The sequence below is a fragment of the Triplophysa rosa genome, linkage group LG11, assembly GCF_024868665.1.
Source record: "Triplophysa rosa linkage group LG11, Trosa_1v2, whole genome shotgun sequence".
Taxonomy (NCBI): Eukaryota; Metazoa; Chordata; class Actinopteri; order Cypriniformes; family Nemacheilidae; genus Triplophysa; species Triplophysa rosa.
In genome coordinates, this window is record NC_079900.1 from 4398383 (window position 1) to 4463524 (window position 65142).

A 65142-nucleotide genomic window follows, 5' to 3' on the forward strand; every position below is an offset into this window, starting at 1 on the left:
ACATCACAAAAATCATGTATACACACTTACTAACTGCTAAGATTTACTTATGATCAAAGGAACAATGTGCAAAACAAAGTTATGTGACTAATTCAACACACAAACACCATCAGAAACACAAACAAATATTCAGATACAACACAACAGATGCATTTCTGTTTCACACACACAACACCATCTGCACATTTACACAAACATCATTCACTCGTATATCATGTGACAGTAAGTGATGATGAGTGAAATACACAGAGAGAAGAAGATCATACTCACAGAGCACTAGAAGAAGAGAACTGAGCTCCATACTGATCTACTGATGACACACTTCAACAAACACACTGTGTTAAACACTCAAACACTTCCTCTATAACACCATCAACTACCCCGTGTCCCAATTCATGTACTATTCACCCTAAACAGTATCCTGGACTAAAATTAGTGTGTCCTCCTAAATCATAGTCAATTGAAATGAGTATCTACCTGGTTGATCTAGTGTTTCCAGTGAAAAAATATATAAATATATATATATATTAGGTGGTAACAGTATTTGCAAACTAATGCAAAAAAACTCTCTGACACACAGGTGAATACCACAGAACTGAAATAGAGATAGAAAGTAACACCACAATGAGCTCATCTTCATCTCTCTCTCTATTCCAGCAGACCACAAACACTGACGGTGCTGTGACAATAATATGTGAAGATAGTTATCAGTGGTGCTTAAATAGACAATAATGTCTTTACCCACCAAAGTATTCAAACCTCAGATCACAACTCATTCTTCATCATTTGTGCTACAGACATGAATGATACCCGAGATCAAGCTTGTTGAGGAGTGTGATTTTCCATTTCCATTTATGCATTTGGCAAACGCTTTTATCCAAAGCGACTTACATTGCATTATACTACACATTTGTTTCTAAGTATGTGCAATCTCTGGGATCGTACCCATGACCTTGGCGTTTCTAATGCCATGCTCTAACCACTGAGCTACAGGAAAGCAGTGTGGTTGTGGTTGTGAAAAACCCAAAGACTTACTGAACATTGAAGGAGGAACATGGGTTCCAGAATAACAGAGACCTCAAGATGAAGGTTTTTTGATTGGGCCATAACATCAAACCAACCTGATGCAAAAAGAGGAAGTAGAAGGAAAAACCATAAGTGTGCATTCAGTCACAGTGTGAAGAGACATCACACTTATTTTGATTTTTTTTAATTGAATTGTGACTTTTTATCTAGTTTTTTTCTTGTCATTTTTTGTACCCTGATTACCTCGGCCAGGTACAAAAGGCATGTCTGTGTAAAAGATTATATTTATAGGAAAGAAAAAAAATGTATAGCACTTTTAATGACAATACATATAAACTTTATTAAAAAACTGGCTGAAAATATATTAGAAAGCAACCACAGGATGACAACAGCAAGCAAAAGGACTCAAAAAAGCCCATCATTCAGACATCAATCACTACGCTTACATGCGCATCGATAATGCGATTATTTCCAATAATCAGAGTAAGGACTTAATCGCAGTAACGTGTTTAAATGACAAGAGAACACCTCTTTGCTCCCGTTTACCTTTTATTTTATTAGTCTGATTATTTGCTATAATACACAGCACAAACGATGATCTCAGATACAGTATGTGTGTGTTACTGGCTATCGTTTTAATATATTCGCGTCAAATGCAAAACACTGTTATGTTGACGTATTTTGTGGTTATTCGTCGCCGTGGTGAACATAGAAATATGATGGAAAATGTCTCCGCAACGGTGGTGAACGCTGTCATCGAGTTGATAATAATGTTGACTAATGTGTTGTTTAATTAAATAACAAACTTATAATCAATACAATTACATAATATATCAGACAGATGTTTTATCTCTTAATCTGTAACATTTGAAACCCAGCACGGCTGTCAATAACAGATATGGAAAAACTGCCAGCAGAAAATGAAGGAGTGAAGGAGTGGCCATCATTTTCAAGAAAGGTGCAGAGTAATGCCGGATGGAATGGAAACCTGTCAACAGTAGACTGATCACAGCAAGACTCAAAGGCAGACATGTAAACATGACCCTGATCCAGTGTTATGCACCCACAAACGACAGTGCAGAAGAATCCAAAGACGCTGTCTACGGACAGAAATCAGAGCAGTACCGTCCCATGATCTGCTGCTGATGACAGGGGACCTGAACACAAATGTAGGTAGTGATAACAGACTTGTGGAGAAAATTATGAGGAAACACGGATGTGGAACCTTAAACGAAAATAGGGAGAGGCTAGTAGAGCTGTGTGCTACCTATAACCTTGTTATTGGAGGAACCCTCTTCCCACATTGAGACATCCACAAATATACTTGGTGCTCCTCAAATGGAAGAGACAGAAACCAGATTGATCATCTGATGATCAATGGCAGATGGAGACACTCACTTATGGACGTCAAGGTCAGGAGAGGGGCAGATGTGGGAAGTGATCATCATCTGGTGGCAGCAGGGGTGAGAATAAAAAGCAGGAAAACAGGACACACACCCAAATGAATTCCAAAACAGTTCAACACTGACAGACTTCAGGACTCAACAATAAAGTGCACATTTGTCCTTCAGCTGAAAACAGATTCCAAGCCCTGGCAGACAGCATGGAACGTCAGGAGACAGATGGGGCACAATCAATGAGAGGTGGGAAACTACCAAGAGTGTGTACCAGAAGAGCAGAGAGACGTGCCTGGGTTACAAGGAAAGAGTGGATTACAGAAGATACTTAGAAAGCTATAGAGGAGAGGCGGAAGCTGAAGATAAAAATAACCGATACTAAGTCTGAGAGACTATTGGAAAAGTACAAAGCAAAGTACAGAACAGCAGACAGTGCAGTGAAAAGGATGGCAAAAGCAGACAAACGTGCTCTTGTCGACGAGCTGGTGAGTCAAGCTGAAGAAGCAGCAGAGAGAAGGGAGCAAGGCAAGGTCTTCAGAATATCCAAACTTGTGTGTGGAAAGCACATGGGAAGCCAGGATGTACCTATCAAGGATAAGCAGGGTCATTGCTTACAACCAGTACTCGAGTTGAGGGGGGATGGCATCCCCCTTAGAATTAAAGATGATCAAAATCATCCCCCTTCTAAAACGGCCATCCCCCCTTCCCATCCCCTGTTATTTTATCAATGAATGTGTAAATATTACCAGCGGTAATTTACCACTATTTCAACATTTAGTTTTTGCAAATATTGAATAGGCTAAAATACTGTGGACGAGGGGAACGTGCACATAATGACACGACGATTTGTTTTAAATTGACATCACATCAGTCAGCGACATAGCAGTGCAGGTGCTGGTGCCGGTGATTTCAGCATCATGGCCAAGCCCAAGCGACATGGACAGCTTGACCTGAGGGACTTCGGCTTTAAGAAGGCAAGAAGTAGCACTGAAGGTAAGTCAAGAGTCAGGAATACTTTTGAAATCTCTGGACAGAGGCGATAACAACACAGTTAACGATGTTAGTTAGTTTGGAGCTTTTTTTCTTGTTAGCTAACGCCAGCTAGCTAGTTAACGTCAGGTTAGACTTTACATTCAAAAAGTTAATGTTAGATTTGGTTTCTGTTTCACCTGGAATATCTTACTGCAGGGTTTCCCACAGCACTTTACAGTGGCCGCCTAAGCAACACACGCCTGCCTCCTTGACTAGCCCAAGTAGAAAAAATATATATATATTTTTATGAGCGTTATCCACCGTGTTACTCTGTCCTGTCCGATCAGCGGCATCTGGTGGAATGTCATCGCGCTATCTATCATCGTTCGCCAAACATTCTACAACATATAAATGGCAAGTGCAAGGAAAACTATTACTAGCCATTACTTTTCCTTGCATGAAATTAAAGACTAACAAAACTAACACATTTTCTGGGGGAAACCCTGTTACTGGAATAGTAAACATTTCTCTAATTGAATATGGGCCAGAGGTGTAAAGAGTACTTGAAAACTATACTTGAGTAAAAGTACATACAGTATACCTTGCAGTGAAAATTACTCCATTACAAGTTAAAAGTCACCAATTCCAAAACGACTTAAGTAAAAGTCTTAGAGTATCTGATTTTAACAGTACTTGAGTATTTTACTCATACTGAATAGGCTCAAAGCACTAGTCCTCAACACTTTAGAGACATGTCATTGAAAAACAGTTGATTCGTGAGGAGAGCAATCGCATGTATTTTCTTAAAGAGTAGGCTACATTCCTCGAGATCATAAAAAATACATTTCATGAAGTGTTTAATTTTGCCGTGTTTGAATGTAAGCAATCTGCCAAATTGTAAATCCGAATGTGAACGAATAACAAAGTTATTAGCTTATAAAAAAGGTAATCGACTCTGAATCACGCGAACAAGTCATGACCTGTCCGAATCTTTAACCACAATGTATCTACGTCACTAGAAATAATCCCCGCCTAGGACTGACTGCGAAAACTTAACTCTCTCCTCCCCAAACACCGTACTAGCTCGTTCGTGACGTGTGCATCATGTCTAAGAGAAGCTGTGTTCTATGTAGTGAAACTAAGTCAGTCTTATTTTCACTACCAAAGGAAGAACTTCTGAGGAAAAAATGGTTACTATTTATTTTTCAAACGACACCAAAGGAGTATAAACCGAACGTTTTACTTTGCGCGCGTCATTTGACCGAAGATTGCTTCATCAATCTTGGCGCCTTTACTGCAGGATACATTAAACGTCTTTCCTTAAAAGATGTTGCAATACCAACTTTATTTGGACCTATCTCATGTCTGTGTTTAGCTAACGTTACCGTTATTTTTGGGGTTGTTACTGTTTGTTTACCTAACGTTAGCTATAAACTCGTTGCGCTAATGTAAGTGTTCAACCATATTAACTCCAAAGTCTTTATTTCAAGAACTGCGTGGTGACTACACTGCGTTCCAAATTATTATGCAAATTGGATTTAAGTGTCGTAAACATTTAATTTTATATTGTTCAATTAAACTTATGGATGGTATTGTGTCTCAGTGCTCTTTGGATCACTGAAATCAATCTCAGACACCTGTGATAAGTAGTTTGCCAGGTGAGCCCAATTAAAGGAAAACTACTTAAGAAGGACGTTCCACATTATTAAGCAGGCCACAGGTTTCAAGCAATATGGGAAAGAAAAAGGATCTGTCTGCTGCCGAAAAGCGTCAAATAGTGCAATGTCTTGGACAAGGTATGAAAACATTAGATATTTCACGAAAACTTAAGCGAGATCATCGTACTGTGAAGAGATTTGTGGCTGATTCAGAGCACAGAAGGGTTCGTGCAGATAAAGGCAGAATGAGGAAGGTTTCTTCCAGACAAATTCATCGGATTAAGAGAGCAGCTGCAAAAATGCCATTGCAAAGCAGCAAACAGGTATTTGAAGCTGCTGGTGCCTCGGGAGTCCCGAAAACCTCAAGGTGTAGGATCCTCCAGATGCTTGCAGTTGTGCATAAACCTACTATTCGGCCACCCCTAACCAATGCTCACAAGCAGAAACGGTTGCAGTGGGCCCACACATACATGAAGACTAATTTTCAAACAGTCTTGTTTACTGATGAGTGCCGTGCAACCCTGGATGGTCCAGATGGATGGAGTAGTGGATGGTTGGTGGATGGCCACCATGTCCCAACAAGGCTGCGACGTCAGCAAGGAGGTGGCGGAGTCATGTTTTGGGCTGGAATCATGGGGAGACAGCTGGTGGGCCCCTTTAGGGTCCCTGAAGGTGTGAAAATGAACTCTGCAAGGTATGTAGAGTTTCTGACTGAGCACTTTCTTCCATGGTACAAAAAGAAGAACCATGCCTTCCGTAGCAAAATCATCTTCATGCATGACAATGCACCATCTCATGCTGCAAAGAATACCTCTGTGTCATTGGCTGCTATGGGCATAAAAGGAGAGAAACTCATGGTGTGGCCACCATCCTCCCCTGACCTCAACCCTATTGAGAACCTTTGGAGCATCCTCAAGCGAAAGATCTATGATGGTGGGAGGCAGTTAGCATCAAAACAGCAGCTCTGGGAGGCTATTCTGACATCCTGCAAAGAAATTCAATCAGAAACTATCCAAAAACTCACAAGTTCAATGGATGCAAGAATTGTGAAGGTGATATCAAAGAAGGGGTCCTATGTTAACATGTAACTTGCCCTGTTAGGATGTTTTTGATTGAAATAGCTTTTGATTTCAGTAAATATGACCTCCTAATGCTGCAAATTCAACAAATGACCATTTTCAGTTTTTTACAACCTATGAAATGTTTTCAAACTCTGTTGTGCATAATAATTTGGAACAGTGCATTTTGAGTTTTTCATTTTTTAAATAAATACTGTTGTCAGTGGGAGGTTTGTTCAATAAAATTCCAAATGTACCCTAACTGTTGATTACTTGAAAATTATACTGACTGTCATTTGCATCGACAAATTAGGAAAACCAGAGAAAGATATCATTTGCATAATAATTTGGAACCCAGTGTAGTGTTATAATAACATCTGAAGATACGAACACCGTACACTGTATGCCGTGATAACTAACTGTTACAAGAGAAGTGTCTAAAACAGTCCTTTTTCTTACTGGCATCTGTATAAGGATTAAAGAATGATTCGTCAGACTCGGGCTCGAACTGGTAAGGTAAAATCGACGCCATCTCTCTCTATACACTGTTAATATCCAACCACCTGCAAACCGTAATACAGAGTAATGATAGGCGGTCCATTTGCGACACATGCTGAACGCGTTTGACCAATCACAGCAGACTAGACCATTTGACCAATCACAGCAGACTAGACCATCTGACCAATCACAGCAGACTACACTATCTGACCAATCAGATCAGACTACGCTGGCGGAAAGGCGGAGATTACACAGATGAATCGCGGAACGAATCATTTGAGAGTCAGTCAAGAAGTAAGGTAATAAAAACTGCTTATTATTACGAAATAATAGTATTTTTACATCATGTATGTACATAAACTTGTTGTCGGACACTCCATAAACCAAAATAAGCCCTTAAAAATATTGAGGAATGTACTCTTTAAGTCAAGATCGAACCACCTCAAAATTGCAACAAATCATGGCCGACACCATAACCTACGTCATTACAAACACCTAAGTCTCATTTAAGCTCAAGTGCTCATAAGTAAACCAAACTCCTTCAAAAGGGTCTCTTCAATATAACGGATAAATAAAATAATGTTAAGTAATTAAAAGTCAAAGCCTTTTTGCACTGGACATGCTGTTTTGGCCTCATCGCCAGCTGCAGTCATGTCCTCATTTCACATATAAACTGCCAGCGATTGACAACTACCTGATACTGCACTCGTATTCACATAAAGAAGCCATGTTGACAAGTTTTAGTAGGGCAAAATCCACAAGATTATAGTACCTTCAATGCCCTGTAAATGGCAATATGAATGATTATGTAGTAAAAATAAACTGCTGCAAAAAAAGATAGGTGCCATGCAAAATGTAATGTGTAATTGCATTAGTCATTACAAATGTAGTGGAGTAAAGAGTACATATACTTGTTCAAAAATAAGAGTAAAAGTAGCTAATATCTTTAATACTCAGTACAACTACAAAGTAGCCAAAAAGATACTTAAGTACAGTAACTAATAACATTTACTCCAATACTTTACACCACTGATATGGGCTAGGTGACTGCCCTCTTATTTTATAAAAAAAATAGATGAATTCCCAATAGATTTATAGGTGTCATGAGTATGAAGTTGCACATGCACCCAGTGGGAAAATTTGTCCTCTGTATTTACCCTAACTATGTAGGAGCAGTGGTAGCCATGCCAGCCTGGAGACCAACTCCAATTCTGAGGTGCCTTGGTCAAGATCAATGACAGGAGTATCTGATACGTAATATATCAATAGCATGCATGTTGTTTTAGAGTAATATAATATAATAAATATCTTTGTGCTTAAACAATAATCAAAAGGGTACACCGTTGGTCTCCCACCATATGCGCTGTCATCAGCACAAATGATCTGTCCCTAAACGTTAAATCCAATCCACCATCCCCCCTCATTTTTTTTTACAACTCGAGTACTGCTTACAACAGACAAGGAACGGGAAGCTATTTGGGCAGAGCACTTTCAAGAAGTACTTAACAGACCACCCCCTGCTGTGGAACCTGAAATAGAAGAAGCAGAGGTGGACCTTGAAGTTATCGTAGCACCACCAGAAAAGGAAGAAATTTTAGCAGCCATCAAGTCCTTAAAAAACAGAAAAACACCAGGAACAGACAACTTAGGTGCAGAGCTGTTTAAAGGTGCCATGAATTCAAACCACAATTTTAACCCAAGCTTTTGTTATATAAGAGGGAATCGTATTCACGCGAACATCATGTAAGTGTCAGAACTGAAAACGCCCTTGTTACTGAGATTACATCTGTTATTGACACCAGGCCCAGCGAACGCCAGGTTCTGGAATGCACCTATCTATGACAGGTTGAACACCGCCTCCACAGGAGAATATCAACGACTACTTATCTAGCCCCGCCCACTGGTACGCGCATGACAATTCTGAAGTATCAAAGGTGGCGCGGAACCAGATAGAGCAAGCAAGCAATAAACATGTCGTTAAAGTTCACAAAATATTGTGGAGTCAGTGCCTGGTTGTGAAAGAACACAGTCGTTGCATAACCTTCCTTCGGATTCCGACATTAGTAATGAGTGGTTGAAGTTTATTTTTAAAGATGTTCCAGCTCACGTGGGTAAAACATTACCAAGGAATCCTTTGTGAACAAGGCAGAGGTCGACGATGGATTTGCGGAGAGACTAAAATAGGCCCTTTTCACAATGACGTCACTTAACTTCTGCCATTTTGCAAAGCAGTGTATCATAACATCCGTCTTACAACAAACAAGAAGAAGAAGAAGAACTTCCATTTTGCCATCGCGCTGGAATTTAACAACAGTGGAAAAAAAACGGACAGAACACGTATTCAAGTACTTATCCTAGCACCTTCGCTAACACAAAAAGAAAACAAAACACTTACCTTCATAATCAAACAGGTACTGTTCAACGAAGAATTTGAATCCTATCTCTAGCTTTGATCTTGTCGTTAGCGAAAATATGTCTGCAAGACGTACATCATCTAGCCGTATTTGTGGCAGATGTGCAAGGGACTTGGTAAACTCCATTCTCAGGCGCGAGCAGAAGTAACTTCTTCTTGAGTTTTACTGGCGGTTGGCAAACCAGTGTATAGGTGCATTACCACCACCTTATGAACTGGAGTTCTAGCGGAAGTAACGATACACTGCTTCGCGGCAGAACGGAAGATGCGTAACGTCATGTGAAAAGGCCGTATTAAAAAGCAGCTAGTGCTGTGCCGTCAATATTGGATCCGATAGGAATGGCACAGCAATCTTATGTGAGTACAACATTTTTGTACTATGCGTCACTATTGCTTTGTTAGAGATCGCTTGATGTGCCCTGAGCACTTTTCATATGGGATTAGTATTACCTGTGGACCTCTAGTCATTTGTAATAATCGCAGAGGTTGTCTGTGATCTTCATCCCATGCGAATCGGCCATGTCTGTAATTTGTAAGGTAAAAATTCCCCCACAAATGACCTACCATATTTTGATGAACACCGAGGTCCTGTGATAATATTAGTGCGAATCGGCATCTCTGTGATTTGGTGGGCTCATATATCATTTTTCAAGGTTTTATCCACCGTTTTCAAATAATGGAGGCTGTTTTGAAATGTTTTGGTATTTTGTCGGGTGCTGCGTTGTATCCATAAGTTACCGGGAGTCTCCCATTTGTTTATTTATCATGGAAACTCTTGTAACATTTGAGATTCGTGATCACGGTGATCTTTTGTCCGGTTCGCGATCACGGGGCTCAAATGCTGACAGGTACGGATATCATTAAATACCATACAACTATAGGCTATACAAACTATACGCAAAGCCTTGCCATCACATCCGGGAAATAAGTCCGTAAATTTGAGTAAAATCCCAGGATTCATTTATCCCGTGCGAATGCACCACATGAAATACAGATGTGGCGAGGTCATTCATAAATCACATGAGGTCCCCAGATAATATTAATCCTGTGCGAATAGGGCGAATGTGTAACCTAACGTTACGTCTCTAACCAAATTCACAGAAGGCTCCAACTAAGTTTACTACGCAAACTGCTGTCCAATCATAACAGTGGGCATTTACTTCCAAGTCTTCATGACGGAACGTCCATTCAAACCGATCGTTGTAGAGCCAGCCTTAAAACCCGGGTAGAAAATAGCCTATTACTTATTGATTTTGATGTTTTTGAATGTAAAATCCACGCGAACATCATAAGTAGACTTCAGACAACAGTATAAAACAATAAACAAGCCCAGTTCATCACACCTTTAAAGAATAACCAGCACTCACAGCAAAAATTGACCAAATCTTCATCCTGTGCAACATCATTAAGCAATACATAGAATGGGAAAGACAGCTCTACATCAATTTTGTTGATTTCCAGAAGGCATTCGACAGCGTTCACAGGGACAGCCTCCGGCGCATACTATAGCGTATGGCATACCCCAAGAACTGACACAGCTTATCAAAAGCTACAACAACAACTTCACCTGCAGTGTAGGGCAGAGCGAGATTTGGTTCGAAGTTAAGAACGGAGTGAGGTAAGGCTGTGTGATGTCAGCGTTACTCTTCAACCCTGCCATCGACTGGGGGATGCGACGAACGACAGAAGACTCACCGAAAGGCATCAGGTGGACCCTGTTCATGACACTTGAAGATCTTGATTTTTCTGATGACCTTGCTCTTCTGTCACACACACATCGTCATATGCAGGAAAAGACCAGCCGCCTCAGCTCCTTTGCTCAGCAGGTTGGCCTGAGAATCAGCCCCACCAAGACTGAAGTCATGACCCTCAATGTCACCAACCCAGCACCAATCACAGTTTCAGGAGTGAAAATTTGGAGTAGCTATATATTTATATAGTATTCGTTGTGTGACTGTCAATGCTTGTGCTTGCAATTTCAGGTTTTATATTCTGTAATGGCAAATAATATTATTTAGTATTTATTGACATCGTTTTGTTGTGTTCTCAGAATATTATGTGAGTAAAAATACTCACCCTCCCTTGTACTATCACTATTATTGGGTCACAGTATTGTATGTAATTCTGGGGTTTTTCTCTTCTTCTGGCTGTGCACTTGTACTCTTCTCCATCAGAGACTTGCACAGGACTAATTGTTTTAGTTCCTGAAGCTTCATAATATCCAGAGGTTGAGGGTGTGATAAAAATAAACTCCCATCCGGTGGACTGATGCACATCACAGATCAAAATAACTGTCTTCAGTGAACACAAAACACTGTGGCCAGACAGCCAACGTAGGTTTGATATCTGTCAATATAAAACATTGAGCGATGTGAAAAAATTTTCAACAACGTCTTGTTGCTCTAACTGATAAATATGTACCTTCTGCAGTTTCTTCAGAATGGATATTTGAAATCAACACTGTAACGAACAAAGAGAAAAAAACGTATTATACTTTAAACATGGAGCTGATGTTTATGAATTGCAACCAGCTGTTCACTCCACCCCTCTCTTTCGAAGCACTATGGTGGCTGACACAGCACAAAGATGTCATCACATTTTCACTTCTTTGCTCAGATTATGTATTTACGAAAAGCGCTCTGTAAAGTTTGTCCATGTAGGGCTACTGTAGAAACAACATGGAGAATTCCATGCAAGAGGCCCGCGGTGTATGTAGATAGAAATAGCTCAATTCTACAGAAATAAAAACACAATGCTTCCTTATTTAAGGTCTTTATACACATCTGAATACAGGTTATGTATTAAGGCTGAAATATGATTCCTTTTTACGCGTACGTGAGGGACAGCGTACGGTGCGCTTGATGCAAATGTAATCATCAGAATAGTATGCGCAGGTTGCGCATTTCATTTCTTGCAGTAATTCGTTTAACCACCAGGTGGCAACCGTGTCCTGGGAGCATCAATTGAAGGTTGTAAAAGAAAACCTGACCCCTGTAGGCCCGGAGAGATATTCTCTGCGTCCGAAATTGCCTACTTCCATACTACATAGTAAGCGAAAATGAGTGTGAGTCATGAATAGTATGTCTGTAACCTCAGTGTGCACAAAACAGTAGGCGAGAAATACCCGGATGGTCTACTACTTCCGAGAGATTCGTGAGTGTGGATCGGATGGACACTTTTCTATCCCATGATGCCAAGGGAGCTGAGCAAATTAATTTCTCATGACTAAATTATGTTTTTATCAACGCTCAAGTATAGGTTGTTGTTAATATGTCATAGGTCAAAGAGCATACAGGTCACATGACCATAAAACATGGCGGACGCAGTATGTCCGAAATTTATTCATACTACTCCCACTCTCATACTATATACTGTAGAACGTACTGTTTTAACGGCCGATAGGTACTTCGAAATTCAGTACGTACTCTCACAGTATGGGATTTCGAACGCAGCAATTACAATATGTCACAATGCGCATGCGTCAAAACCCGTGTGTACTCGAATGAGCTGAAGGACGTATACTTTGCAAGGCTGTAAAAAAAAAAGAAGCATACCACAGGCATTATATTGCACTTCTGTCAATAGATCCCAAAACAATGTACACACAGCAGCTTTAACCTTTTAAAACAATATAAAATATTTTGAATTTGGTTGTGATGGCTAATTTCTGCGGCGGGTTGTTTGGAGCCAATCATTTGAATCTAACTGTCATGTGACTAATGACATCACAGCTCTGATTAGCTGATGGCACACAGACCACACACATACATAGTCCTAAGCAAGAAGTGATCGCCTTCACCATTTTAATTTTCTTAAATGATGGCAAATATTGAAAAAAGTATTTGGTTAAAATAGATTCAAAATGTGTAAATGGTTGGGTCATTGGTAAAACATGCTCAGTGCAGCTCTTCAAGCAGGGGTTAACCTTGTCCATAATCTCACAATAAACTAAATAGATGTGATACTAGAATGATGTCATATGCCTTTCAGTGCAGCAAACAAAATACAACGTGCTTACTTCAGCAAACTTTAATACGTAAATAACAGCCTAAAATAAATATGTATTAAGATTATAATTGAAATGAACTGTACTCCATCCATGCAATACTATTGCAGTACTATTACTAAACTCATCAGGTCTATGTCTTTACTGATTTTAGAAGTGAACTTATTAAAGCTCTCACGGTCTTGACAAGCGGCCATGATCACTGACTTTCATGCGCATGAATCACAGTCACACGTCCACATCTCACTTTTAAATATCAGACAATTTAACAATGCATAAAACTACGAAGGGTATGAGAGCAAATATATCACTTATTATGTAATTAAACAAAATCAGAAATATCCAGGAGTAAAATATCCTAATGTTACATTATATTAATATTAAAGACCATTACACATGTGTATTGCATGTTTATATTATTTTTAATAATATACATCTCATGCAGCTGTTTGTGATGTTTACAGATTTTACAATCACACCAGGCCGACAGAAAGTTAAAGACAGAGTGATCTCCCTCATTTCACACACACACACACATTTACACAAACATCATTCACTCATATACCATGAGACAGTAAGTGATGTGTAAACAATACTCAGAGCACTAAGAAGAGAACAGGGGGTGTATTACAGAAAGATCATAACTTGAAAATCTTATCCTATCTGTTTGGTAACCATGGTAATTTCAGATAGGACCTCATTTAGGACAAAAGCTATTACAGAACAGCACTTCCTATAAGTGCATAATCTTATCTGAACAACATATAGGAAAGGAGAAGCATCTTAACTTGACAAATAAACACTCTTAACTTTAGGACGACCCCGCAGCTGTCCTAGCTTTAAAATTATTTAAAAACTAACAGAAAAAACAATTGCGCTGTCCAACAATGGCATTACACTGCTTAATAATTGAAAATGAAGAATGGAGAAGTTTCTATTTCTGCGGCACTAAAATGAAACGCTCGCCGGTTTTGTTTTTCCATTTTGTTTACCTCATCAGCAGCTCGCTCAGTGCTGGTTGCTCGGTAACAGACCTGAAAGTGGATTGCCGAGCTTGATGGTACAATTTAAGATTTCCTAACTAGTGATAAGATACGATTTTGTGAGATAGGATAGGAATCCCAAATCAAGTTAAGATTTGCTTCTGTAATACAGATTTGAGAAAAATCCTAATTTAACGTATCATAACTTAATTTAAGACCTAAGATAAGAAACTTTCTGTAATACGCCCCCTGAACTCATACTGATCTAATGATGACACACATTTCAACAAACAGATAGTGTTAAAGCCTCAAGACTTCCTCTATAACACTATGAACTACCCCTGTGTCCAAATTCACATACTATTCACCCTAAACAGTCTTTAATTGTAGCAATTGAATGAGTATCTGTAATACCTGGACGATCTACTGTTTCTGGTGAAAAATGTAAGTGCGGGTCTATGAAAACTAATAGCTCACTGTGAGAAGGAGATGTTTAGTGATGCTAAACTGAGTAAAAAAATATTTGATATTGTTAAACATAAGAACATAATAAATAAAGAAAAGCAAAAATGTGTGTGAATTTGAATGAAAACTATGTGTGTCTAGACAATAATGGTCACCTCTGTTAGTAGTAATGAGCATGTCCATTAACTTGGCCTGCACATTCAAATGTACTGTTTACCTTCACATATCAAAAAGAGTACATACCTGTAGGGTAGGGTATAAGAAAGTGAGTTGTGATGCAAAATACATGAATTCACTGGATTAAATCTACACAGATTTATACATGAACATGAACACAAATGCTTGAATGTGACCTTTATTTGTCAATGACTGCACATTATAATAAAGATGGTGACAAGATTTGCAAATTAATGTAAAAAAATTCCATTAGACACTTGTGAACAACAGCTCTCTGACACACTGGTTAATTCCACAGAACAGAAATAGAGACAGAAACTAATACCACAATGAGCTCATCTTCACCTCTCTCTTCTCCAGAAGAACACAAACACTGACGGTACTGTGACAATAATATGTACGCAAGTCATTCTATATTTATGGGTACATTTCATGTCACCCAAAAAGTTAGGAAATCAGTATTATTTTTATAAATAAATTAGGTGGTTGAATAATATATCCCCTTAATGTGCAAAATTAATTATTTGGTAAGCTTTAATGACTTTTTATATCATAAATTGATACTGAATTGCCAGCTATGTCAACCGTTGATAACACAGTTGACACATAACACAGTTGACATTTCGGCTATTTTAGGGCCTTGTGCAAACTGCTGACCTTGGACTAGTTAGTACATGACCTTGATTAACTTATGTTTTATATTCTTTCTCTACATATTTATAAATATACCATGTGACGCAAGTTCAACAGAACCTGTTGATAACACAGTTGACAGGCAATTTATCTACTCATGGATAAAATATTGAAAAGGAGAAGTTATGACTTACCACACTGTCTTCAAATTTCCCTCCAAAAAAGGAAATTACTTCATGTGATGTTGGACACCTGACTTTGTAACGAACCAATGCTGATTTATATGGGGTTTTATAGGGAGTAACACGGTTGACACTGATTTCTCATACACAAAATGGATGATTTACTGTAGATGCATGAGCAAAATATTTTTTTAAACACCTTTCTCATAATTTAATGATATTTGAATGAATGACAAAAATGTATAAGAAATGTATATAAACATGTATTTTAGAGCTAATCTGAAGATCAAAACCTCTCATTGACCAAATTCCAGAGAATGTTGCATGATGCAGTGGAGCCGCCATCTTGGGAGGCTCATACTACGATGCTATTATTGTTTTGATATATACCATTACTTGTTTTTTTTTATATATGGAGCAATCGAAAGTGAAAGAACCAGAGGCTTTTCCTGAACGACGCGTAATGCTATTGCAGTTTTTAACACGGCAAAACAGTTATTGCCATAGTGCCATAGTTATTTCCTAATCAAACAAGAAAAACAAAACACTGCATTGAACGCACTAGCAGCCATCCTCTCAAGATGGCGCAACATTCAACGTGGCATGACATTGATTAACAAGCTCTGTAGAATGTGTTTTGATATTTTGCAAGAATAATGAAATAAAGGTATTTGTTGGATTAAACGAATTAGAAATGTCCCCTGGTGTAAATGTGATCATTGCTTGAAGTATAGTAAATGAAAAATTTGTAAAATTGAAAATAGAGCCCATGGACATTTTTTTTTTTGAGCCCATGGACATGACATGTACCCTTAATTATAGAATGACTCACATGTGACGATAGTTATCAGTGATGAATACAATAAATCAAAAACGGTTTAAACTTAGGGCTCACGCTAGAGGTTAACACATCTCATCTGCACGTCAAGTCAATAAAAGAGTAATGTATTATTTATTGTCTTCGAGTTCCTGCTATCTTTAGAAGCAAGACAAAGCAACTGTAAGTAAAAAAAGTGACACTACCTGTGAAAACCCAGCTATTTAGTGAGTAACTGTTCTCTAGATGAAATCATCCTACATAATGTACAAAACATTCTGCAGAAATAAATAACTGATACCTTGAATATTGATTCGGCCTTATAATTGGATACCCTCATTTACTATAACCCTACATCAGTTCACTAATACAGTCCACATCCATTCAGTGCGAGCCTCACAGTAGATGTCTAGCAGCTTTTGTCGTGGCGAAAAGTCGGTCAGCCAATGTTGAAAGAATTCACGAAGACCAGAGAGCCAGGTTTCCAGAGGTTTCAATCTTTATTTGCTCGAGCAATCAAAGAGAGACATACAGAGTTCATCTGTAGATGTCCAATGATGTCCAACGAATACATGTCTGACTCCATCTTTTATACATTGTTCTCAAGTTGTTATCACAGTTCAAACCAATCAGGTTTTACCTGACATCATCTTCTACCAACCAGGTTTTACATGACATCACTTATTTTGATTAGTCCATCCCCTTATCACTCGCTACAGTTACATTTTACGTTACAGTTATATTTCCGGCCTACCATATTAGGATTTAATCGTAGGGAGCGCCTCTCAATCAACACATACGTATATCATGTGCTCTTTATCTTGACACCTTTCCGGGGGCTTTTCGGACGATACATGATTTAACATTGGTTTTAAAAAATGAACTCATGCTTTAGTGATAATGAGCACCCCAGCGTCCTTGGCTGTATGCGATAAGTTAAACTCCGCTACAAAAAGTGTGTGGTTTTATTAAAAATGAGCTCATTGTTTAGTGTAAGAATAAGCAACCCAGCGTTTTTAATTAAACTTCTCTACAAAAGTGTGTGTGGTGTATGTGCAGTTCCTGTCTTAGTATGATAAGATATTTGGTGTGTACGCAGGTGTTCAAGTGCTCAAACTCATACAAGACTTCCGTAGCCCTTGTTAAGATCAGAGAAGTACATGAACTCTATAACTACCTTTAAATGTATTCTTTTATATAAGAAAACTATTTTATATAAGAAAACTCAATAATATATTTAGAATATAAGAAAAGTCAATAATATGTCTAGAAAAACCACCATACTTTCCGACACACTCTCTTCTTATTGTCCATTTATAAAACATTTGCTATATCACAAAGTCAGGCCACTTTTTGAATACAGAGCAGTTTGACGTCAGTTTATTGGTTTCCATGACCAAATGAATCATAACGAAAAGTAAGCCAGGGGTCCATCAATCTTACTTTTTTCTTAAATTAGACCAAGATTGAAGTTTTTATGCAACTGACTTAAAAACATAAACACTAGTCTTAACAGAACAATTTAGATGACTGACTTGTAAGACTAGTCTAAAACAGATATATGCAACAGGCTCTATATTTCTCTTAAACAAACGTATCAATTAGCATCAGAAGGCCTTTATTAACCCCTTGGAGCGCGTGAAGGAGTTTTTTGATCGATGGATGCACTTTTTGGAGCCTCAAAATCTCATCCACCATTCACTCCCATTCTAAAGCTTGGAAGAGCTAGGATACATGGTATTACAACTCCGACTGTATTATTCTTAAAGAAAGTCATATACAAATAGGATGCCTAGAGGGTGAGTAAAACATTGGGGAAATTTGTTTTTGGGGTAAAATATCCATTTAAGTCACTGAAAGGTATGGTAGGCCAGCCTCCATGTGCGTGCAAGATCAGGATGGCACCACCTCATTTTGAGCCGGAAAATTTTGAGCCAGCGGTGAATGTAATTGCACTGCAAACATCAATAACATCTTTGACTTGTTTTTAACTTGGCAAACGACCATGGTATAAACAGGATAATCCGCGGCTAGCCGTGCATTAAACATTTTTTAATGCATTTTAGAGGTTCTAGATGTGGATTATACCTTACATATATATAGATAACCTCAATATATCATCAAGAGCAGTGGGGACGAATAATGTTTGCCTGTATCTGCTTTCTAGACTTTAAAAGAAATGGTTGCAGAAACAGTTGCAGACAAAAATCTTTATTGTTCTACTGAATAAATACTGTCTCATTCATCTTGGTAAGTAAATTAACAACAAAACTACATTTTACAGTGAAAACTCTTCCTATACTGAAGGCATGTTTATGGGCGCTTCCCAATGTGAATGTTCTTGTGGTCCTCAAGCTTTAATATATGTCTGACACTCTTTCAACAATGAGGATAGGGGTAGCTCTCATGAGTGACTTCTCATGTGGACCCCAAAATTTGATTTCTGTATGAAACTCGTTCCACACCGAGTACATATGTACGGGCGCTCTCCAGTGTGAATTTTAATGTGGTTTTCAAGATGACATCTTTGTCTGAAACTCTTTACACACTGAGGACATGTGTATGGACGCTCTCCGGTGTGAATTCTCATGTGCCCCTCAAGCACTGCTTTCTGTTTGAAACTCTTTACACACTGAGGACATGAGTACGGACGCTCTCCAGTGTGAATTCTCATGTGCCCTTCAATCGCCGATTTCTGTTTAAAACCCTTTCCACACTGAGGACATGCGTACGGGCGCTCTCCAGTGTGAATTCTCATGTGGTCCTCAAGTGTTGATTTGCGTTTGAAACTCTTTTCACACTGTGGACATGTGTATGGGCACTCTCTAGTGTGAATTCTCATGTGATCCAAAAAATGACATTTGTGTTCAAAACTCTTTCCACAGTCAGGGCAGGTGAAAGACTTGTCTGCTTCTGTTCGTTGCTTTCTTTTTGGAAAGAAAATGTTGTTCTTCTGCACCCTTCTAGAAGGTATTTCTCGCATTAAAATGTTCAGAGGTGTCTGACGTTTCTCCTCAACTTCATCACTTTCCTCTTTCAACAAATCTAAAATCAAACAAAAGAACCACATATTTTATATTATGGATTACACTGCGATGTTTTTACATTTTTTTCATGTTCCCACAACCATAAAATAATAACAAAATCTTAGATACACGCTATAGTTTTATAAGGTAGTTAGGTAACACTTCACAATAATGCATTAACTAACATGAATAAACAATTAACAATAGTTCATGTCAATACAATTATTCATTTTAGTTCATGGTGCATTAACTAATGTTAACAGTTATGTTTGATTTTAAAAAATGTATTCCTAAATTCTGAAATTACATGAGAGTGTATGCAGAGAAATTATTGATTATTGATAGCTCATATTAACTAATGCATTACCTAATTGTTAACAAACTAAACCATGTTGTAAAGTGTTACTGGTAACGTTAGGCACTACTCTTATCATCTAAACGACTTATTCTCATCAATTCCTCACAAATCATTATTGAAGTATCAAGAATGGACACCAACCTGTTTGTTCTTCAATATCTTCATGTTTTCTTCCGCATGGGTCTGGATCACTCACGTCTTCAGTCTTCTCTTTAACCATTCTGATTTTTTACAAAACTACCGAGTTTCCTTATTTTTGAATGAAGTGGCCCCTTCACTTACACAAGAGGTCGAAACCTTCAGAAATCTTGTGTTTTGAATCAGTGGACTGGTCACAGACAGGTCACGCAAAAGGGAAGACGTTGGGTGCATCTTCTTCGTGTGGGATTTGCGGCAAGTTTAGACGCTTCAAAGGCTTTGCTGCCCTCCTCAGTTCATCTGAAGAACTCCACCTTATTGATCAAATCCTCCAATAGAAACCAGTGTGAAGTAAACAAAAATATAACAACCTTTGCTGTTTTATAGTCCTTATTTTCAAGAATCGATTTTAAAGATATGCGTTGGGTGCTGCTTCTTCTTATTCTTTCCGTTTTATGGTGGTTCGCACCAAAATGACGTTGGGTGCTCTCGCGACAGTTTGATGTCATATGCCGATCGTATGGAAGCATATTGGTAGCAATTATCAAATTGAAATGCAATTTGCAAAATGGCAATGCAGTATGTAAAATGACAATGCATTTGTCTTTAAATATACATTTAAAATAACACATGTGCAACATTAAGTGCAAAATGAAAATGAAAATTCAATAACACAATTGACATTTGTCCGTTTCTACACTACTTTTAATAGGTATTTTGAATGCATATTTTAACGCTCTTTAAGTTGCAAAATGAAAATGAAAATGCATTCCTCGGATTGAGTATTATGTGTTTAAGATAGCCAAGCAAAACTGTTGCAAAATGATCATTCAAATGTTATTTGAGATTATGCACAAATATACGTAAACATTGCCAAAGTGAAGATCTGCCCTTACGATGCTACCAGTATGCTTCCATACGATCGGCACATGACATCAAATTATCGCGAGAGCACCCAACGTCAATTTATTAAATTGTAAACTCTCAGATTAGACTGTGGTGTGAAGCAGTCTACTTAATGAATGGGAAACTCTGTCTTAAATGAATAATTATTCTAGTTAAATTTATTCTGAACACACACATGTATGTAATAAATTTAACCCCTTTTGCTGTCTGCAAACAGATCATTTGCATCCTCACAGTCCAACTGCCAGGCACATTCTTGGATTTATATTAGATATTTCATATTAACATAATTCTCAACATTTGGTAAAGACTGTACTGTAATATTGTGTAATGTCAACAATTGTGAGTAACATTAATATTCTTTCTTTAATTTATTAGATTTTGCATTGTCCGCCACTGCCTCCAGAGTTTTTTTTCCTGGCATCTCTTGTTTCGAGGTTAGTCATTTTTTAGACAAAGAATTGCTGGTAAAACAGCTGGTAAATAAATGTCTTTCCATTCTTACAGCTGCAGTAATGAAATGGAGTAAAGATGCAACAGAGGAGATAAGAAAACATACTTCGGACCATCTTAAGCGTGCACCATCAAGAAATGGAGGGGAGACACATGATGAATATTAAAAAGCCATATAGATTGTTGTTTATTATTTGTTTTTATGTTACCTTTTAAAAGGTAATATTATACCCAGTAATTATTATATACACACACGCTGTCACACCCGTCAGCTGGAGTGTCCTTGTGCTTCACCAAAGGGCATTTCCCACATCACCTGGACTGTCATAGCACACTACATTGCCCATAATCCTTTGCTAGACTCAAACATGTTCACCTGTTTTCCATTAGCCTTGCCAACTCCACTGCCCTGTGCAGTTCAGCTCCAACCCTATTTAAAAACACCTGTCTGTTGTTTTTCTAGTAATTCAGATTATCTTGATTAGCTGGTTCAGGTTTGTTTGGGTTGGAGCTGAACTCTGCAGGACAGTAGATCTCCAGGAGAAGGATTGGGCACCCCTGGTCTATTTAAACCCCTTGTTTTCATTAATTCTTGGTGAACTTTTGTTTAGTGTTACACTGTATTTCTGAGTATTGCCTGTTAGATTATCGTGTAATACCTTGGATTGTATTTTTTGTCTTTTGAACCTCTGCTGCCTGTCCCAACCATTGCCTGTGATTTCATCCATGAATGTTTGCTGTCTGCCCTGATCTTTACCTGTTTCTGGAACTCCGTCTATTAAGGCTGCATTTAGATCCACAACCCTTCATGTCTCGGAAGCAATTCATAACACATGCACAAACACAAAAAAATCAAACTAACAAGACGTACACGGACCTAAAAGCACAATGAGCTCATCTTTCTCTATTCAACCACTAACACATACCTGTAAACATAATTTATTATAGATGATGTAAACACAAACGGTGTTCTGCACTTTTCAAAATAAATATTCTTAAAAATAATGCGTCAGCATATTCGGTCCTAAGAAGAAAGCGGAACATCAGCGGAACCTTCTCTTTGCGCAAAAGCGACTCTTATTTTTAGTTGAAAAACTTCCTCAAAGGCTGAAGCAACAACAGCTTCTCTATATTTTCACAATCTATCATTGTGAAATCCCCCTTTCAGTACTTCATCTTATATATATATATATATATTTTTTTTCTGATGAGGATTGTTAACAGAAACTCTCTTTAAGGACAGCAGAACAAGATGCACCTTTTGTCACAGTGTGAAAAGACGCAGTCGACAGTCACGTCATCTGTATTTCACCAACAGTGAGAAGTAGTTTTATTTAAACTGCTCAAGAAGAAGATTTTGTGCTCTGGAATGAGACTAAATTTATATTACAAGGCCGGCTTAATGTCATCTTTATTTTCATTTTGTTTATCTGCAGACACATTGTTTCAAAGCAGCTTTACAAAAAAATCACACTTTAAGTTTATTCATCATCTCGGTCTCTGTTAAACATACTGTTTTTGTCTTTAGGCCCACAGTCTTTCTGATCACATTAAAAGTGGTCATACCCCATATACAATTTCTTACATACGTTTTGACAAAAACGTAATAAATTGTATATAGGGTATGATGACTATTAAAAAAATGTGCCTGTGTGATGGAGAAACTGAGTGGGGAGTCCATTATACACTATAAATGTACAAAAATGTGGTTGATCTCTGTGCTATTCGCACTGTGATCGTTTTTAACTCAGTGCTTTACTTTAATGTACGCAAAACTGATAAATCAATGGGAAAAAACTAACAATTCTGCAGGAAACAAATGCGTTGCCTAGCAACTGATTCATAAAGAAGGGCTCAGTAAAACACGAAAACACAGGGGAATCACAGTGCCCCTCATGTGTGGAAGCCCTATAACATCTTCACCACACTTTTTTTTTTAATTATTTATCTACTATTTCAGAAACACACTCATACACTGTTGAAAAGTATATGAATATATAATGTTTCACACAAGCAGTCTAGACAGTACGAGAAAATTCAGAGCATTAAAAAAATACTTTTTATGTTGAAATTGTGTTTTTGAGGGATTTTATGCTTCAGTGCACTCAGTCACCTCACACAATCACAACACATTCATATCAGATTGAAGTTTCATCTTCTCTTACTGCATACTGCCTTTGGTCTTCAACAAGATCAACTGTTAAACACAGACAAAACAACGTCAGCTGTAAACTAAAATGTACAGTATGTTATATTAATCAAACAACCTAATGAATCAGACAGATGTTTTACCTCTCAATCTGTAGCATTTGAAAACCAGAACGACTGTCACTATCAGATATGGACAAACTGCCAGCAGAGAACTGAGAATCTTAAGAACAGAAATCTTTTCCTCAAAATCTCCTGAAGCTAAAACACAAGTTATCATACAGAATATCTGAACTACAACAAACAAAATCATCACATGACAGACTCTCACCTGTGACTGAGATCCATCTCTTTGGAGACGCTCCTCTCTCTGGGTGTTGACAGGAGTAGAAACCCTCATGTGACTTTGAGACTGTAGAGATGATCATCATGTCTCCTGTAGTCTGATTCTGCACCTCTGATCCATCTTTATAGAATTCAGCTCTGAGGTTTGATGGGTTTTTATCTCGATATAAACAGTGTAGAGTCAGAGAATCTCCTTCAGTCACAGGATGAACAGGACTGTCCAGAATCACATCACCATCTACACAACAGAGAAACAAATGTAATGTAATGTAATAATAGTGATATTTTGTGAAGCTAATAAATACAGAATGATAAACTCACTGTGTATTGAGATATTAACAGGATGAAGTTTGTGTCCAGATTCAGACTCACACCAGTACACTCCAGTGTCAGATGTGATGAGAGATGTGATTGTACATGTAGATTCTGTTCCTGTAGATCTGACTGATGATGATGGACAAGTTTCCAGTGTGTTTGTGTATCTTCTCACTGTCCATCCAGTAGAGTTCCTGTGATCCTCACAGCTCAGAGAGAGAGATTCAGATGAGAAGTGTTGAGTTCTGTTGGGTCTGATGATCAGAGACACTGAAGAAGAAACACCTGAGAAGAAAAACACAGCTTGAATCTTTATTAAAACCCCCCTGTAGTCTATATTTGATCACTCATAACTCATCTTTGCGCATCAAAATAGCATGCTGAAAGTCTTTTATTTTGCCATGTCATTTAGTATAGACGGATCCATGGATGTTAATTTTGGGTACACTATAGGAATGTATTCCTTTAAGGCATTGTGACAGTGAACCTATAGAACAGACTGTCAGATTACATATAGCATCTGTGCTAACTGAGGTCCATAATCTCTCACCTGTAACATTGATCCACAGAACATCACTGTAGTCTGTGTAATAGACTGGATTCCCTCTTCCAGCTCTACACCAGTACAGACCTCCATCTGAAACTGTAACGTTGTGAATTGTGTAGTAGTTTTCATCTGTTGTCGTCTTCTCAGTGTTCTGTGTGTGTTTGTACCAGTAAAACTTCCATCCAGTGAACTGATTCATGAGACACTTCAGAGTCACTGTGTTTCCCGTCAGTACAGATCCTTCAGTATCTGATCTGAGTTCAGCTTTTGGTTTTGATCCTGCAGGAGAATAAAACACATTCAGATGCTGAAGAGTCTCAGAGTTCATCTGCTTCTCTCCGAGTCTTTATTACAGTCATGACTGACCTTTAACAGAGAGAGTCACATGGTCACTGTCCTGAGAGGATGAGGTGCATCCAGCTCTCGCTCCTCTACACCAGAACTCATCCTGATCAGACTGAGTAACTGAACTGATAGTGAGAGTGTTTGTGTTTACTGTGTAACGTGGCGTCTTAGAATCTTAACTTCTGTCTTTATACCACAGATATCTCCAGTGTAATGATGTGTAAAGTTTCTCTATCTCACACTTCAGAGTGACTGTCTCTCCAGTGAACACAGATGTGTCTGGTGTTACTCTCACTGTAGCTCTGGGTAAAGCTGAGGAAATGTAGAAAATGAGGTTAAACTCTTCAACTCTGAGTCTCTTATGTGTTTCTTATAATTAAACCACACAAGATGCTCTTTATTCTTCTATTGTAACAGTGATACTGAACTCACCCATCACAGTGAGATATAAAACAGAGCTGGTTGAGGTTTGTGGTCTTTCATCTCTCGCTCCTCTACACCAGAACTCATCCTGATCAGACTGAGTAACTGAACTGATAGTGAGAGTGTTTGTGTTTACACTGTAAAGTGTGGAGTTCAACACTTTAGTTCTGTCTTTATACCACAGATATCTCGAGTGCTTGTGATGTGTTTCTATCTCACACTTCAGAGTGACTGTCTCTCCAGTGAACACAGATGTGTCTGGTGTTACTCTAACTGTAGCTCTGGGTGAAGCTGTAAAGATAATGCAATATTTAGTCAGGGCTTTAGTATCTGGTGAACTAAAAGAAAAAATAAATAAATTATGACAAGTTGAGGACGATTGTATATTGCGGATATTAATGATAAACACTCTCACCTGATACTGTCAGTGTAACTGCATCACTGGTGTCTGATGATCCTCTGATCTCTGTTCCTCTACAGGTGTATTTACCTGCGTGAGACTCAACAACAGAACTGATTGTGTAATTCTGTTGTTTATTCTGCTGTATGAATGAATCTTTATTCCATCTGTACTGCCAGCTAGTGACTGATGTTTCCCCATTGATGACACATGTGAGAGTGACAGTTTCTCCTCTGAATACATGTTCATCAGGCCGTACAGACACTTCAGCTTTTGGTCTTTCTGTACAATGACAAACAATTCACACTTTACATACTGTCAAACAATGAATGAATGAACACATATTGACTTGGGGTCGGTTGCACAAACAAGGATTAAAATAAGCAGAGTTTAGAGCTAGGGTTTGTTGATCACAGTTTTATTTTTAATTTGTGTTAATTGAACTGAACGACTTCATGGAACAAATCATGGATTCAAACTTTTACCTGTATTAAAACCTTCATCTGTAATTCATTTTGTTCACCATGATGAATTCGCCAGTGTTACTACACACCAACGATGTTGACGTTGTTGTTCAAAAGAAAATAAATAGCTTGTGCAGTCAAAGGAAATATAACTTTGATATTTTTGTAATACTCAATAAAGGGCTGATCAACCATACACGCGTTTCACAAGCCATAAAACCATAATGTGATAAAAATCAACAAGAACCAGAACGTTGGTAGAACGTTGGTAACCGAACGGCTGTACCCAGATTACAGGTTTTATCCTCTATGCCAATATTCAGTGTCTTAAGAAATGATGTTTGCTGTGATCTCAAAACAGTGTATTATGTGAGTAAAAATACTCACCTTCTACTGTCAGTGTTATTGGTTCACTGTATTGTGTGTAATTCTGGGGGTTTTCTCCTCTTCTGGCTCTGCACTTGTACTCTCCTGCATCAGAGACTCGAACAGAACTGATTGTTTTAGTTCCTGATGCTTGAAAGTGTTCATGGTTTGTTGAGTTGATGAATGTAAACTCCCATCCAGTGGACTGATCCACCTCACAGTTCAGATTAACATTGTCTCCAGTGAACAAAGAACTCTGCGGCTGAACAGTCAGAGTTGGTTTGATATCTGTCAAAATAAAAACATTGAACAAATGGAAAGGATATTACTGCATCCAGTAGGCAGTAAAAATGAGTCATAAAAAATTGTAGAGTATATCTACAACTCGTGATTTATGTGTATAACCAACTTTAACGATTTAAACCAATGCATGCAATTACGAAAGAAAGGTTTCATAAATGATTTGCAAAAAATTTGATTCAGCTAAGATGAAAGTTCTGTGTTTTAATCATAAGCAATAGATCATGCCTCTTAAAAAACACAAGTTTGTAAAACAATGTAAGAATGACAGAGAACACTGACAACAGTCTGAAAGCTCTCATCATTTCAGAACAACATAGAAAACATAAAGGTCCAATGTGTGACTTTTTGGAGGATCTATTGACAGAAATACAATATAATATACATAACTATGTCTTTAGAGGTGTATAAAGACCTGACATAATGAAGCGTTATGTTTTTATTACTTTAGAATGAGCTATTTCTATCTACACACGCCATGGGTTCCCTTTTTGTAACGTCTGTTAGCTGCAGTGCCCTCGTGCTCTGCCAGAGGGCACTCATCTCATCACCCGGACTGACATTTCATATACACACTACACTTCCCATAATCCATTGCTGGACTTATTACATTAATCACTCTCACCTGTGTATAGTTTAAGTGTGGTCTCTCTGCCTATTTAAACCCTGGTTTTACGGTCAGTCATTGCGAAGTCTTGTTTGTGTCCCACTGCATATCTGAGCGGTCAGCTATTGGGTCGCTTGTGTTTTGATTCTTTGATCTGTTTATCGTTTTGGAACATCTGCGATCTGTTTATCGTTTTGGAACCTCTGCTGCCTGCCCTGACCATTGCCTGTATCCTTTGTGGGTTAAAGTTGCATTTAGATCTTCAACCCCCTGAGTCTCGGAGCAGTTCGTGATACCTTGCAGGTTGTTTCTACAGTAGCCCTAAACGGACAAACTGCTCCACAGAGCACGTTATCTCCATCAGCAAAGAAGCTAAAACGTGATGACATCTTAGTTCTGTGTCAGCCGCCGTAGTGCTTCGAAGTGGAGTGAGCTATTGGTTACAATATCAACCTCACTGCTAGATTCCACTAAATTTCATACACTTGACCTTTAATGTGTCTCAGTCTACAAGTGATCTAAATTAACTCTATTTATTTTTTATTAGCTGGTTTGTATCAGTAACCTGATGTAATAAATGAATTAAAATGAATCACCTTTAGTTTCTTTAAAGTGGACGTTTGAAATCAGCGCTGTAAAGAACAAAGAGAAAAACGTATTAGTTTAAAAATGGACCTGATAAACCATCTGTAAATAAATAGCAAATAGCAATAAATAGCTCATAGCATCAGATAAAGGTAACATCTCACTCCTAGTCCTGCTCGACCTTAGTGCTGCGTTCGATACTGTAGACCATAAAATACTTCTAGATCGCTTACACAATTATACCGGTATTCAGGGACAGGCACTACAATGGTTCAGATCTTACTTATCAGACCGACATCAATTTGTCCATTTAAATGGGGAATCATCAAATCTAACGCAAGTAAATTATGGATTACCTCAGGGATCGGTTTTAGGACCCTTGCTATTCTCCATATACATGCTGCCCCTTGGAAACATTATTAGAAAACATGGAATTAGCTTCCACTGTTATGCAGATGATACTCAGCTATATATCTCATCAAGACCAGATGATTCCTTCCAACTATCCAAATTGGCAGAGTGCATCGACGATATAAAGCATTGGATGACTTGTAATTTCCTTCTTTTAAATTCTAATAAAACAGAAATATTACTTATCGGACCAAAGACACGTGAGCAGAATATTTCGGATTATGACCTGCAAATTGAAGGCTGCACTGTTACTCCAACAAATACAGTTAAAGACCTTGGCGTTATATTAGACAGCAACCTGTCATTTAAAAATCACATCTCAAATGTCACAAAAACAGCCTTCTTCCACCTTAGAAATGTTGCCAAATTGCGAAATATTTTATGTGTGGCTGATGCAGAGAAGCTCATTCATGCATTTGTGACCTCAAGACTTGATTACTGTAATGCACTGCTTAGTGGTTGTCCTGCATCATCAATAAACAAACTACAGTTAGTTCAGAACGCAGCTGCCAGAGTTCTAACCAGGTCCAGAAAATACGATCACATAACCCCAATGTTATCAACCCTTCACTGGTTACCCATTAAGTATCGTATTGACTTTAAAGTTCTTTTAATTACTTATAAAGCCTTAAACGGTTTAGCCCCTACCTACATAACAGAGCTTCTACCACACTACAACCCATCACGCTCTCTAAGATCTCAAAACTCCAGACTTTTGATAACACCTAGAATAACTAAATCCACCAAAGGGGGTAGAGCTTTCTCATACGTAGCACCTAAACTCTGGAATAGCCTCCCCGATACTATTCGAGGGTCAGACACACTCTCCCAATTTAAATCTAGATTAAAGACACATCTTTTCAGCCAAGCATTCACTAATACATAGCTAATGAACAGCAGCTACGCTAATTATTCTCTTTCTGTTTCTGCCCTCGCCTCGGGATGCCCATCCCGAGGTAGGGAGAGATTCCGCCAGACCCAGATGAACGTCATATGCCCATCCACAACTAGAGATTACGCCAGCTACATCTGAAAATCCCGTGCCATCCTCCTGCGAGAGCCTGCGGACTGACTGACCATCCAGCTCCATCCAAGGCAATTCCATCACCACCCAAGAAAAAGGCGACCATCTGGCCGGCCCAGCTCAGACAATTCCATCCCCAGCCGAGAGCAAAGACGGACTACCTGTCACATAAATGCTAAATTTACAATACTTGGTATTTAATGCTAAACTTACATCACACGACAGCAGTTTGAAGTTATGGCTGCACTCAGTGACTTTGATTGGAGGTAGCTGGGTGGGTGTTGTGGGGAGTGGGGGGGCTTGTTGGTTGTGGTTCGGGGCGTTTCATTTGTTGGGACTGTGTGGATCTGGTCTGGTTGGTCTTGTTTTGTGGTCGATGTCGGACAACAGAGGAATAAAGTTAATTATGCCATTACTACTTTTCCCTGGTTGTTCCTCTGTTGTCTGTTGTTGATCGCGGAATGAGACCGGGTTGGACCTGCACGGTTTCGGCGGGTGGGGCTTCCTGGGTCGCGGCTCGTGGGCTCTCCCTGTTCTTCGTGGACGTTGCTCGGTGGCTTTGGTCGGGGTCACTGAGTGCAGCCATGACACGTCAGAGGAGATCTGGCCCTCCCGGCTGAGCCTGGTTTCTCCCGAGGTTTTTTTTTCTCCATTATTCAGCATTGGAGTTTGGGTTCCTCGCCACAGCAGAGCAGTGCAGTGTTGGCTTGCTCACCGGGAGACTGCATTTATTTATTTATTTATTTATTTATTTATTAGATATTATTTATTATAATGATCTTGCTTGGTCTATAAACACCATGCACTGTGCTGTGTTTTACCTTTCTGTGTTTTTCTTATTTGCTCCTGTAAAGCTGCTTTGGAACAATGCACATTGTGAAAAGCGCTATATAAATAAAATTGAATTGAATTGAATTGAATTAAATATAAATAATCTTTTATGAGCCTTATCGGTGTTGAGCAGCAGCCTTGATAAACTTAACAAAGTTTACCTGTGCATTTATACAACAAGTGTTAGAAAAAAGTTTGAAGTGGATCAACTGTGAACTGAGCTCTTGAGCCGTTCATGTCTGTCACGACTGGCAGACAGACCCAAGCAAAGACAACAGGCCTAAGAAAAGTCTAGAGTCCAGATTCTGACACTAAGGCAAAATCCAATGCCACGCTGAGACTCAGAATCCAGACAACCGTAAGAATGACATTGTGCATGTAAAGTAATGGCATTTATAGCCAGTAATTGTATCAGACGAAAGCAATTATTAATTTACAAAAGTCTTCATAGTCGGGGTAGCCTTTATAGGGAGTTTCCCCACAAAAATGAAATACTTTGAAGAATTTAGTTCTGGGGCACATTTGACAACCATTGTAATTTTTCCTATTATGAACTTTGGGGTGAGTAATCCATTTTTGGGCGGAGTAGGCCTATCCCTTTAAGATGCTTTCCATTCATTTTCCTGCATTTGGGCCAACATATAAAATATTACTTAATGTGAATTCCTTGGATCCTATTTTCCCCAATTTCCTGCCATCTCTCCTGTTCTGTCATCGACTTGAGGGCGGCAGCAACAGCCAATCACAACGGGAGTTCCAGAAAGGAGCAGGGCCAATGGCATTTGTTGTCACAAAATCGCAGTGTCCCGCCCCCTTAGTGCCAGAGTCAAAATGACTCGCGCGCGTAGAGTAGCACTTGCGCGTGTAGTCAATACTGTGCGCGAGCGACTGCTTTGACTCGGGGGTTTATTTCCCCTCGTAAATCTTGATTTACGTGCACAATCTTGGTGTTTGTGTTCAAGGTAGAGATTTGCGATCTCTACAGATTTACATTTTGCGCGCGAGCGTTTTCAGTGTGCCCGCGCAGCTGTAATCTGCTTGCGCGCTGTGTTTACACGCTCACATAGATTTGTCCAATTTCTAACGCCATACACCTTCCCCTCTCGCTATTTCATCAAACCACTAACACTGATAAATATGTGTTATTGACGTACATGTACCTGTGAAGATTGTTATCAGAGGTGTTACCAAGCAGACTATTTCTATTTAGGGATCTAAATTTCCAGGTATATTATTGATAGTTAATACTATTTAATTTAAAATGATTGATTAATCATTAATATTAAAAACTACATATCGTCGCTGTCCTTACAAAACCTTGAATGTCTAAATTCGCAGTTTTTCAGGAAATTGCAAATACTGTTGTCAAAGTTGACAAGCCCTTTTAATAATTTTTATTGGTTAGATATTTGCAGAACCCAGTTTAATACTTTCACAACACTTTTGGATCTCACAGTATAGTATCAAGAGGTTGGTAAAACCAAATGTGTTTTACAAGCACAATGGTCTCTTAGAAGTTTCCAACAAAAGGACACGCTATCACCATAACATCACTTTGCAACAGTGTAAACTCTGAAGAGCACCATACAAATAAACTTGAATTGAATCAAATCGACTTCAGACAAAATAAATCATCAACGTTAACTAGACCGAAACCTCTGTTCATTCTCAGCAATGTATAAAAAAATGAAGGCAAACTAGTTTGTAATAATGATAAGCTAAGGTTTTCAGAGTTGTTTAATCCTCCTCTGGTGAGAGATTTTGAGAGATTTAAGGGTGTTCTGTTATTCGCAGTTGATTTCATTCAAGGCTGCACTGTAAAAAAAAATCCCGTAAAAAAACAGATAAAGTACTGGCAGAAAATTACCAGTACATTTTCCTTTATTTTACGGACATTTCCATTAATGCTAAAATGCAAATGAATGCAGTGCAAAATGTAAAATACAGGTAAAACAACTGTAAAAATGAACACGGAAAATTCCTTCATATTAATACAGTATATTGTGCCCTATTTTTACGGCTTTTTTTTTAGAGTGTGTGTGACCGTAAGCCACATGGTTTGGCAAACTGGGCACCATGTATGTATTTCCCCAATCTGAACCCATGTACTGAATACCTGTTTCTGTTTGGACCTACAGAATCCCATAATATGAGATAAAGATTTAAACTCTGAGCAGCATGAAAAGATGTGAAAAATACAGGAACAATAAATGACTTGATGTTGTACACAATGTGACTTCAAGTGATGTGTAAAATACAGAGAGAAGATAATACTCACAAAGCGCTAGAAGAAGTGAACTGATCTCCATACTGATCTACTGATGACACACTTCAACAAACACACTGGGCCCTATTGTACACCCGGCGCAATGCGCAGCACAAGTGTTTTTGCTATAGTTTCAGCCCGACGCAGTTCTCATTTTCCCGTCCTGCGCCGCGTTGTTTAAATAGCAAATGCATTTGCGCTCATTTGTGCGCCCATGGGCGTGTTGGTCTAAAAAAAGAGGTGTTTTCAGGCGCATTGTTGGCGCGTTGCTGTTTTGAGGAACTGAAAATAGACTGCGCCATAGATCAACTCAAACCTGGTCTAAAGTCAATGGCGCAATATTGTTGTGTTATTTAAAGAGCGCGTTAGTAGAAAATGCGCCTCTGGGCGGTTCCACAACGCGCTTTCACTTTACCTATTACACAGAGGGAAGCGCAGCAGCACACAAACATGCCACATCCAAAAAAATAATGGATTCCAATGTAAAATATTATTATTGTGTACATAAGATAAAAATCCGGCTGGTCCTGTAGATGGTCTGCTCGCGCGCTTTAACCTCACGCACGAGCAGATGCGTTTCCTCACTGGAGAAGGGCTCTCCTGTTTTTGCCAAGTGGTTGAAGTCCTTAGCGCAACATCATGTTGACCCTGGGACAACATTTAAATCAACCAATCAGATTTCAGAAATAAGTTTACAGTTTATTTTAAATTTAATCTTCCAACCAGGATTAGGTGCTTCTAGACCATTGTTTTTCACGTATCATTTCACTCTGATTTTAGGGGTAAGTTATGGTTAGGGTTGGGGTTTGGTGTGGTTTTATTTATAAAAATGTTGTCCTTAGGTCAACAAAATATGTTGCCCTGAGGACATCAACCAATTGGCAAAATCAGGTTGAGCCTGGAGAAGCGTCCAGTCTTTGCTCTTGCAAATTCCGCCGTTTAAATAGCGAATCCGCTATATGGCGAGAGCGCAACTGGCTCTTAAAGGGAATGAGAGATGAGAATCTGATTGGTTTACTGCACGTTATGCCCCCAAAACACCATTACTCAATAAGAGAATCGGGACAACCCGCTTGACCATGAGCCCGGGCGCGCCGACCGTTTTCCCGTCGTTAAACTAGCAAAAGTGGATTCGGACACGCCCTGAGTGCACCTGCGCCGTACACTTTAGACCATGCGCTTAGATCGTGAAAATGGGGCCCACTGTGTTAAACACTCAAACACTTCCTCTGACACCAGTACAAGACCTGCACCCCAATTTGAATTTTAAATGTCTCAGAAATATGGTCTGCTGTTTCCAGTGAAATGTCCATGAATATATGAGAATATCCATTTTCTTACTGGATAATGAAATGAGTGAAAAACTCAAAGGCTTACTAAACATTGAGGGAGGAACCTGAGCTATATCTCAAGAACAGAATAACACCGAGACTTCTAGCAACCACCTTAGCAAGGGTGTAAGTTTGATTTTGACATTGGTGGGGACATAAAATTGATCTGCTGAGCCGCATTGTCACTAAAGTTTAACACCATTTACTTATTTAAACAATTTTATTTTTTCTCTCATTGCTACACTGTCTATTGCTGTAAGATCAGTTTCCTTAGAAATACACCATATACAATTAGCCACTCGGTATTAACTACTGTATGCTCAACTGCATCTACAGTCTGGCTACTTTTATACGTACATATTTATGCCTACATTGTTAAAACTACTGTGTGACTGAGTGCTTAATAGACCTCTATAACAGTTCAACCTTATTATAAATTTAATATAATGCACAACAAATCACATAATCATGTTTTAAAAGCCTAATCACATGTGACCCTGCCTCTGTCTCTCCACCTGAGCTATAGGCAATGCTGCTTCTGCCACCTGATAAAATGACACAATTGGTGGTGCATGGCATCTTAAAAATTCAAAGCTCCCATTTTAAACACACACTGAGAATACTGTAGATTCTCAACCTAACATTTATAACAGTACTGAATTTCACACATACTATGTCATTGTTTGATCTGATTTGTGACCCTGCCTCTTCACAACATCACAGGACTGCTTCTGTCACCTGACCTGACAAAACAATGCATTAATGCATTCCGAACACATTTATGGCTTAGAACTTGATTGCTTACTATAATTATTACAAATGCCATAAACAAAAGCAATTAAGAAATAATTGAAGTTGCTTACTTTGGTTTGTTTTACATTTAAATCATGTTCATGATATACATTTTATTTTGCCTAAAACATAACCCTCACACAGCAGAACTAATCACCAACAGTTAGACAGAAACATAATTTGGATCATAACTTGGAAAAAATGCTTCTTACAAATAATAGCTGCAGCCTTACGTTAGCGAGAGAAGGCAAAGCCAATCCTATTAGTGACGGGACTCATTGCAGATAACGGAACTTAACCATTAGTAAAGATTTTTTATTTCAATTAAATGAATCCTGGATAAATAAATGTAGATTAAAATAAGTATTAAGTATAAAAAAACAGTACACAGACAGACATCAGAGGTTTAATTTGTCAAAAATTATTGGTAGGGATTTAGTGTTCTCCAAAAAATGATTTTTTGATGCTGTTCACTTTACTTGAACAAATCACTTTCATTTAATACAATTGTACAGGTTTCTAGCTCAAACTTGCACTAAAAAATAAGCTCTTTGGTTTAACATGATTCAATCAGTGGTTCCACATGTTTGAGTCATGTTTTCTAAACATGAAATTAACATGTAGAGAGAACATGAGTGAAACATGTAAACTCAACATGAAATTAACATGTTAAGTGAACATGACTGAATCGAGTAAACCCAACAAGATACTCTTCTGCACAACTCCTAAAACAGACGTCACAAAAACTCTTTAAAATGCCAACACAACAGAATACTAAACTCTAATACCCTGATAGCAAGCAACCATTAAATCAATGTTAAAAATTATTAATGGCTTGAATCAAAATAACTTTTGCACCCGCAATTCATGTTGAAAAAATTAAATTTCATCAAACCATTATTGTGATCAGTTTGCTTTAGTTGGGACCTTGATGCTTGACATTGTTAAGTCAGCTCCTCCATTTCTCTTTCAATGCTTGTGAATGTGTTTAATGAAAGCATATGTAAAGCATAAAGAGAGTGAACTGTCACAACAGGACAGTTATAGTTGTTTGGCTTTTTTTGGTGTGTTATAAAAAAAAGAAGCAGCATTACATTTATAGTAAGTGATTTGTGGTTAGTGATTGATTGATATGTTCTGGTCACAAAAATGCAAAATTTCTGGGGCAAAAGTTTTATCGACACGTTTAAACAACACTCATCACACAAACCTCAATGGTGACAATCATCAAACTAATTCAGATGAACAGATCAACTGCAATGCATGCTGGGAGTCATGACTGAGTTTTGTTCTATGATGTCACCCAGCATGCATTGCAGCATGAAGCTTTCTTTTGTTGGTTGTCACCATTGTTGAGATTCATACACCAATTCTAACTGATTCAGAAATGTAACAGTTTTGTGAAAATCTTTTATTCTGTTAATTGTCCATAAAGAACTGCATAGTGATTAAATAACTATCATTTTCTGACCACTGGATCGTAATTCTTTTTGCCACAATAGATGTGTTTTAACACACATGGACAGCTAAAGAAAACTTAACATTTAAACTCAAGAGTCAAGAGCCCAACTAAAGCAAACACTGATCACAATAATGTTAATTTTTTCTTCTGCATGTTAATTTCATGTTGAGGTTACTTAAATTTACATTCATGCATTTGGAAGACGCTTTTATCCAAAGCAACTTACATTTTGTTACATTTTGTTTCTAAGTATGTACAATCCCCTGGGATTCCCATAGGCCCTATTTATACCATGGTATTAAGATGCGTTTTTGTCGATCGGATCACAAGAGAACAAATGAGACACATACCTGTTTACACCTGGTGTTTAAATCCGTCCCTTTTTCCATTTTCGGCCACTTCTGTCATGATTTTACTACCCGTCCTAAATAGTATTGGAAATGTAAATTAGCATGCCCCAGATCATAGTATTTTGAAATAATTTAGTAAGAAATAATGAATGAAGAAACACAACGAGGTGCTGTATTTTAATGTGTGTAACGGCACTTTCTTTTCACGTTTGTGTGTCACAATGCGTAAACTGCTTTGCTACACACCAAAAAAGTTCTTCATAACAACAACAACTCATACTTTTAGGGCATATTCTAAGTAGGCAAAATGGGACACAACATGAGTTAAGCATGTGCACCATGACTATAAAAAAGTGTAAAAAACATCAATAAAGCTCCGATATTATAATTCACCATGGCAACAACAACCGAAGAGGTCTTTAAAAATAGATACAATTAAGAAACATAGGACCCTGATTTAGTGTCAACTATAACTGTTAAAATAACCTGAAAACATGGCCCAATACATGGCACACTCACTTGTTAGCAGTCAAAAACACGATCAAAACAGATCACACAACTGTTTAATAATGCATGGCTGAAAACCTGCGGTTTGTTGAGAAGACATGAGCTGTTACTTTTCTAAGTGGTCTGACTTACAATTCTGACAATAAAATAGACAGACACTTCTCTTGGGTTGTATAAATTGAGGAATTAGCCCTCAGATAACCATGGTAATCACATCGCAATTTGTAAACACTGGTCCAAAAGCAATCCGAGTTTTTATTTTTTATTATTATTATTTTTTAAATCGCATACAGTTAATAAAAATCTTTACCACTTATGTCAAACATCAAAATAATAACAGAAAAATGTGCACTTAGTTATCGCTGCCTTGAAATAAATGTTGGACAACCACCACTGATAGATGTATGTGATCATTTTAATTATATTTAGGTATGATGTAGTAGCATATTTCAAAATATTACATTAATAGAAGACCGTATCTATCAGTCACTTTACAGCTGAGATTATTTTGTCAATCATCTTTTTAGACTTATGATTTTAGGTTTACATGCAGGTTAGAACTGTGAAGATTAGAAGAAAACAACAAGAACATATTGATTCAAACGTTTTTACACAACATAAAAATGAAACTGACGCCGTTTACTTCATACGTGTCAGTGTTCTGGCGCATATTATTCATTTTCATCACTAAACTGAAGCTCAAAGCTGAAACAACGCAGGGGTGGCTTAAGGACAACTCTGTCAATAACATTTCCACGTGCTCCTCATGATGTGGTTTGTCTTAACTCTTTCCACACTTAGGGCAGGTGAAAGGCTTGCCTGCTGCTGTTCTTTGCTTTCTTTTTGGGAAGAAAGTCTTGCTCTTCTGAAGATATTTCTAACAAAACAAGATTCAGAGGTTTCTGACACTGATGTTTCTCTTCAACTTCATTCAGTTCATCACATTCAGTGGTCCCTTTACTTGCAGGATTATAGGAATTATATATTTTTTTGTTCACTGAACATCACTGTGTGATATGGTGGAACAGACCAGCCAAAATAAATAATTTTCACATTAACAACTCTTAACAAAAAAATATTACAATATTAATTAGGACAGATAGTATGCAAACATTTTACTATCTTGTTATTGATCCAAAATGATACCATTCCATTATCGTGAATCCAAAAGCGATAAATATAACTATCCTGCAGACTTAGGATGTCTACTGTCAGAGATGAAGAGGGAAAAGGAGGCATGAGACCAAGTTGATGTTATAATAAATGAGCATTAGGGAACGTTAAGGGAAAATCAGGGTTGCATTTAGATGCTTATTCTAGCTCCGTCTAGAACTCTGTCTGGAGCTCCATCACTTATTCTAAACTCCATCTATAGAAGAGCGAACTCTGGCTGACTTCGTCTGACTAGAAACTGATTCATTATGTGTTATTATACCAGCACAGGCTGTGGAAAATTACTGCTTCACAATATTGTCTTGTGACTTTAATTATGAACCCTGAGAATGAGACTACAGTAAAATGAAAAAAAAGAAACAGCAAGAAATGTAATACAGAATACATGAAAAACATCTGTAACTAATAAACTAAATATATAGTAAATAATAAAAAAAGAAAGGCAAGAATAAGAAATTTAATACAACACTAAATGTATGCCTGTACCTCAGAATTTCGTAATCTTTAGAAAATACACACACACAAAGGGAGCTTTTAAGGAATTTAGATCCTACGATCTATCATGTTGGCTATATGTGCTCTTAGAACTTAGAGATCTAGCACCCATTTACATCCATTATACAAAGCGCAGAGGGCTGCGGATTTCCCTAAAAATCTTCTTCATGGATGCTTTTCAGTGTGAATTCTCATATGCATCCTAAGCGTTGATTTCCTATTGAAACTCTTTCCACACTGAGGACATGTGTACGGGCGCTCTCCAGTGTGAATTATCATGTGCTCTCGAAAATTTGATTTATGCTTGAAACTCTTTCCACACTGAGGACATGTGTATGGCCGTTCTTCAGAGTGAATTTTCATGTGCACATCAAGCGTTGATTTGCGTTTGAAACTCTTTTCACACTGAGGACAAGTGTATGGGTGCTCTTCGGTGTGAGTTCTCATGTGCCCCTTAAGCGTTGCTTTGCATTTCAAACTCTTTCCACACTGATGACATGTGTATGGGTGCTCTTCAGTGTGAGTTCTCATGTGCCTGTCAAGTGTTGCTTTCCTACTGAAACTCTTTCCACATTGAAAACAAACGTATGGGCGCTCTCCAGTGTGAGTTCTCATGTGCTTCTCAAGTGTTGCTTTCCTACTGAAACTCTTTCCACACTGAAAACATACGTATGGGCGCTCTCCAGTGTGAGTTCTCATGTGCTTCTCAAGTGTTGCTTTCCTACTGAAACTCTTTCCACACTGAAAACATACGTATGGGCGCTCTCCAGTGTGAATTCTCATGTGCGCCCCAATATGATGTTTGTATAAAAAACTCTTTCCACACTGAGAACAAATGTATGGCCGCTCTCCATTGTGAGTTATCATGTGCTCCCCAATATGATGTTTGTATATAAAACTCTTTCCACACTGAGGACATATGTATGGGCGCTCTCCAGTATGAATTCTCATGTGCACCTCAAGTGTTGCTTTCCTATTGAAACTCTTTTCACACTGAGCACATGCGTATGGGCGTCCTCCAGTGTGAATTCTCATGTGGTCCTCAAGCGATGATTTTCTATTGAAACTCTTTCCACACTGAGGACATATGTAGGGGCGTTCCCCAGTGTGAATTCTCAAATGGTCCTCGAAATGACCTTTGTGTTTGAAACTCTTTCCACACTGAGTACATGTGTATGGGAGCTCTCCAGTGTGAATTCTCAAATGGTCCTCGAAATGACCTTTGTGTTTGTAATTCTTTCCACACTGAGTACATGTGTATGGGCGCTCTCCGGTGTGAATTCTCATGTGCTCCTCAAAATTACTTTTGCATTTAAAACTCTTTCCACATTGAGGACATGTGCATGGTTGCTTTCCAGTGTGAATTCTCATGTGCGCCTCAAGATTTGATTTACATTTAAAACTCTTTCCACACTCAAGACATATGTATGGTCGTTCTTCAGAGTGAGTTCTCATGTGCTTCTCAAGTAGACTTTTGTATTTGAAACTTTTTCCACAGTGAGGGCAGGTAAAAGACTTGCTTGCTTCCGTTCCTTGCTTTGCTTTTGTTAAGAAAATCTTGTTCTTCTGCAAACTACTAGAAGACATTTTGGAGCATTACAATATTAAAAAGTTTCAGACGCTGATGTTTCTCCTCAACTTCATTCCGTTCACCACTTTCACTTACAACATATCTAAAATTAAAAGAAGAAAAAAGGATCTTACATTACTACATTTTGATATTTTTGCATTTCCATAACCATAACATCATAACAAAATCTTAAGAGACATACTATACTTCTATAAGGCAGATACTCCTATGATCTAAATTTAAATGACATAAATCTCATGAACTGCCTCACCAATCAAGAATTAAGAACGGACACCAACCTCTTTGTATCTCAATATCTTCATGTTTCATTCTACATGGGTCTGGATCACTCCTCCTTTTTAACAATTCAATTTTTTTACAAAATCGTGTCACACTGAATTTGCTTTATTGCCTCTTTTTATTCTTGTATTTATCTGTGTGGTATGGAGGAACAGATCTGCAAACTATTTAAGTACATTTTCATATTAACAACTTTCAAAAAATGTTGTAATAAAAAAGGTTAAATCTTAGTACAAATCTTAGTTAAATCTTAGTACAAATGTCACGGTTAAACTATAGTTGCTAAAGTGTAATGGTAAATGGTAAATTTGCAGTTACTTTTTACTAAACCAGTTAAACTATAGTAAAGCTATGGTTAACTTTCAAAAGGTATTAATGCATTAAAGTAACTTGTACATTTATAAAATAGGCTAAACAGTAAAACTAATTTGTATAAATTTGGCTGATTTTGGAAAAAAAACACATTACATTGGGCTCTCTATAGTGATACAGCACAAGCCGGTCAATTTTCCTTCTGTTTCAAGCCACTATATTTAAATTACATCTCGACATAAGAAAAACTAAGATATGAACACATACAAGTTTTGGGCACTTGTGATCCAAATACAGCACCTGCCGCTGTATTTCAGTCACTAAACATCGTTTTATGGAGAATTCCTTGCCTTATACTGTCAGGATTATAATATAATGCAATATAATATTAATATATCATACTATTGAAAACAATAAAGTTCAGTCTCAACAGTCTAACACTGCCTCACAAAACTTTAGTTAACTTTAGCTAACAGTTAGTTTAACTAAAAACTGGAGTTCCTTGCCTCATCCGCAACAACACTCCAGTATAAGAAAATTACGTAAAGATATGATGCCTGGCTAAAGTACAAAGCTTAAAAAATCTAGTCAATGTTTAGGTGAGGTTACCTGTGATGTAGTGTGTTCACAGCAAAGTGAACACACAAAGTGTGCAAAGTGTACTATGAGGGCTGCCTTTGCTTCCGCTGCCGGTAATTGTACGATATTCAGGCTAAACGGAAAAAAAATCACTAGCTGTGTCCCAAATGACATACTATGCACTCAACCATGTAGTGTTATGATTTTAGAAGGGTAGTATCGTCCCAAATGGAATACTAAACGGTTTTATACTAACCGGAAGTAAATCGGTTTCCCAGACGAGCGCAAATGACATCAATCGCACGGCACAATGCGTGTGAATAAAAATCAACTTGTACATTTAATGTAGTTTTCATCCGTGTTGTCCAGCAATACTTAAGTCATCATCAGATTGAAGCGTTATCACTCGGGTCCTTAAAGCGGCCGTGCAACGGTGTTTCATGCATTTTGACTTCTTTACAATGTTAAACGTGCTGTCTTCTCATGCTTAACATGGTCAACTTGTCAAAAAATGAGTTGGGCGTATTACGTAGTATTTCTGTGCTCGATAAACTGATGTCTGTGTTTTGTTGGTAATGGGTGCGCACGTGCTTTAGTTCAGCCTATCCCTTTCTTTAGAACCGGTTCTTTACCAAATCGGACTGAATCGTTCTAAACAATTCGCGTCTCAACTAAGCACGTAATCACTATTTACTTGAATTACTCACTTTCTAGCGTGTCTTACAGGCCCTCGGACTCGAAATAAACAATAGTATTATTCAGTTAACGTTACTCCAACAGTAGGCTACTGAACTGAATTGGTGTGAAGAGTAAAGTTGTTAGTTACTAATAAGCACGAGCAGCTTTATCACATCCACAAATGGCTTGAATAAGTCAGGACTTTAAAGATAGATACAAAATGATAAACATACGGCCGTGATTTAGTCTCAACTACAACAGTTAAATTAACCAGAAAAAAAACATTGTGTTATGCTTTTACCTCAAACATTGCTGGGCAAAAAATCCGCTTTGCTAGCGCAGCTTCTCTGTTTGATTATATTACCGTAAATACTGTGATAAGTGCTGCACACGCGTTCATTGACCTGATATTACCGTAATGGCAGTTATACACGCGCACTCTCACTTGTCCGCAGTCAAAAACGAGATCACTGATGTTTCAACTGAAATCTGAGTATTTTAGACAATGTCAAAATGTTCGTGATACTGGTCCTTTAAATACAAAGCCCGTGACACTAAAAGGGAGGTGCTTAAATGGCCCACCATTTTTTAAGGTGGTACGGATAGTTAGGCGAATAAGGAGCTGGCGAATTGGGAGCTGGATTCAGCCTCGTAACTGGCCGTTGGGATGAAGCAGGTTGGAGTCCGTCATCTTCTGTGTAGGTTAAACAATCCAGTTCTGTAGCCTACCTTACTTGTACTACCCGTATAAAGAAAATAAATTAATAAGTAAAAGCAAACTTACTTTCTTGAAGTTAAATAAATCAGAATCAGAAAGAGCTTTATTACCAAGTATGTTTGCACATACAAGGAATTTGTTTTGGTGACAGGAGCATCCAGAACACAGAATCAGCAACAGCAGTGCACAGAGACCATAACACAATAGAATACAGTACACAGATGATTTAAATAAGGGCCTATGGATATTAAAAAAATACAATACAATAAATACAAGATAACGACATAGAGAGTAAAGCTATGTGTGTATGTAAATATGTACAAGAAAAAAATAAGAATAGACTATTGTAGTACAAGGTATGTGCTATATACAGCAGAATTAAATATAATTTACAGAAAAGGTTGTATAAAAATAGATAGTGTATTATCTGGAGGATATAATTGATATTGCACTTAATTATTATTGCACAGAGTTGTGAATAATTTATTGCAATAAATGTGTTGCTAGCAGGAAATTCATCCGGTTAATGAAGGGCTCAGTGTCAAGGAATCACAGCGACACCTAGCGTGTTTAAGCCCTATAACACCATCACCACACATTCATTTAGGCCTATTTGCTATTTACATCCAGCAACAAAGAAAATATACTCATACACGAATTAAGTGATTCTGATTTGATGGATTTATTATATGGCTAAAGACAACCATCACTGACAGGCGTTTGTGAATATTTTTAATTCATTACACAGAATGTATCAGTAACTTCACAGCTGTGACACTTGGATTGAGTGTATTACTATTATTGTCACCAAATAAACTCTTAAGACTGATGAATTCATATTTAAATGCAGGTGAGAACTGTGAATATATTATAAAGATTCTAAGAAAACAACAAGATTTAGTCACTCTGCTTCACATCTAAATCCCCATCTTTAAACAGCGTTTAAACAACTTTAATACAATACAGTTTGCACTGTAGATTCTATGTATTATCTCTTAGTTATAGATCATAAATATCTGTGAATTACTTTGTGACCTAAATGTATTGAACGCATAAATAAACAAACCTGTGCTTTTCTAACTGGGTTTTGATGTAAATGTTGGGTGTCTGACACAGGGAAATTAAAAATTTTCAGTTTATTCAAATATTTTTATAAAAATTATACATTGCAAATATTAAATCCAAAGAGGTCTGGGTAACGCTTTTTTAGACACATTTGTGAATTTAATTTTAAACAATAATCTCATTTAAGTCTTTGTAATTGTACACATTTTTACTGGTCTTAAAGGGGTGATGTGATGCGACTAAAACAAATATTATCGTTTATTTTAGATGTAATGCAATGTGTATACACGATTTAAGGTTCAAAAACATTTGGGCGGTCTTTGTCAAATCATGTTACGAAGTGACGTACATTCGTCGGGGCGTTTCAGGCAAGTTTGGGTGAGCCTTCGCTTTTAGATAGAATGCATCTTTTGTTCCCACACTTTAAGTTTTGCAATTTTACATGTCTAATACATGCATGGGCAACTTATAACACACCGAAGACAAAGAAAAACACGTATTCGCACATATGACCCCTTTAATACCACAGGTTGCAGCTGAAAATCATTACTGTTCTACTGAAGAAACAATGTCATCTTCATCTTCATTAGTAAATTAACAAATCTACATTTTATAGTGAAAACTCTCTCCACACTGAAGACATGTTCATGAACGCTGTCCAGTGTGGATTTTCTTGTGCCACTCTAGACTTGTTTTTTGTATGAAACTCTTTCCGCACTGAGGACATGTGTATGGGCGCTCTCCAGTGTGACGTCTCATGTGCACCCTGAGCGATGATTTCTCTTTCAAACGTTTTCCACATTGAGAACATGTGTACAGGCACTCTCCGGTGTGAATTCTCATGTGTCCCTCAAAATGACTTTTGTTTGTAAAACTCTTTCCACACTGAGGACATGTGTGTGGGCACTCTCCATGGTGAATTCTCACGTGTGTCTCAATATTTGATTTCTGTATGAAACTCTTTCCACACTGAGGACATACATATGGGCACTCTCCAGTGTGAATTCTCATGTGGTCCTCAAGCGTTGATTTCCTGCTGAAACTCTTTCCACACTGAGAACATATGTACGGGCGCTCTTCAGTATGAATTCTCATGTGCACCTTAAGATTATTTTCCTGTGTGAAACTCTTTTCACACTGAGGACAGGCATACGGGCGCTCTCCAGTGTGAATTCTTGTGTGCTTCTCCAGCGTTGTTTTCTGTTTGAAACTCTTACCACACTGAAGACATGTGTACGGGCGCTCTCCAGTGTGAATTCTCATGTGTACCTCAAGCGCTGTTTTCTGTACGAAACTCTTTCCACACTGAGAACATGTGTATGGGCGCTCTCCAGAGTGAATTCTAACGTGGTCCTCAAAATGACCTCTGTGTTTGAAACACTTCCCACACTGAGGACAGGTAAAATACTTGCCTGCTTCTGTTCTTTGATTTCTTTTTGGCGAGAAAATCTTGTTCTTCTGCACACTACTAGAAGACATTTCTAGCATTACAAGATTCTGACACTGATGTTTCTTCTCAACTTCATCCAGTTCATCACTTTCAGTGGTCCCCTTTATTTGCAGGATTACAGGAGTTATTTCTCTATTTTTTTGTGAAAAGCTTTACTGAAAATCGCTGTGTGGTGTAGTGGAACAGACCTGCCAAAATAAATAAATACATTTTCACATTAACAAAATATTTTAGCAAGAAATAAAAGGTTAAGAAAGATATTAATTAGGACGGACAGTATGTGGGCCGCAGGGTCAGTTTTACTAGAGAAAAACTGACTCAAGTTAATTTAACTCTGAGTAGGTTGACTCTCACCCTGCATCCCATTTGTGAAATAGCAAAACAAAAAAATTATTTAAACTTGCCTGAATTTAGCAAATAACCGTGTCGTTATGCATCACATCTACAAATGGCTTAAATAGGTATTTATAGATAGATACAATTAATAAACATACGACCGTGATTTAGTCTCAACTATAACAGTTAAAATAAGCTGAAAACATGAAATTTTGTTATGCTTCTACCTCAAACATTTCTGGACAAAATCCCGCTCTGCTGGCGCAGATTCTGTTGTTGCTGATATTACCGTAAATACAGTTATACGTGCCGCACACTCTTTCGTTGATCCGATATTACCGTAATGATAGTTATACACGCGCACTCCCACTGGTCCGCAGTCAAAACGAGTTCACTGATGTTTCATGATTACAACTGAAATCCCGCGGTCTGACTTACTATGACAGTGACGAAAAAAGAAGACAAATACAAGTTTTCAGTCAACATTTTTTTTTGTGGATGTGCCTTACGGTGTTATTTATTTTGTTTCCAGTGCCGTGTGTTTTCCTCCGTCTTGTATTATATGGTTGAGCAGTAAAAAAAACCACGTGAGCCAAACTGAGTCCATCATCTTATGAAGGTTAAACAATCTAGTTGTGTGCTTGACTTTAATGTACTACCCGTATAAAGAAAATAAATTCATAAGAAAAAGCTAACTTACCTTCTTGAAGTGAAATAAATGTGTTGCTAGTAGCAGGAAATTCATCCGGTTAATAAAGGGCTCAGTGAAATAAAGAACACCGAGGAATCACAGCGACATGTGTGGAAACCTTAAAACACCTTCACCACACATTTATTTGCTGTTTACATACAGCAACAAAGAAAATATACTATTAGATTTATTATATGGCGAAAGATGTTAAACAACCACAACTGACAGCTGATTGTGAATATTTTAAATGAATTACACAGAATTTATCAGTCACTTTTGACGCTGGGATTGAGTGTATTATTATTGTCACCAAATAAATTCTTAAAGGGACAGTTCACCCAAATATGAAAATTCTGTCATCATTTACTCACACTCAGGTTGTTCCAAACCTGTATAAATTTCTTAGTTATGCTGAACACAAACAAAGATATTTGGAAGAATGTCAGTAATCAATCTCATTCCCAATTGTCTCCCACAGTATTTATTTTCCCTACTATGCCAGGAAATGGGGGGACGGGATTTGTTTGGTTACTGACATTCTTCCAAATATTGTCCATTGCATTCAGCAGAACTTAGAAATGTACAGAGATTTGGAAGAAGCTGAGGGTGAGTAAATGATGACAGAAATTTCATTTGTGGTTAAACTATCCCTTTACGACTAATGACTTCATGTTTACATGCAGGTAAGAACTGTGAATACAATATAAAGATTCTAAGAAAACAACAAGATTTTGTCACTCTGCTTCACATCTAAATCCCCATCTGTAAACAGCTTTGTGCTTTAATACATTACAGTTTGCATTGTAGACTATGTGTAATATTTGACTGAATTACAGAGCATATAGCTCTGAATTACTTTGTGACCTAATGCATTGAAAGCACGGAGAAACAAACTCTTTTCTAACTCTTATGGTGACAACTCTTTCCACGTTGAAGGCATGTCCGTAGACACTCTCAAGTGTGTATTTTCTTGGGCTAGTCTAGACTTGTCTTTTGTTTGAAACTCTTTCCGCACTGAGGACATATGAAGAGTTTGGTTCCAAAACGCTATAAATCCATTTTGATTAATTTGAGTAAAAATGTGTTTTCTTTACAAAGAAAGTGGCAAAATGAAAACCACTATTTTCTGTTTCAAATGTTCACATAGCATCTTAAGGTTCTAGTAACATAAAAATTTCAAATCCAGATTTTTATTTTAAAAGATTTATTATAAAAACTGAATGCAATAAATCCATGACAATATGACATATTGAAACTGTTGAAAATACAAAACAAAGTGAGTTGATCCACATACGACAGCCTCTGAACTCAATACAATACTAATCTTACATACAGGCACAGCACTAAAAATACATTTAATCAGTCATCGCTCCTAAAATGAATTCAACGGGTCATCTTTTTAATGCTATACATTAGTGCCTCGTCTTCTTAATCTCCTCACATAAATGATTAGATTTCGATGTCTTACGTTTCTTCCCCACCGCAGAAACCAGCACAGGTTCATCAATACCGTGTAAATTATTCTTTTTGTTTGTTTGTTTGTTGAACACAAAGTACAAAGTAGATCAGGGAAACTAGGATGCTGACTGTATTCAGGGCACCACCATTACTGTTTACAGTGCGTGGAATGGTGCGCTCTGATTGGTTGAGCGGATATATCGCATTCTGCAGAGAAGTGAGACTGCCGTATATGGCGTTTGGAAAAAAGGGAGAAAACATGACAGAATAACACGGCGGATATCGCATTTTGCGTAAAATTAAAAAGTGACTTTTCAATACCGACCCGATACAATACTGATTTTGGCGGAAACTCTTTATTTTTTAAATGGCGTTTATAGCGTTTTGGAACCAAACTTTTCATATGTATGGCCGCTCTCCAGTGTGAATTCTCATATGAACCTTAAGCGTTAATTTCTCTTTGAAACTTTTTCCACACTGAGGACATGTGTATGGGCGCTCTCCAGTGTGAATTCCAATGTGTCCCTCAAAATTACTTTTGTTTGTAAAACTCTTTCCACACTGAGAACATGTGTATGGGTGCTCTTCTGTGTGAATTCTCATGTGCATCTTCAGGTTATTTTCCTGTGCGAAACTCTTTCCACACTGAGAACACGCATACGGGCGCTCTCCAGTGTGAATTCTCATGTGCTGCCCAAGCGTTGTTTTGCGTTTGAAACCCTTTCCACACTGAGGACATGTGTATGGGCGCTCTCCAGTGTGAATTCTCATGTGCACTTTAAGATGACTTTTCTGTATAAAACTCTTTCCACAAGGATGGCATGTGTATGGGCGCTCTCCATTGTGAATTCTCACATGCTCTTCAAGCGTTGATTTGTATTTGAAACTCTTTCCACACTGAGAACATGTGTATGGACGCTCTTCATTGTGAATTCTCATGTGCACATCAAGAATTGTTTTGTGCTTGAAACTCTTTCCACAATGAGAACATGTGTATGGGCGCTCTTCCAAGTGACTTTTCATGTGCACCCCAAGCGCTGATTTTTGTTTGAAACTCTTTCCACACTGAGAACACGTGTGTGGGCGCTCTTCAGTGTGAATTCTCATGTGCTCCACAAGTGTCAATTTGTGTTTTAAACTCTTTCCACACTGAGAACATGTGTATGGGCGCTCTCCAGTGTGAATTTTTATGTGCGCCCCAAGCGCTGATTTGTGCTTGAAACTCTTTTCACACTGAGGACATGTGTATGGGCGCTCTCCAGTGTGAATTCTTATGTGCTCCCCAAGCGCTGATTTGTGCTTGAAACTCTTTTCACACTGAGGACATGTGAATTTGCGCTCTTCAGCGTGAATTCTCATGTGCACATCAAGAGTTGTTTTGCGATTGAAACTCTTTCCACACTGAGAACATGAGTATGGTCGTTCTCCAGTGTGAATTCTCATGTGCTCCTCAAGATAATGTTTTCGTTTGTAACTCTTTTCACACTGAGGGCAGGTGAAAGACTTGCCTGCTTCTGTCCTTTGCTTCTTGTTCTTCTGCAAACTACTAGAAGAGATTTCTAGTATAAGAAAATTCTGAGGTTTCTTACACTGATGTTTCTCCTCATCTTCATTCAGTTCATCGCCTTCATCTTTTAACAAATCTAAAATGAAATGCATTTTATATTATTGATTACAATTAAGTGTTTTTGCATTCCCATGACCATTAAATCATAACAAAGTCTTAGATACATGCTATACTTCTATAAGGTAGGTACCACTCCTATGATCTAAATTTAAATGACTAAATTTCTCACCAATCATTTTTGAAGAATCAAGAATGGACACCAACCTCTTTGTTCCTCAGTATCTTCATATTTAATTCTGCATGTGTCTGGATCACTCATGTCTTCAATTGTTCACAAGACTGTGTCACACTGGATTTGCTTTATTAGCACGTTTGAATGAAGTGGCCCCTTCACTTGCAGGATTATAGGAATTATTCTGGTATTTATTGAATACCTCTGTGTGGTATGTTGGAACAGACCTGCCAAAATAAATACATTTTCATATTAGCAACCTTTAAGAAAAAAGTTAATTAGGACAGAAGCTCTGATATTACAATTCACCATGGCAACAATAGGTCTGCATATGTTAAAAAACACAACTGCAGAAAGTCCTCAAGAGCGTTGCACACTTTCTCTACTATTCTTGAAATGTGAAATCATACATGATGAAAATATTAATTTTAAAAAAATGTATTTTATAATCACAAAATGCAAAAGAGTTGGTGCGTTTTGAAATCAGTTTGTAATTGTAATGTCATTTTATTTTTAGGAATTAATTTTATGATTTAAAAGTGGGAGTGGGATCTTCAATACTAATTGCACCCTCACACTCTACTTGGCTGATTTTTGCAAAAAAGTTTACATTGGGCTAGAGACACAGCACAAGCCGGTCAATTTTTCTTCCGCTTCAACCCATGAATATTTAAACCACCTCTCAACAGAAGAAAAACTAAGATTTAAACACATGTTTGTGCAATTGTGATCCAAATACAGCTCCTGGCGCACTATTTTAGTCACTAAACATCTATTTTGTGGAGAATACCTCGCCTTATACTACCGTGATTATATTAATATTATATTGCATTGTATTGTATTATATTATAATATAATTTTACTGACAAACAATAAAGCTCAGTCTAAACACAAATGTAATACTTTGAGCTGTCTTAACTGAATATAACTTGCCCTGACATATCTTAAAATATAGACAAAATATTGAACAAAAGCGACTTAAATAGCCTAAATTAACGAAGGCATAGTCCTGGCTTAGGCTAAACCTTGTCTATAAAACCGGGCCATAGTATTACACAATGAACGAATAAAAGTGTAAAAGGATTTGCAAATCATTGCAATTTCACTTTATTTACTGTACGTCTAACAATGCCTCACAAAACTTTAGCTAGCTTTAGCTAGTAGCCTAAGTGTAACTAAATACACGAGTTGGCTGCCTCGTCTGAAACAACAATCCAGGTAAGAAAATTACATCAAGATATGATACATGGCTAAAAATACACACATTTAAATACCCGGTGTTCACGTGAGGTTACCTTTGATGACGTGTTTACTGCAAATACGAGTGTACTATGGTCGCTGCCATTGTTTCCCCTTCCTGTGAACCGAGGCACGTTTATGACACAAAATCCACAAATTCCTCCTGTCTCGGTTTTCCTTCTAGGGATTTTGTAGAAGCAACGCTCAGGCATGTCCTCGTCGGTTGGTGAATTTTATTGCACAACATTTATTTAGTATTTAGGCGCAACGAAAAAAAAACAATTTTTGTAATCTGGCAGACAGAGAGCGTCGTGTCGTGTCGTCTCGTCTTGCCTTCCATCGGGGCGTACACCTAGTGCATGACGTCACATACAAACTATGACGTCTATAGCCTGGGTCTGACAGCACTGTCGCGGACGATTATATTACACCTGCGTGGCTTTATGGATTGTTTTCTAAAATGGAAGAGAACAAAAAAAAACGCTTATCACGTTTATTTATTCCGCTTAATACAATTATTTAAAATGCTGTATGTAATATTCGTTTAATCTCTTTTTTCTCAGAAAGTAGAAAATAACTCAACAGGAACACATAAACGTACTTTCATTAACGCCCACTCCTCCAACTGATTCTAATCAGGCGGTTTTTCACGTTCCCTGCGTTCAATCAGCATACTATCCGTCCTAATAGTATTCGAAAGTAGAATCAGTATGTCCCAAATCGTAGAATGTTGAAAATAGTATTCCAAAGATTCACGGACGGTCTACTACTTCCGGTAGAAATTCGAAGTGCAGAATGACGCACACTCTGACGGCTGAGAGTCAAAAGTAAAATGTGGTGCAAAATGACAATGACCCTTACAGAGCTAGTCTGTCACGTCATACTCAAAAAGACTTGAGGCTATAAAGATACATTAACCAAGGACTAACTTGAGGGTATGAATACTTATGCAATGTACTTATTTATTAAGTAGCAACATGTGAAAAAAATGAATGGGTTGAATAGCCTAGTTTTTACAGGCACTGTTTATGTCTACTATGTATACAGTCTGTACATGTAGGCCTATATGCTTAGAACCACAGGTTGCAGCAAGAAAAATAAACAATATCACCATCATCTTGGTAAGTAAATTAACAGCAAATCTAAGGTCATTTTAAGGTGAAAACTCTTTCCATACTGAAGGCATGTTCATGGACGCTCTCTAGTCTGAATTCTTATGTGCTCCACACGATTTGATTTGTGCCTGAAACTCTTTCCACACTGAGGACATGTGTATGGGCGCTCTCCAGTGTGAATTCTCATGTGTGCCCCAATCACTGATTTCAATTTGAAACTCTTTCCACACTGAGGGCTGGCAGAAGACTTGCCTGCTTCTGTTCTTTGCTTTCTTTATGGAAAGAAAGTCTTGCTGTTCTGCAAACTACAAGAAGATATTTCTATCTAAACCAGATTCGGAGGTTTCACTGATGTTTCTCCTCAACATTCAGTTCATTACTTTCAGTGGCCCATTTACTCGCAGGATTCTAAGAAATATTTGTACATTTTTTTGTGAATGGCTTCACTGAACATCGTTGTGTGGTATGGTGGAACAGACCTGCCAAAATAAACATATGTTCACATTAAAAATATATTATTTAGGACAGACGTATGCAAATTGGCCATTTCGGTTTAAGCAGTTTTTCTTTCTTCTTCGCAACAAAAAATCTCTGTCCACACGAAAACGCAAAAACACGCTGTAAAGCGCTGTCAAGAGCACGGCATACCAAAGGGGGTGCCGCTCTAACTGTAAAGCCATGTTGGCCAATCAGAAGCCTGAATAAAGGTTACTACCTGTTCCAATAAGCTAAAAACTGGCTACACGACAACACTACAACTGGAGTTTATGAAAATCTTCACCCTGGCAGGAGTTTTAAAAAATGTCATCCTGCATTCCAATTAGCATAATATTCGTCCTAAATAGTAAAAACTTAAATTAGTATGGCCCAATGTTGAAACAATAAAGTAAGAAATAAAGAATTAAGAAATATTTAATTGTAAAGAGGAAATGTATTTTAATGTGTCTAACTGTAAACCACTTTCTTTTTATGTTTGTATGTCACAATACTGCTACACACACCAAAAAAGTATAGCCTCCTTTTTCAGGCTAAACAGTAAAACAAATTCAAAATGACCCAAGAGCACTGCTTGCTTGCTGAACAAACCTGTTAAGTAATCCCAGAGCGAGCGTGCTTTTTATGTAGGTTTCTGTGATAGGGTTTTGTGAAATATTAAAACAAATTCATTCGACTTTAGCAAATAACCTTTATTATGTATCATATCTGCAGATGGCTTGAAAAGGTCTTTAGAGTTAAATACAATTGATAAAAATACGACCGTGATTTAGTCTAATCTATAACAATTAAAATAACCTGAAAAAAACATTTTGTTCAGCTTTTACCTCCAAAAATCTGCTCGGTTAGCGCAGCTTCTCTGTTGTTGCTGATATTACCGTAAATACAAGTGTACAAGTGCCATACACTCTTTCATTGGCCTAATATTACCGTAATGACAGCTATACACGAGCAATTGCACACGTCCGCAGTGAAAAACGCGATGGATACAGATCACACAGCTGTTTCACAATTGACAGCTGACATCCTGTCTGGGACAGCTGTTGATGAGCCTTATCAATATGGACTTCGAGGCAGCTATGAGCAAGAAAAGGTGAGGAGGCTTGAAGAATAAATGTTTTAATTGCAATTTATTCACAAAGTTAATAGTGCACACTACAATCAAAGTACAAATAATGAGGGTCCAAGGCTTGTTTTTCAGCAAACTGTTGCACATCATTGTGTCACTTTTGGTGTCCTGTCTTCCAAATATCTTTCTTTAGAATTTTTTTACAGATTTGGGCCAACTTAAAGCGGCAGTCCGTAGGATTGACCTCTTTGTCGCCATCTCAGTTTGTAAATTGCTACTGCAGGTGATGTGCGGAGATATTTATTTACGTGAGTTGTGATTCGGCACTGCTCAACCTCGCGGATGAGTCTGATGTTTTGAGTCGTGGCCTGTGACAGTGCAGCGGTGAGAATCTTCACTGTACATCAGTAGCGCATAATAAACACAGATAACATGCCAGATGATATAACACGAAACAAATAAGAACATAAACACACAAAAACAGCGCAAATGGAGGCTGTGTTGAAGTGTTTTGATATTATTTAGGGTGCTGTGTCATTTTGTTATTTCTCATGGGAACTCCCGTAACGCGAACCGGACAGAAAATCCCCGAATGCGGGTCTCAAATGCTGACAGGCACGGTCATAAATAATTGTGCATCATACAACTATATATAACGTTACTATATGCAAAGCCTTGCCATCATATCCGGGATATAAGTCCGTAAATTTGAGTAAAATCACAGGCTTCACTTGTCCGTGCTAATTCGCGCCACATGAAATACAGATGTGGGGGGTCATTTCTAAATCACACGAGGTCCCCAGATAATACTAATCCCGTGCGAATAGGGCTTAAGTTACATTTATCATAATAAACATAAAGAGAGCAAGAACAACCGATGAAACTGTACCCGTCTATATTAACACAAGTGCGCTACGGTCTTTGTGTTATCTATTGAAATATTGAAATGTCTTACCTGTTCAGAAGAAATAAAGCGATGTCTGCATCCGTTTATGCTTTCAGATCACGGAGTTCCCGCCACCTTTGAAATGCCTTGCCAATATTAATTCTTGTTTTCGCACGAGTCCGATCACATTCCCCGTTTCTTTGTAAACCGCCTTCAGTTCGTTCTTTCATGTTTTTCACAAATGATGAATCTCCAGATGTCAACACCGCTTGGCGTTTAAAAGTAAAAGTACTAAACGCCGCCATAAATAATACGAAACGTTGTATGAAATCCTACCCAACAGTTGTGAGTACACGCTACAAATCGCCTGTCACTCGCAGCATACACGCGCTGGCTAGCAGCCGGATCCTCTTCGTTCTGTGTACGAATGTGACGAAATGACGCACAGACGAGAGACACCAGGATCTCTGGAAAAGTCGACCCGACAGGGCAAATTACAAACCATTATTATAAGCTTTCCGTGGTGAATCCAGCAAGGGTATAGTGACACCGTTTTAAACACCGTTCTTTCATGTACTTGCTCAATAACTGGTTTTAGCTCATTTTTACTCCAAAAATCTTGCTGACTGCCGCTTTAAGGGTGAGTAACTGAAGACCAAATTTTCATGTTTGGGTGTAGTATCCCTTTAATGTGAAATCAGCTATAGACTGATTTCACGCCGCCTCCATTTTTAAATCAAAAGCTTTCGATTTCAACATGGCAGCGGAGTGAAATCAGTCTATGGTAATCATGGTATCAAATACACTTTATTATGCAAATAAACATACATTTACATCACCTTTCTACAGCCTCTCAAAGTGAACAGTAATACACAATAAACATGTGTTGGCTCATTTAACTGGAACATTCTCTCACCACATCTTCGGGAAAGTAATAGCTGTGATCGTTGAATTACACATAATGTAACAGACGACCTAAACTACTGTGCAAAAAAATTATTAATGCATAAATTCTTCAATTCATGCTTAACTTACAAGTGTAAGCATCATTTTAAAGACTGTTTGATCTGAAGAGTGTGCTCTTATGTTTTCCATAGCACTTTAACGTGACGCAGGAAACTCGTTCGGCCCAGCGTCAAAGAAAATCTCAGGCACCAAATACTTCAGAACACCCCGCAGGTGGAGGTTTGAGGTTATTGCCTCAGCGTGGCTTGCCTATAGAACTGCAGCTAATGTCCTTGAGGGGTCCAGCCAGTGCTTGAACCCAATTGAACATCTCTGTAGAAATCTAAAAATGTCTGTCTACTGATGGTCATTCAACCTGATAGAGTTCGAGGGGATCTGAGGAAGAAAATTGTGAAATGCAGATGTGTACTCGTTCCACACTAAAGTTGTTCATGGATGCTGTCCAGCATGAATTCTCATGTGCCGATTAATTGTTGGTTTGCATTTGAAACTCTTTCCACACTGAGGACAAGTGTATGGGCGCTCTCCAGTGTGAATTCTTATGTGCACCTTAAGATTATTTTTCTGTTTAAAACTCTTTCCACACTGAGGACATGTGTAGGGGCACTCTCCAGTATGAATTCCCATGTGCTTCTCAAGCGTTGCCTTCTGTTTAAAACTCTTTTCACACTGTGGACATACATATGGCCGCTCTCCAGTGTGAATTCTCATATGTGACGAAAGATTTGATTTATTTTTGAAACTCTTTCCACACCGAGGACATATGTATGGGCGCTCTCCCGTGTGAATTCTCATATGTGATGCAAGATTTGAATGATCCTTGAAACTCTTTCCACACTGAGGACATGTGTATGGGCGCTCTCCAGTGTGAATTCTCATGTGGCCCTCAAACTGACTTTTGCGTTTGAAACTCTTTCCACACAGAGAACATGCATATGGGCACTCACCGGTGTGAATTCTCATATGTGCCTTAATATTTGATTTATCTCTGAAACTCTTTCCACACTGGGGGCATGTATATGGGCACACCCCAGTGTCAGTTCTCATGTGGCCCTCAAAATGACGTGTGTATTTGAAACACTTTCCACACTGAGGGCAGATAAGAGGCTTGCCGTCTTCTGTTCTTTGATTTCTTTTCGTTGAGAAAATCTCGTTCTTCTGCCCACTACTTGAAGACATTTCTAGCATTACAAGATTCTGACACTGATGTTTCTCCTCAACTTCATTCAGGGCGTCGCTGAACTTCGCTGTGTGCTATGGTGGAACAGATCTGCCAAAATAGATACATTTTCACATTAACAACTCTTAACAAAATATTTTAACAAGAAAGGTTAAAACATTAAATGGGACAGATACAAATTGGGGTGCAGGGTCTGAGTTTTCAGTTTAACCTCTTAACATGCACAAGGCCCATGGAAAAGGTGTTTTTTATCATGTTTGCATTTTTATTACCTTTGTTTTACATTATTATTCGATCAACTTTTACAAACTATGCATCATTTTAAAGCTAAAACACTCGACATTTATGTTCTGAACATGCTCGCTTAAATATGAGCGGTAAATGCTGCGTTCAAGACACCTCGACAGTGGGATATTTCGGTCCGTGTACTTAGCGGCCAATGGATTTTCCTTTTGAAATTAGAAAACCAAAGTCGGGAATCAAGCTTTTTTTCTTTTTTGCGTTGATTATAGAAAACGGGAAACGATTTGTCCGATTTTTTCAAATGTGTTTATAAATGGTAATCGGGAATTAAAATACACGTGTGAAAATCTATGTCTCTATTTTCTGCAGTCTGTACCGACCCGGAAGAGGAAACAATCAAGGTGGGCGGGGCATGTGGACATATTCTTAAGTTATAACCTTTCCCTGTCGAACTCAATTTGCATCATGAGAAAAAAGGCATGACATGACCCATGACATCTTACAGTCTTTGATTTAAAACTTAAGTGAAGGTTGATGTAGCTGGATGTCTAGTTCGGAGATGGTCCTGAACCATGGACTTATATTTGTTGTGGGTATGATTCTCATGTGAACAGGAGTGCATTGTAAAAGCCAATCCTACTGTGAATATAGTTGCACTGTTAATGTCAGTTGCCAATACAAATGACCCTATACATTTTTGAACAGGACTTGGAAAGTGTGCATTTGTTGACATATAGATATGCGTCTAAGTGCTCTGTGCTTCTTTGTATTTGGCCATAGATGCATATAAATGCAGTTCATGCTGTATTAACAAAATGGCTCATAATATAATTCACAGATCATATGTAATATGTATACCACTATCACATTGTAGTGTAATTCGCAGTTCTGTAGTTTTAATGCCTAACATTTCTTGGTCCATGGTATTGTTTTGCCATCTGTTGTGGCAAAACAACACATGCTTTATTAAAAAAAAAAGAATGGCTAATTCTGCAAAAGTAGGTGACAAATATGTTGGGGTCAAGATACCATGCAGATCATTTATATTCAATCAACTCAGAATAACCCCGATGTCGCTGCTTATCACTGATAATAATGACTACTGCATCACTCAAGCTTTAACATGGGGTGGCCTTTGTGTTCGTATTGTAACCTTTTCTTTTTACTGTAATAAAACCTGCATATTCGTGCAACGACATGTTCCAAAGACATCAACAGAACGGTTAATCATACTACTTGATAGCTTCCGCTTCCGGGTCACTACAAACAAACTGCACAAATAGAGACATAGATTTTCACACGTGTATTTTAATTCCCGATTACCATTTATAAACACATTTGAAAAAATTGGACAACGGGTTTTTTTTTTCGTTGCCCATTTTCTATAATCAACGCAAAAAAGAAAAAAAGCTTGATTCCCGATTTTGGTTTTCTAATTTCAAAAGGAAAATCCGTTGGCCGCTAAGTACACGCACCTATTTCCCACCACGAACATGGAAGTAACGTCTGGATTGACTAACATTTAAAGTATTTAGTAACTAAAACATTACAAGTATTTGTTAACATTAAAAGAGCACCGTTCCATACATTATTTCCGGGTTGATTTGGGAATTATTGAATATCCGAGAGCATGTGAAGGCAGAATATGAACAGCTGAAATGTAATTCGGAGTAAACTCACCCTGCATCCCAATTTGCATACTACCCGTCCTAAATAGTATTGGAAGTTAAAATTAGCATGTCTCAAACCATGGCATGATGATATAATAAATTATAGAAATACTCAAATGCAAACAGTGCTTTCAAAGTCACACTTCATAAATAGTAGTACGTATGTTTATAAAATAAGCTAAGTTACACAGTCAAACAAATTATTTAGAAACGTGGCTAACTTTAGCAAGTAACCCTGCCATTGTGTATCACTTCTACAGATGGCTTGAAGATCTTTAAAGATACAATTGATAAGCATATGGCTACGATTTAGTCTCAACTATAACAGTTTAAATAACCTGAAAACGTGACATTTTGTTATGCTTTTACCTCAGACATTGCTGAGCAAAGAACCGCTTTGTTAACGCAGCTTCTCTGTTGTTGCAGTTGAACGCACGCACTCTTTCGTTGACCTGATGCCGTAATGATAGTTATATACGCGCACTCTCACTTGTCCCCAGACAGAAACGCAATCGATACAGATCTCTGTGTTTCATGATGGACAGCTAAAATAATGTGGTTTAAGGAAACACGAGCGGATACTTTTCTAAATGATCTGACTTGAAATAAAATAGACAAAACGTGAAAGGAAAAGTTTTCAGGGAACATTTAAATTATTCTCTATTTGCTTTTGTTTCACCTCGGGATGCTCATCCATTTAAATGCAGTAACGCGTTTTGGCTAAACGTTGCGGGCTTCCCTTCTAAACTGTCTTTGCACTCACTCACTCACTCACTCACTCACTCACTCACTCACTCACTCACTCACTATTTCCCATTCGCCTAGCCCTAATAGTAGGTACTGTTTTTGTGTTGGAATAGTAGGTACTTTTGAGTGCATGGTAAAACAGATTGCACAAATTGGGACAATGGCACTACTAACGCGAAGCGGAAGTGGCCGTTGTTGCCGAGACAACATTGTAGTCAATAACTGTCACACACATCAAAATACAGCTCCTCTTTACATTAAGGTATTTATTCATTCATTATTTCGTATGTGTACTGCATACTTACATTTGTTAATTTAGTGATGCATCGGTTTTGAAATTTATTAATGCATTGGAGCGTCACTAAACGCCGTCTACTCGTGAGTTATGAGTAATATCAGTGTGCATCATTCTGCACTTCGAATTTCTACCGAAAGTAGTAGACCACGTTTATGTGTTTGTTCCTGTTGACAGTTATTTTCTACTTTCTGAGAATAAAGAGATTAAACGAATGTTACATACAGTATTTTAAATAATTGTATTAAACGGAATAAATAAAAGTGATGAACGGGTTTTTTTTGTTCTCTTCCATTTTAGAAAACAATCCATAAAGCCACGCAGGTGTAATATAATCGTCCGCGACAGTGCTGTCAGACCCAGGCTATATACGTTATAGTTTTCATGTGACGTCATGCACTAGGCGAACGCAAGACGACATGACGCTCTCTGGGTGCTTCTCTATGACCCTGTCCCAAATGGCGCGCTTCATGTGGATTGCGGTCTCGTGGACTTAAATTGCGCATGCTCACCAAGTCTACGTGTCCGTAGGGTGTCCCATTTGTCTTTTTAGCGCTCAGAAGTCTGCTCGCGAGCGCCTCCTTCGTGCCCTCGATGCGCGCATTGATGCAGACTCTACTGAAGTCCCCTACCCAGAAATCCTTGCGAACGCCCAATCACAGAACGGATGGGAGGAGTGTCGTGGATGTCAAACATATATGTAAACATGACGGATACATTTTTAAATGTATGTTTTGATCAAATTCTAAATTAATTTATGAATTAGTTACTTATTCACATTATTGCTTATTTATTTCCCCTTAAGCCAGCTATTCAAGAATAAAAACTTTTAATGCAGTGCATTTTCAAACTGTAAGGTCGGAGCCAAGATGTCCTGACCAGAGACATTATTCTTCTCCTGAGAAACAAAGAACGTTTCTAAGCACAGTGGGGAACCTAGGCCAAAAGGGCGCCCCTTCCTGAAAGAACAACGCATCGAAGATCATCTTCTCGAGAAAAGGACAGAGAGCATCTCTCAGTACAGTGGGAGGCCTGAGCCAAAAGGACACCTTCCTTTGAGAAACAACAGACTTCCTCCAGTACAACAAACTCCATACTGAGATAACATCTACATCTCAAACGACGCATACCAGTGAATCACAGATGCAGACCGCACCCTGCACCCCCAACTGCTCCTTTCCTCCCCTCTCACTCAAAGCAGGACACCCAAAAGCTCTAAGGACCGTACACAAGAAAAGAACACGCCACATACACAAAAACATACACATGTTTGGTAACATCCAAAATGTCTCAGTGCAACTGGTACAATGGTCTCACTCCCATAACAACAGAATGTAATGACAAGTTTTGTAAGAACTTAACAAACTTCCCTCAGTGCTGGAACATTTCTCACACATTTGGTAAACTTTCACCAATCACCTACTGTATGCAGATTAAGTACAGCCCCAGGGATCACAAGACCCAATCACAGCCAAATTCCTAACTCTAAAGAATATTTCCATAATGCTAAAGTATGCAACATTGAACTTCTCTTTGCTTTATTTCTTATGATTTTCTATTATTTGTTATTGAATTATATTGATTGCCATTGATTATTGAATTGAACCTTGAATTGGATTTTGAATTATGCTTCCCTTACCTGGCTAATAAATTGTTATGTTTGAATTCATTCTGTATTGTTCTGAGTTTATAAACTTTAGTAGATCACGCTATATCCTTTGTTACCGCAATCTACGTTCAGGTTAGTGACGGACTAGAATCCTGTATTAGGTGGAGCATTGGGCACGCCAGCTGAGATTTTAGAGCTCCGGCTAACTACTTAGCATTAGTTTAAGTGTACTTAGACCGTAGGGACTAATGTTTCCGTTTAAAACAGCACATATGTTGTCTGACCAATCTAAATAGGGTAAGTCTCAAACCTCTGGTTATAGTAATATTATTCGAACTAAGTGTACATAGGAAACTATGGCATGATTATATAAAGCTACCGTCAGAGGAAGTAAGATTGGTCTATTTATCTCTATGGAGTGGTCATGACCTCTGGTTGGAAATAATCATTACTTTAATTAAGTTGTCATAGTCTAAGGGGACTAGATCAAATAATGTTTCAGGAAGTGCTGGTTGGAGACGGCCATCTGAGCATTACTAGCCATGGAACCTCTGGCAGTGACCAAGACTGGCGAGTTTGTGACTGTGAGATCCGCGTACAACGGCCGGCGCGAGACTCTAAGCGACATTGAGAATCGGATGAAGGAATCAGACATCCGTCCAAATTTCACAATTATTCATGATAAAAGTTAAATGTAAACTAAATGAGAAGTCAATATATTATTAAATTGGAGTCAGATAAAATAGAGGTAATTAAATTAAATATGCTTTCATTCAAATACTGTTTCACTAAACAAAGGAAGACAAGAACACATGTGAAGCCTTCGCCATGCCTCTGGATACCGTCATTGGACCAGCGGGTGGTGCCTTACACTTACTAGCCATGTTTTGTTGTAGATTTATATGTAGTTGTCTCTGGGCTCCGTAAAGCTGAACAACACAGCTTCTGTATTATAGAGAACTATTAAATAACAACATGTATACAAATAAATAAAAATACATAAGCAGTTGCATTTACGTCATGACAAATGAATGCATTACAAACATAAGTATCTATTGCATAATGCTCGGGTGGCATATCAAGATATGAAATACAGAACAATAAAAACCGGCAGCTCCTGTCCCAAATAACAACAATGGGACAACAAGTGGTCGACTTCACGCGGCGCTGCGCAGACTGATTAGCGAATGACAACAAAGTACCGCGAGAGTAATTAGAAAGCACCGCTTGCTCTTTCCGGTGTGATGACTTCAAGTCTGTCCCAAAATGCACTCCCATGTACCCTTGTGCACTCGTTCCTAGTGCCCTATAGGTCTGCACTTCCTGACGTCACCAAGTGTGGACTCGGAGGAGGTCCACAAGACCGGAGTGCGCCATTTGGGACAGGGCCACAATTCTCAAATTGCACCGGGAGGAGGCGAGGATCGAGGAGAGAGGAGGCTCTCTGAGGAGTCAGCAAGGATACACAGGTGTTTCCTTTGCTGAAGTGTTTTATCAACTAAACCTGACGCGCGTATAAATTCTCCTCCCCCTGCATATCGTCACATCTTTAGATCATATTCAAACATGCATAAATCATTATATTATTATAAATGTAGACCTATTTCAGACAGTAGTTAATATTAATATAGTTAATATATTAGTTCATATTTATGTGTTACATACATTCGACATACCTTATATACATTTCGGAGCACTTTTAAGCATGTTTTTAACTAATTTTATTAAAGTGGGGATTATGGCATCTGCCTAAAGTATGTATTTAACTTTGTTTTATATTTTCAATGTGCAATGTGTACAGTCATCATTAATTGACGACGCTTTGAAGTGACGCTAGAGAGAGCGAGGATATGCCATTTCACATCTTTTAATTCCTTCGTCCTCGCGTCTTAATTCCCTTGCTCCCTTCCCTGGCATCCTGAAGGGGTGGAGCTAAAACACGAGAAAAGGAAGCGAGGAAAGGAAACGAGGATCCACAAAGTAGAATTGAGAAGCGCTCTCTGTCAGCCAGATTACAGAGTGGGTTTTTTTCGTTGCGCCTAAATACTAAATAAATGTTGTGCAATAAAATTCACCAACCGACGAGGACATGCCTGAGCGTTGCTTCTACAAAATCCCGTCCCTAGAAGGAAAACCGAGACAGGAGGAATTTGTGGATTTTGTGTCATAAACGTGCCTCGGTTCACAGGAAGGGGAAACAATGGCAGCGACCATAGTACACTCGTATTTGCAGTAAACACGTCATCAAAGGTAACCTCACGTGAACACCGGGTATTTAAATGTGTGTATTTTTAGCCATGTATCAAATCTTGATGTAATTTTCTTACCTGGATTGTTGTTACAGACGAGGCAGCCAACTCGTGTATTTAGTTACACTTAGGCTACTAGCTAAAGCTAGCTAAAGTTTTGTGAGGCAATGTTAGACGTACAGTAAATAAAGTGAAATTGCAATGATTTGCAAATCCTTTTACACTTTTATTCGTTCATTGTGTAATACTATGGCCCGGTTTTATAGACGAGGTTTAGCCTAAGCCAGGACTATGCCTTAGTTAATTTAGGCTATTTAAGTCGCTTTTGTTAAATATTTTGTATATATTTTAAGATATGTCAGGGCAAGTTATATTCCGTTAAGACAGCTCAAAGTATTACATTTGTGTTTAGACTGAGCTTTATTGTTTGTCAGTAAAATTATTTTATAATATAATACAATACAATGCAATATAATATTAATATAATCACGGTAGTATAAGGCGAGGTATTCTCCACAAAATAGATGTTTAGTGACTAAAATAGTGCGCCAGGTGCTGTATTTGGATCACAATTGCACAAACGTGTTTAAATCTTAGTTTTTCTTCTGTTGAGAGGTGGTTTAAATATTCATGGGTTGAAGCGGAAGAAAAATTGACCGGCTTGTGCTGTGTCTCTAGCCCAATGTAAACTTTTTTGCAAAAATGAACCAAGTAGAGTGTGAGGGTGCAATTAGTATTGAAGATCCCACTCCCACTTTTAAATCATAAAATTAATTCCTAAAAATAAAATTAAAATGTCATTACAATTACAAACTGATTTAAAAATGCACCAACTCTTTTGCATTTTGTGATTATAAAATACATTTTTTTTTAGTAGAGAAAGTGTGCAATGCTCTTGAGGACTTTCTGCAGTTGTGTTTTTTAACATATGCAGACCTATTGTTGCCATGGTGAATTGTAATATCAGAGCTTCTGTCCTAATTAACATTTTTCTTAAAGGTTGCTAATATGAAAATGTATTTATGTTGGCAGGTCTGTTCCAACATACCACACAGAGGTATTCAATAAATACCAGAATAATTCCTATAATCCTGCAAGTGAAGGGGCCACTTCATTCAAACGTGCTAATAAAGCAAATCTAGTGTGACACAGTCTTGTGAAAAATTGAAGACATGAGTGATCCAGACCCATGCAGAATTAAACATGAAGATACTGAGGAACAAAGAGGTTGGTGTCCATTCATGATTCTTCAAAAATGATTGGTGAGAAATTTAGTCATTTAAAGGGGTCATATGGCAGAAATACGTGTTTTTCTGTGTCTTATAACACATTAAAGTTACCCATGCATGTTCTAGACACGTAAAATTGCTAAAATTAAAGTGTTGGAACAAAAGATGCATTCTATCTAAAAGCAAATGCGAACCCAGACCTGCCTGAAACGCCTCGTGTAACCACACACCGACGAATGTACGTAACTTCGTAACATGATTTGACTTAAGACCGCCCAAATCTAAACGCAAGTGAGGTGGGCGTACTTGTAAATCTGACTGTATCGTCACCGCCGCAGCCATGTCGCGGAGACGCTGTGTGTTTCGTTGCGAAAAGAAAGACTCTTTGTTTGCCCTGCCAAAAGATGAGACATCTAAAAACGAATGGTTACATTTTATTTACAACACTGTTACAGAAAAGTACAATCCGAATGTTCAAGTTTGTGCAGCGCATTTCACCGAAGATTGCTATACGAACTTGGAAGAGAGATTAAGATCGGCT

General features: G+C 38.1%; 5 protein-coding genes across 15 annotated transcripts; all 5 read right to left on the reverse strand.

The window, feature by feature from the left end:
* Nucleotides 1–17692: 17692 nt before the first annotated feature.
* On the reverse strand, nt 17693–20046 carry LOC130562146 (gastrula zinc finger protein XlCGF49.1-like). The gene is made up of 2 exons (XM_057347019.1): nt 19811–20046; nt 17693–19330 (listed from the first exon to the last, which is right to left on the reverse strand). Exons 1-2 carry the CDS (start codon nt 19887–19889, stop codon nt 18690–18692), a joined length of 720 nt encoding a protein of 239 aa, XP_057203002.1. The 5' UTR covers nt 19890–20046; the 3' UTR covers nt 17693–18689.
* A 2514-nt stretch (nt 20047–22560) lies between these two features.
* On the reverse strand, nt 22561–33077 carry LOC130562134 (carcinoembryonic antigen-related cell adhesion molecule 1-like). Of its 5 annotated transcripts, none has more exons than XM_057346997.1 (9): nt 32556–33077; nt 28023–28058; nt 26541–26807; nt 25705–25971; nt 24525–24800; nt 24032–24259; nt 23646–23897; nt 23459–23575; nt 22561–23363 (listed from the first exon to the last, which is right to left on the reverse strand). In XM_057346997.1, exons 1-9 carry the CDS (start codon nt 32584–32586, stop codon nt 23305–23307), a joined length of 1533 nt encoding a protein of 510 aa, XP_057202980.1. In that variant the 5' UTR covers nt 32587–33077; the 3' UTR covers nt 22561–23304. The 5 variants fall into 5 exon arrangements, with proteins under 5 accessions (XP_057202980.1, XP_057202978.1, XP_057202981.1 ...); XM_057346995.1 differs by having other exon boundaries at nt 23981–24259; nt 32556–33074; XM_057346998.1 differs by having other exon boundaries at nt 23459–23537; nt 23981–24259; nt 32556–33073.
* A 4198-nt stretch (nt 33078–37275) lies between these two features.
* Nucleotides 37276–42495, reverse strand: LOC130562136 (gastrula zinc finger protein XlCGF57.1-like). 4 transcript variants are annotated; one of them, XM_057347002.1, is made up of 2 exons: nt 42394–42495; nt 37276–40326 (listed from the first exon to the last, which is right to left on the reverse strand). In XM_057347002.1, the coding sequence occupies exon 2, from the start codon at nt 40238–40240 to the stop codon at nt 38819–38821; it is 1422 nt and encodes a 473-aa protein (XP_057202985.1). In that variant the 5' UTR covers nt 40241–40326; nt 42394–42495; the 3' UTR covers nt 37276–38818. The 4 variants fall into 4 exon arrangements, with proteins under 4 accessions (XP_057202985.1, XP_057202988.1, XP_057202987.1 ...); XM_057347005.1 differs by lacking the exon at nt 42394–42495 and adding an exon at nt 41671–42347; XM_057347004.1 differs by lacking the exon at nt 42394–42495 and adding an exon at nt 41445–41643.
* A 747-nt stretch (nt 42496–43242) lies between these two features.
* On the reverse strand, nt 43243–51624 carry LOC130562138 (zinc finger protein 585A-like). Of its 3 annotated transcripts, none has more exons than XM_057347007.1 (5): nt 51450–51624; nt 50905–51303; nt 49642–49836; nt 48214–49453; nt 43243–45274 (listed from the first exon to the last, which is right to left on the reverse strand). In XM_057347007.1, the coding sequence occupies exons 3-5, from the start codon at nt 49694–49696 to the stop codon at nt 44521–44523; spliced, it is 2049 nt and encodes a 682-aa protein (XP_057202990.1). In that variant the 5' UTR covers nt 49697–49836; nt 50905–51303; nt 51450–51624; the 3' UTR covers nt 43243–44520. The 3 variants fall into 3 exon arrangements, 1 of the variants encoding a protein (XP_057202990.1); XR_008963905.1 differs by having other exon boundaries at nt 45234–45513; nt 46171–49453; nt 51450–51623; XR_008963904.1 differs by having other exon boundaries at nt 45234–45513; nt 45889–49453; nt 51450–51623.
* A 3465-nt stretch (nt 51625–55089) lies between these two features.
* On the reverse strand, nt 55090–60141 carry LOC130562144 (gastrula zinc finger protein XlCGF7.1-like). 2 transcript variants are annotated; one of them, XM_057347017.1, is made up of 2 exons: nt 60027–60141; nt 55090–56649 (listed from the first exon to the last, which is right to left on the reverse strand). In XM_057347017.1, exon 2 carries the CDS (start codon nt 56565–56567, stop codon nt 55809–55811), a length of 759 nt encoding a protein of 252 aa, XP_057203000.1. In that variant the 5' UTR covers nt 56568–56649; nt 60027–60141; the 3' UTR covers nt 55090–55808. The 2 variants fall into 2 exon arrangements, with proteins under 2 accessions (XP_057203000.1, XP_057202999.1); XM_057347016.1 differs by lacking the exon at nt 60027–60141 and adding an exon at nt 58842–58953.
* Nucleotides 60142–65142: the final 5001 nt, after the last annotated feature.

Excerpts from the sequence above, each read along its gene's own strand:
- LOC130562146 (XM_057347019.1), bottom strand. The coding sequence starts at position 19,889 with ATGGTTAAAGAGAAGACTGAAGACGTGAGTGATCCAGACCCATGCGGA. Across the intron at positions 19,331-19,810 it reads AGATATTGAAGAACAAACAG|ATTTGTTGAAAGAGGAAAGT; the intron begins GTTGGTGTCCAT and ends GTTTGATTTTAG.
- LOC130562134 (XM_057346995.1), bottom strand. The coding sequence starts at position 32,586 with ATGGAGATCAGTTCACTTCTTCTAGCGCTTT. Across the intron at positions 23,576-23,645 it reads GAGATGGATCTCAGTCACAG|CTTCAGGAGATTTTGAGGAA; the intron begins GTGAGAGTCTGT and ends CTTGTGTTTTAG. Across the intron at positions 23,364-23,458 it reads CAAATGCTACAGATTGAGAG|TTGATCTTGTTGAAGACCAA; the intron begins GTAAAACATCTG and ends TGTGTTTAACAG.
- LOC130562136 (XM_057347002.1), bottom strand. The coding sequence starts at position 40,240 with ATGTCTTCTAGTAGTTTGCAGAAGAACAAGATTTTCTTAACAAAAGCA.
- LOC130562138 (XM_057347007.1), bottom strand. The coding sequence starts at position 49,696 with ATGAGTGATCCAGACACATGCAGAATTAAATATGAAGATACTGAGGAA. Across the intron at positions 49,454-49,641 it reads AGATACTGAGGAACAAAGAG|ATTTGTTAAAAGATGAAGGC; the intron begins GTTGGTGTCCAT and ends ATTTCATTTTAG. Across the intron at positions 45,275-48,213 it reads ACTGGAGAGCGGCCATACAT|CTGTCCTCAGTGTGGGAAGT; the intron begins ATGAAAAGTTTG and ends CAAGTATTTTAC.
- LOC130562144 (XM_057347017.1), bottom strand. The coding sequence starts at position 56,567 with ATGCTAGAAATGTCTTCAAGTAGTGGGCAGAAGAACGAGATTTTCTCA.